General features: G+C 46.7%; 1 protein-coding gene across 1 annotated transcript; it reads left to right on the forward strand.

The window, feature by feature from the left end:
• The first annotated feature begins 44,025 nt into the window (after positions 1-44,025).
• LOC123446442 lies at positions 44,026-47,120 on the forward strand. The gene is made up of 2 exons (XM_045123044.1): positions 44,026-46,455; positions 46,519-47,120. The coding sequence occupies exon 1, from the start codon at positions 45,411-45,413 to the stop codon at positions 46,335-46,337; it is 927 nt and encodes a 308-aa protein (XP_044978979.1). The 5' UTR covers positions 44,026-45,410; the 3' UTR covers positions 46,338-46,455; positions 46,519-47,120.
• Positions 47,121-72,089: the final 24,969 nt, after the last annotated feature.

Here is a 72,089-nt window from a genome sequence, read left to right on the forward strand (position 1 = left end):
CACGGCCCAGCGAGCCTACGAATAGATTACTCACGAACAACGAAGAGCTTCATGGAATTGGAGAGGGAAGAAGGTTGATGATGACGATGACGACGATTTCCCCTCTCCGGAGCCCAAGACGGACTCCAGATCTGCCCTCCAGATGAAGAACAGGTGGTGGCGGCGCCTCCGTATCGAAAACGCGACGAAAACTTCTCTTTTTATTTTTTCTGGGACGAAAGGCAACTTATAGAGCTGGAGTTGGGGGCGGCAGGTTCCTGTGGGCCCCACAAGCCTGCCCACCGCCACCAGGGGGTGGTGGCGGAGCAGGGGCTTGTGTCCCACTGGCCCACCCCCTGAGGTGGAACTTGGGGCAGATATTTTTGATATTTTCCAAAACTGCTCCCCGTAAATTTTTAGGACGTTTGGAGAACTTTGATTTCTGCACAAAAATAACACCAAGGCAATTCTTCTGAAAACAGCGTCAGTCCAGGTTAGTTCCATTCAAATCATGCAAATTATAGTCCAAAACAAGGGCAAAAGAGTTTGGAAAAGTAGATACGTTGGAGACGTATCAGTGGTGGCGGCACATCCTCACGCCCTGGATTCTGACGAGTTGGTGGACCCATCCTGAAGATAGACAACACATTAGCCCACAGAATAAATTGAAGATAAAGCTGAATCAAAATGACATGAATATCTGAACAGGAATATAGCAATTGCATTCGAACAAAATAGTAAGAATGCTTCCTCAAATTGATGGTCGACAAAATTCTGACTAAGACCAGTTGCAAACAAGTATGAGCTAGAACTGCTCGGAACAAACATATGATCGGAATTTCATCTGATATCTTCGTGGATAAGATCGCACGGGCTCGAATTTACAGTAGCCATCCTGTGCAAGGTAGTGCACACGACTTACGAAGTATCCCCGAGTCGTAGCGAGCTACAAGGAGTCTTTAAGACACAACGAGAACCGTTGTAAGACGACCGTGAACAAACATACCCACTGAACATCGAATCCCAACATCACATCATGCATCTGTAGGAAGATTGTCCTATAAGTTACTACTTGATATCCCAACTATGAATTCCCGAAATATCTGGTCATGCAATCTGGTACACGGATACAAGGAGTAATATCACACAACTCCTATGCTAACCCGTCACTTGTATCACATCCGTCAACACACAACCAGAATCTCGGATCTTCATCTACAACAGACCCTCGTGATCACAACGATGCAAAGTATGGCAGTACTCCCGAACAATCTGCACCAGTACTGGGGACATCGGGGTTATCTCGCCACTACTAGTATTTAAGCAATTACGAACATCCTTCGTTCTTAGATACTCAGAAATCTGAATGATGGCGATGTGCGCAAGAATCCCCTGGAGCTCAACTCCCTGGAAGAAATCAAGGCAGATAGGAAGCACCAAGACAAAACTCTATCACATCGAAATCATATAGATTTCACAAATACCCGCGTGATCCTAAAAAATATATTTCAGCGAGAAGAGGAGTAGAATTCAGATTTCGTAAGTCGGGAACCTCACCAGAGCATGGAAGAGGAGAAAAAAGAATCCTGCTCTCCGATATAACTAAGACTCAAAACATTTTACTAGACTCGACTCGGCCAAGTACAATCACACAAAGGCTCCTATGGTCGTAAGGCTCTGATTACCAACTTGTAACGACTAAGATGTGGTCCTTTCCGATTTGGGGAACGAGGCCCCGAATTGGAAAGAAGCGCATCTAAGTGTTTTGCAAGCACGGTAACATAGCACATACATAAATAATAACAGAATGACAATAAGGGATTCAACTATCATCTCATAAATATATCATAGTACATACGCATCCAAACAAGGTAGTTCCGCTATGGACTACAAAACATGAGAAATGACTATGCTACCCTGCATGCTTGCCCATGATCACGACCACGCCTCAGTCTTCTGGATAGTTCACTTACAGGCGGTCGTTCTCCTCATCGTACAACCACGCCAGCTGCGTGCTGTCGGGATGACCCGTCTCGGGGGTACCTGAACCTGTTGGTGTTGTGAAGGAATCTGTGAGCCACGGGGACTCAGCAATCTATGACCTTGGTGCCAGAACTAGTCAAGTTATTAGGTTGGAAAGGTGGAGTATTTAGGTTGCAGCATCCTAAGCTTTATATGGTGGCTAACTTATGTAGAACATGTATTGAAGGTGGTCTACTCTAGCAGTCAATGATAGATGGTCACTAAGTGATCCTGAACACCTACTTACGTCAATCATAACCCCACCATGTTCCCGATCGAAGAGAGATCCTCGAAGGGGACAGTGACGGATACGCACACAGTTGGCAATTTTATTAGAGTTATGTTTAAGTTGTCTATTACCGGATGTTAACAAATATTCCAAGTTGCCACATAACAGCGGGCACGGCTTTCCGAAAGATTACACCCTGCAGGGGTGCTCCAACTAGTCCATCACAACCGCAAAGTAATCCTCTATCACGAAGCTCGTGATCTCGTCGTATTTCTTAGAGGAAAACCTCAACTCTGGAGAGAACCAAAGCTTCACTGGGATTCCTATACGCAAGATATATCGCTAAGGTAAGACAAGACTAGCAGGACCTCCCTCATGTCGACGACCCTGATAAGAGCCGCGTATCTCAGTCTCAGGACACGACGGATGGAACTAGCTACGAGAACCAAACCTCAAGTTTCCTTGTGGTGGCCCCGCGGGCAGACCATGTTGGACCAACACTCATGAGGAGCACTGGCCCAGGTTGTTAATTAAAGATCCTCGGGGCGATCATTCCCTATGCAGATTATTATTAAGTGATTAGCAAATTAACACCAATGTTGGGTCCTGCCGGACAAGTCTTAACACTACGAGATTTATCGAGGGGGTCCCCATAACAACCCCGAACGTGTTAGGAGCGATCATTATGGAATCAAACACCGGTAGCCGGTAACTATGGCGGCAATAACGGAACAAAACACCCGGCAAAAGGCTAGGCCTTCCATTATTTACAAAAATATATAGGTCCATTAATTAAATAATAGAATTATGATAATGATATCAAGCTCATGTTATCAGATGAGACAAAGCACCTGCAACTAGCAACGCTAACATTAGTAGCTGAGCAAAGCCTACTTAGCCATTCAAGATTTGCTAGGAGGGGATAAGTGTTTGGGTTCCATGGCAATTCAGGAGGCATTTATTTCAGTGGTAGGCAGAGAGCATATGACAAGGAAACGTAATCTAGCATAACAAGTCTAGAGATGGAATCAAGGTCATATCATCTTGCCTGTGATATCCTCAGCTTGGAACTGCTCTTGTTTGTCCTGCCCGTACTCTACCGAATCCACGTACTCGTTCTCCGATCCCGGTGCTACCCAACATAAAAATAGCATCCAATGAACAACAACACCTCAAGATGCAGCAAGAACATGATGCATGAGATTAATATGAACATGCATCTCTATTCTACTCACTAGCACAAACATGAGAAGTTAATACATGTTCCTGGACAGATCTGCACCCTAAGCTATCTTGACATGCATGAGAATGACATGATCAGATGCGTCACGCGAAAACAATGAAAAAGCATATAAAGAACATTACAAACGGAGCTACGGATCAACGGGAAACAACGAAACAAGATATGAAGTGCTACGTGTCAAATACATCACAACACACTCCAATGGCATAACTCTGGAGTTTCCAGGTTGCCAAGACATAAAACCACACCATCATCTATGCACTCACAAGCATCAAAACATCAAAACTACACAATCTCCCATAAACAGCATCAAAGCACTTTGAGAGCTACATACAAAGCGCCTACACCCACCCAAACATGCCAAAAAAGATATGTGGCAGTAGCTATCCAAGAGTACTACAAGCACAAGCAAAAAGATCACACAGAGGAGTTTCACAGAGAAAGTTACACAGGTGCTAACTTGGCCAAAAATATCAGTTTTCGAGGACTTAGTGAAAATTCCAGATTCTCACTAGCTGTTTATGCTCTGAAGCATTTTGACAACACCCAAAACAATATCTACATGACTCCAAATGGAATGCAAATTTACAGAGAGCTAGACAAACATAAAAGCTACAACTTCCCAATTGAAAGATAAGGCTGAATCAAAACACATGGACCTGCACAAGCTCATCAACAGGAGAAGAAAATATAAGTAGATTCTCAGACTTAGTGAAAATCACAGATTTTCACTAATCTGGAATTTCAGCCACATGCCTACTTTGACTAAGCGTCACTTGCACATGTGAATTCCTAAGCATGAAACAAAACCAATATGGGGTAGAGGGGGTCACCCTCTACTGCCACATCCAAGAATCAAACTCTTGTGCACACCACATCTCATGGAACCAAGCTCCAAACATAGAACAAATCTGAAATATGTCATCTCCAGAAAATGTTCCAATGGCAAAACTAACTTCACCAATGGATTCCTGGGATGATTCTACCCCAAAAACATATATAATAACTATGCACTTGCATGGAACAAAACGACACAAACTAGAAAAGAAAACCTACATAGAATCATATGTTGTGAATAGTGCATGATACATGTACTATTCACTAGAGCTACACCTACACAAGCTATTGCACACTCTCGCAAGGCCAATGGTGACATGAGGGTTTAGACCTCATGCATGTGTGCCATAGCACTTCACCATTCCCACACCAAGACCACAAGCACAAGCACCACAACACCTACACATACAACTCATGTGCTTATCATGGCACTTCATGCCATGGCATGTGTGAGACACACACACATAAGCACACACACTCACATACACTACATATAACATGCACAAGGAAACATCCACACATGATATCACTTGCACAACATGGATACACCACCTACACATGATAATTCTACACATGCACTCCTAGTGCAAACACACACACACACACATGATACACAAGGTATGTGGGGAGGGGGAACCCATCCACACACATACACACAACACCCTCCACAAACTAGAGCAAATATACATACTACACACTCCAAATATGGTGTAGCTCATACCTACACTCATGCACATGAGCATCTACACCTCAACTCTCTCATACCACAAAACCATGACTAAGCCACATAAGAAATAAATCTGGTAAGCATTACTGCTCACAGACAGCTGCAGCACAACCTAGAAAAGAAGAACACGGCAAAAAAATAAAGCAAGAAAGGGAAAAAAAAGGGCTTGGGAGGGGGTTCGAACCCAAGCCTCTTTGGCTAGCTAAATCACAATCACCACTCTGCTACTGCGCAAGTGTTGACAGAACAAGGGGTGCCAACCATTAAGCTGTCTCTGCACTGAATGACTACTACCAAAAACAAATCCAAAAAGGGGGTGTGCAACCCGTGGGACTTGAACCCACGATCACAGGCCAACACGCACACACCAAGTACCACTGTGCTACGCTTCGAAGTCTAACAGAAAAGAGGGGTTATTCTAGGTATACCATCAGGCCTCTCTGCTCTACTCACAAAGAGACGTCGACGGCAGGTACTCTCACCGGAGCTAGCTCTTGCTACTGCTGCTACGTCGTGTATCTCATCTACCATACCTGCAACTCGCTGCTACTACGAGGGTGAGGAAGCCCCTGCTCTGCATCTATCGAACAAGCCACAACACATGCACAAAACACACACGGTCCTGATGGCCTCCTCTGCGAATAGAAGCCTGCAAAGATCGCCGGCGTCATCTCCTATGCGCCTGTACCGACGGGAAGGAGGGAGGAGAAGCTTTCTCTCACCTAGGCAAGGAAGGAGAGGCGCCGATCGGGAAGAAGGGGCGCCCTGGAGTTGATCTGTAGGGGAAGAAGAGAAGCTGACGAAGATCTTGCTGCAGACCATAGTAGAGGACGAAGAACTCCGGGTCCGAGCCGTTAACGAGGTGCTAGCCATCGGTGAGGACGCTCCCCGGCCTCACCGAGGACGGGAATGGGGCGCGGGCACCTCTCCCGTGCCCCTGGACATGTTGGCCGGCGCCGGATACGACGGGAGCGCGGCGGTCGGCGGCGGGGCTATTCTCTCCTCTGTGCAACCTAGCTACAGGGCATACCTAAGGGGAAGGAAGATGAGGAGGGAGATGGTGGCGGTGCAGATGGGGAAGGGGGAAACCCTAGGGAAAGAGAGGCCCGGACGCCAACGTTATAAGAGGGGGGTCTCGACGTCCGAGCCCTCACGGCGAATCGCGCGCTCTCTCTGATGCCTGGCAGAAAGTGCGCGGGGAGGCAACGCCGTGTGAAGGTGGAAAGTGGGATGCGCGTCTGGGCCACTACGCGACGAGAGAGGGAATGGGCCACGCTGGAGGGAGAAAGCCCACCTGTGGCGCAAGATAGAAGCAAAAAATATTCCTGGGACTTCTCCAATTACAGAAAAAGACCAGAGAAGAAAGAAAGCACAAACAAACCTTTAAAAGCTAAAAATTAAACTAGTACACCCCTGGTCATGATAAAATATGACATATTTGAATAAATTCTAAAATGAATATTTGGCGCAGCTAAATATTTACAAAACATGAATTGTTTGAACTGTTTTGTGAATATTTGCACCATTTGCACACCTATTCAAACAGCAATATCACAACTCAAATTCACCACAAAAATATCCTAAAGCATGGGCATTTTAAAAACAGGGTACGCTCAAGTGAAACCTAGCCTTGGTATAAAAGGGAGAGGGAAGGTTTTAAAACCTAGTTGAAAACACATAGCTACCTACTACAAGCACACCACTTCATACATAGCATCAAGACATGACACCACATGATATCACACCATCACATGAGATCACAACGTATCACAAGGCATCACACACAACACATGGAATGATATGGAATGCATGCCTGCAAGGAAGAATTAAACAAGGTGACACATGAAATCACATGCATTGATAGCTCTCATGTCAATGACAAGTTGGACCCACATAGGAAGGTTCCAAATATGGTAAGCTACACACTTGGGGCATTACAAAGTGTGAGGTTTAGTAGATTGAGTTCTAAGTCAAAAAAATATTTTATCTCTGAACCCATCTCCCACTTCTTGCACGCAAACACCATTTGGAGACATTCGAGTCACGGACAGTGAGAGCTCTTGCACCTTTATGTTCTTACTTTGCTAAACTCAATACTAGATACAGACTCTTGCTTGTTATTGTCTTGACTTGAATTGCATATCGCATTTGCTTTACTTTGAAGTTCTTATATGTGTGTTAGCATGTCACCACATAAATTATTGTGTTATCATTTATCTACTCGAGGACGAGCACAAATTAAGCTTGGGGATGTTGATACGTCTGAAATGCATCTATAATTTCTGCTTGTTCCATGATCTTTTGGGTGACATTTTTATATGTTTTGCTACACTTTTACATAATTTTACACATATTTGGACTAACCTACTAACTCGGTGCACCCAGTGCCAGTTTTTGTATACTGATGTCTTATTTGCAGGGGCTTTTACCCAATTTTCCGAAGCCCAAAAAAATCCAGAAAAATATATAAAAAAATCAGCGAAACAGAAGCTTCGGGATCACCAAAGGAGGGCCAAAGGGGGGTCAGGGGCCTCCCAGGCGACCTGTCGGCACGGCCAGGCCCCAGGCCGCGCCATGAGGTCGCCTGGGTGGGCCCCACCTCCTACCGTGCCCTCCTTTGGCCTATATTTAGTGTTCCGTGAGGAAACCCTCACAGACTTTCTAGAATCGTGAATTTCTCATCGTTCCTCCGCCGCGGCGCCTCCGAGATCGGGAGCGTTAGGAGACCTCTTCCCGGCGCCCTGCCGGAGGGAGGATTGACCTCCGGGAACTTCTCCACCACCATGGCCGCCTCCCGGATGTGTCGTGAGTAGTTTCCCTTGGACCATGAGTCCATGACCAGTAGCTATGTGATGTTTTCTCTCCAATCTTGTGCTTCACTGGTTAGTCCTTGTGAGATGCCCTACATGATCAAGGCATCTATGTAATTCTCTTGCTATTGCTATGCTCGATTTGTTGGGATCCGATGGATTATGAGATTACGTTCAGATTGTTATGAGTTATATAATTGATTATCCTTTTATATTATGTTCCTTAGTGGTTCTTGCATGTTCTCCAATGCTTTTTATTGCTTTGGCCAAGTAGTAGATCGTAACTCCAAGAGGGAGCGTTACGCATGATTGTGGGTTCGGGCCCCTCGATGTCTAGCTTGAGTGACAGAAACATGAGACTAGGGGATGTGCTTGTTGCCACCAGGGAGGAAACAATGGTGCTTGTGACCATAGTTGCAAGGATTGTTTACCTTAAGCATAGTTCGTTAATGTAGTTGTCAGTTGCTTTGAGTTTACACTTTCAGTGGGACTCGCAACTTAATACCGGAGAGATGTTCTGGATACATATCTCAAGGTGGATGATTAGTAAGTAGATGCTGATGAATAAACAGTGTACTTGTATCAGCGTATTGCCCATTACTACTGAACCTCTAACTATCAAGGAGCATAATTAGCATTGCGGTGCGATCATAATTCTGTCAATTTCCCAATTGTGATTTGTTTACCCTAACATAGTTGTTTATCGTCTTTTGGGAGAGAGACATCACTAGTGAACGTCATGTGACTCCGATCCATATCACCATCATTGTTTACACCTCCATCATTTACCGCTTTCATTTACTTTTCCATTGCAATCATTATTACCTTTCCGCTTGTGTTTAGATCCTTTGCAAACTACAAGGACAGAGAGATTGACAACCTCTCTGTACTCGTTGGGAGCAAAGTTATTTGTTGTGTGTGCAAGTCCACGTCTTCTGCTAGCGCGAGGGTGGAAGACACCTACTTGTTGAGCCTAGGAGTCCTCCTGGTTCGATAAACCTTACAGTCGTCGTGTAAGGAAAATTTGCTACTGACTACATCTCCACCTTCCACTTGGGGTAACCAACGAGGGGCGAGAAGTATATACATTATCTCATCATCATGCCCGAGGACGAGCCCCCGGCAACCAATGCTAGCGGAGAGGGGACAACTGCTCCTCACTAGCTTGACGAGGGTGAGTGTACTAGCAAAGCACGCCCGAAAGTTTCTCTACATGTCTTCTTGGATGTTTGCCTTGTTCTAATAATCTCTTTCTCTATCTTATACCACAGGCTTCTCCTCGGTGGAAGAGATGAATGCTGACTCCGTCATCGAGGAGACCGTGCGGGACGCGGCCTCTGGGCCAATGAGGTTGCCGCGAGCGAGTCTGCTGCGGAGGCGCGGGATCGGGCCACCCGGGAACCAGTAGAGGAGTTCACCGAGGGTCCCGGGGCGCGCACTGGCGATCCTCGTGCTATTGAAGGTTTGGGGGCGGTGCTGGATGAAGATCCCCCCTCGCCGGCAAAGATGTCGGTGGCGATCAGCCTCCCGCACCAGGGCCTCCGCCAGCCAATGAGGATGCTGGTGGCGACCAACCTCGTGCGCCTGGGTCTCTGACAGCCAGCGAGTATGTTCGCGTCGGCGAGGGTTAGTACATCAATCCGCCGGGGGTGTGCCGTACCAGGATAGCCGTGGAGGGGGATAGCTTCGATGCAGAAGTCTCTACCAGTGCAGGGCTTGAGATCGTGGACGGATCGGGGGCCCGCGGCAGGAAGCTCAGTGAAGAACAACTCTTCCAGTCCATGAGGGACAGCATTAGTCAGCTCCAGGCCCTTTACCTGGCCCGAAAGGAGAAACTGGATTCCCGGATGGCGTTCATCGGGGCAGCGGAGGAGGCTTTCGAGAAGTGGTTCGAGGAGACGCGGGCCCACTTCACCGAGGCTCGCGAGGAGCTAAAGGTGGATCGCGGAAAGCTGAGCGCCGAGCGGGACGAGCTCCTCCTAAAGTCGTCTAACATCCGAAAGGAGGAGGAAGAGGCTCGTCGCCATATCTCCATTGAAGACACTCGCCTCAATGCGCTTCGGATCAGCCTCGAGTCCCATGAGGAGGAACTTGTCAATCGCGAGAAGGCGCTTGATGGCAGGCTCCGCCCCAAGGACGAAGAATTGGAGAGGCTCGTGGCGTAGCGCACCCAAGAGCTCTTGGACCAGCATAAGGACGCCCTTGCCGCTCAGGCCTTGAAGAATGCCGACGAGTTGCAGGAGGTTGCCGGCAAGGCTGCCAGGGCCAAGGCCGCCAGGGAGGAGCTTGCCGCCAAACTATAGAAACTAGAAGAGGATCTTGAAGGCCATGGCAAGAAGATCTCTTCCCTCACAGTAGAGAGGGAAAAGACCATCTCTGACTTGGCGGACACCCAAGCTGTCGTTTCTCACAAGAGTGCTCAGCTCAGCTCCGCCAACACCTCCCTTGTCGCCTTGCAGGATCAGTTGTCTCCTATGGACCGGTCTCTTGAAGAAAACAAGGCCCGCGAGGAGGTATTGGCTCAAAAGCTCCTTGACGTGATGAAGCAGCTCGAGGCCGCCTCCGCCGCCCGCGAGGGTTATACACGGGGCGTGGAGCTGTGTACCGAGCGTCTTGTTAACGTCGCGGAAGGGATCGCCGCGCAGCTCTCTTCTATGGATCTTCAGGGTTTCGGTTATTCCCCGGACCCAGAGGTGTCTTCAAGCGCCAAGCTGACCTTGTTCTTTGAAAGCGTGATCGACGCTTTGTGACATATTTGGGATAGTGAGGCGGCGTGCCTCGCGAATGAGTCCCGGAGGTTGTGCCGGGGCGCCCTCCTCAAGGTCCTCACCAAGTTGTCATACAAGAACCCTGGCATCGACCTCTCCCTGGGGCATCTGCCAAAAGATGCAAACCTCAAGGAACTCGAGAATCTGGTCATTCCTATCGTCGACAAGGTGGACCAGGTCAAGAGGGTGCAGGGCCCGCGCCGGGATTAGTTCTTCTGCTGGTGCTATCTTCAATCGAGAGTTGTTGTACCTTGTTTCATATTGTTAGTATTGTAATATACATTTTTAATGAGTGCTACTTTCCTCCCTTATTACTATTTTTGCATGGTTTGTTCTTGCGTTCCGCTGAGGGCTCGTTAGCTTAATTGGCTTTGCCGCAAGCGCCCCGAGGGGTGGCTTTTGCGGGAGTCGTCACCGCTCGCAAGGTGCCTTGCTTCCCTCTAGATTTAACCATAGGTTGTCGAGCACGCTCCCTAAGCGAAAGGGGCACGCCAGGTGGGCCGCTTAAGCTATCGGGCGCGCTTCGAGACAATGTTTAGGAGTCTTGCGGCGGAGTTCCCTCGCGCACAAGTGTTCCATACAAAAATGTGTTGATGACATGTAAAGGGGGTCGTGTCTGCCCGAAGACTTACTTGAAGTTTTCGCAACTTATCTTTAGGCCGCGGTTCTTCTATTGTCTTGGGAGGACCGTCCTTGTTCTTTTTGTTGTCGTGGATGTCCGAACTATCCCCCTCCCCCCAGAAAATTTGTGTGCGGGGCTACATCTGTCTTTTAAGAAAAAGAAAGAGGAGAAAATATGTGTTGGGACCTTGGCAGTCCATTAGTTCAGGCGTTTCACAAAATCTCAGATTATGCATGGAGATGATCTAACATGAAAATATAAATGATGTTGTGGGACGCTAAGTTTTATTCAACTGCGCAGAGGGTCTTCGCCTAGCTTTGTACAAAGGATCACATGCAGCTTTGGCAAGACTTGTACAAAAGGTGGTCGCCGGGAGGCCCGGCAACCTCTCCCTATGGGTAGAACTTTTGAAGATGTTCAATGTTCTAGGAGTTGCTCACCGGTGTGCCATCTTCGGTCTCCAGGCAGACAGCTCCGGGCTTGGTGACTCGTACTACCCGATATGGGCCTTCCCACTTTGGCGTCAACTTGTTTGAATTCCTGGCCGACTGAACATGCCGAAGAACAAGGTCGCCTTCCTCAAGACTTTTGGCTCGGACCTTGTGGCTATGATAGCACCGCAAGACTTGGTGATAGCGAGTAGCTCGCACAGCCAGCTGAATTCGGGTTTCTTCGAGGAGCACTGCATCGTCTTGGCGCAATTTCTGTTGCTCAAGATCATCATAAGCGAGCACTCGGGGTGACCCAAAGATGAGATCTATGGGAAGAACCGCCTCCGCCCCGTAGACCAGGGAGAAGGGTGTGTGGTCGGTGGCTCGATTTGGTGTCGTTCTGATCGACCAAAGAACCGCCAGCAGTTCATCAATCTAGTGTTTTCCGTGCCTCTTCATCTTGTCGAAAGTTCTTGTCTTGAGCCCTCGGAGTACCTCGGCATTTGCTCTTTCAGCTTGGCCGTTGCTCCTTGGATGGGCAACAGAAGCGAAGCATATCTTGCTGTCGTGCTCTTGGGCGTAGTTCACGAAGGCATGGCTCGTGAACTGGGTGCCATTGTCCGTGATGATCCTGTTTGGGACTCCGAAACGGCAGACAGTTCCTTTGAAGAACTTGACGGCTGACTGAGCAGTCACCTTTCTCACTTGCTCTACCTCTGGCCACTTTGTGAACTTGTCGATTGCGACATACAAGTACTCAAAGCCCCCGGCAGCGCGGGGAAAGGGGCCGAGAATATCGAGCCCCCAGACCAAGAATGGCGAGGAGAGAGGGATCGTCCGGAGAGCTTGGGCTGGTTGATGAAACTTCCTTGAATGGAACTGGCACGCTTCACACGTGGTTACTAGTGCAGTTGCATCCTGGAGGGCCGTGGGCCAGAAGAAGCCTTGTCGGAATGCCTTGCTGACAAGGGCCCTCGACCCTATGTGGGAGCCACATATCCCCCCATGTATCTTAGTCAACAACTCCGTCCCTTCCTCTTGGGGAATGCACTTCAGTTTCACACCGTTCAGTCATCTTTTTTATAGGGCATCATCCACGAATTGGTACATGCTGGACTGACGGGCTACTCTTTCCGCTTCTTCCTGTCCTTCGGGCAGGTCCCCAGTCTGGAGGTACTAGACTATGTGTTGAGCCCATGCCGGAGCCTGAGGTTGGACGGCAAGGACTAAAGGCATCTCTTCTACCGGGATGGTGTCCTCCCCGGCAGGCTCTGTATCTCCCTCGACTGCTTCCTTTTCGGCAAGGTCCTTGCCGGAGTCCCTTGGCAGGTCTGCAGGAAAGTACTTGCCAGAGTTTAGCCTTCTCCTCTTTTCCGGCTTGGTGGATGGTGATACGGAAGGATGAGTTAGTCGTAGCACGAAAGTTCCTGGTTCCATAGGTAACTTAAGAGCCACGGGCTTCGACAGGCCATCGGTGATGGTGTTTTCGGCACGGGGAACGTGCTCTTCCTGTAGACCATTGAAGCGCTCTTCCAACTTCCTCACTTCCTCGACGTAGGCTTCCATCAACGGGCCCTGGTAATCCTTGTTGACCTGCCGGACTACCAGCTGAGAGTCGCCCTTGACGATGAGCTTCCTGATCCCCAGATCTTCCGCGATCCTGAGGCTGGCAAGAAGACCTTCGTACTCAGCGGTGTTGGTGGTGGACTTATCCCGGAGAAAGTACATCTGGGTTACGTACTTGAGGTGTTCTCAAGTAGGTGCAACTAGTAGCACGTCGCCTCCAGCACCTTGCCGTGAGAATGCTCCATCAAAGTACATGATCCGTTCTTGGTTGGATTCCTTGCCTGAGATGGTTGATTCTGATATTTCCTCCTCTGGCGTCGGGGTCCATTCGGCAATGAACTCTTCCAAAGCCGTGCTTTCGATGGTTGATGTGCTTTCGAATTTGAGGCCGAAACTGGACAGCTCCAAAGCCCACTCCACAATCCTGCCTGTTGCATCGGGGTTCCACAAAACCCTTTGCACTAGAAAGTGAGTGATGATGGTGATCTCGTGTGCTTGGAAGTAGTGGCGCAGCTTCCATGAGGCCCTGAGAAGGCCAAAAAGCAGTTTATGCACCCTGAAGTATCTCGATCAGTTGGGAACCGACGAAATAGACCAGACACTGCACCATCTTCTTCCTCTGCACTAGCTCGCCCGTTGGCGGGGGTTCCTCCTGATTACTCCTGGATTCTGCCGGGGCTCCTTGATTGCTGATGTGCGCTTCCTCATTTGGTGGCATCGCCTTGGCTGGAGTACCTTCGTTGTCTTCCCTCTACGCCACCAGGGCGGCGCTAACCACCTGGTTCGCCTCTAAATACAGGAGCAGCGGTTCTTGTGGTTTGGGCGCTACCAGGACTAGCGCAGAGGAGAGGTATCGCTTCAGGTCTTGTAGTGTTGTTTCCGCCTCAGCGGTCCACTCCATCCATCCTCGGTGCTCGGCGGACTTTGAGATGAACCTCATCAGGGCGGCCACGCAGCCGGCAAGACGTCGCACATCCTTGACGCACTTTGGTGCCTCGATCTGTTCAATGGCCTTGATCTTGTCGGGGTTAGCTTCGATCCCGCGGTGGGACACGAAGAACCTGAGAAGCTTGCCGGACGGGAGACCGAAGACGCGCTTTTAGGGGTTGAGCTTGAGGTTGACCTTGCACAGGTTGGCAAATGTCTCTTCCAGATCTTGCACTAGTATTGACCTCTCTTTTGTTTTGACCACTATATGATCCTTGTAGGCTTCTGAGTTCTTGTAGAGTTGGGGCTCAAAACTAATCTGGATCACTCTTGCAAAGGTGGACCCAACATTCTTGACCCCGAAGGGCATGCGTCTGAAGCAGTACGTGCCACAGGGGATGATGAAAGCGTATTTCTCTTCATCTTCCTCAGTCATGTAAATCTCGTGATATCCTGAATAGGCATCGAGGAAGGACAGCAGGTCGCAGCGAGCTGTGGAGTCGACAATCTGGTCGATGCACGGCAAGGGAAAAGGGTCTTTTGGGCAAGCTTTATTGACATCGATGAAATCGATACAGAGCCTCCACTTCCTGTTTGCCTTGCGCACTACAACTGGATTGGCCAGCCAGGTGGGATGGATGACTCCCATGACGAGTCCCGCTGCTTCTAACTTCTTGATTTCTTTGGCGCTGAACTCTTGCCGCTCCAAGTCTTGCTTCCTCACTTTCTACTTTACCGGCCACGCGTGGGGGCAGACAGCGAGGTGGTGCTCAATCACCTTCCTGGGAACACCGGGGATATCTGATGGTTGCCATGCAAAAACATCGAGATTCGCCCATGGGAAGGCGATGAGCGCGCTTTCCTATTTGCTGTCAAGGGCGGAACTTATGGTGAAAGTTCTACCCGTGCCGTCCTCCCGGGCGGGCACCTTTTTGGTCTCCCGTGGGGTGGCCTTGGACTTCTTGTTCTGGGCAGTAGAGCTTTCCGGCGCGTCTTCAATGGCAGGGTGATACTCCGGAGAAACGTGCTTGCCGGGATCAGCGCGGGAAGCCCTCTTGCCTGGATTCTTCTCTCCGGGAGATGGCGCCTTGGCGGCAGGCGCCGCCACTGCCTCCTGGTACAGTCGGTTGGTGCACACGAGCGCGTCCTTCTTGTCTGCGTTGATGACGATGACGTTGACCGACCCGGGCATCTTCAGGGTGTTATAGGCGTAGTGGGAGGCCGCCATGAATATATCCAGTGCAGGGTGCCCGAGGATCCCGTTGTAGGTGAACGGGTTGTTAGCAACATCGAAGGCGACCTTCTCCGTCCGGTAATTCTGGTCGCTGCCGAAAGTTACCTACAGCGTGATCTTTCTCTTCGGTTGAATCTTCCCGGGGTTGATCCCTTGGAACGCTCCCGTTTCCTCGAGATCTTCACTGGGGATTTGTAACCTCTGTATCACGTCGAGAGAGATGAGGTTTAGACCTGACCCGCCATCTACCAACATCTTCGTCACCTTGAGGTTGCGGATCATTGGGGAGAGCAACAACGGCAGACATCTGATTGCCGTAACACGGTCTGGGTGATCCTTTGAATCGAAGATGATTGGTGTGTGTGACCACTTCAAGGGCCTATGAGTGCCGATGGAGGGCTCCATCACGCTCACCTCACGCGCCCACTTCTTCAGTTGGCAGTGCGAAGAGTGAAGCGATGCCCCTCCATCAAGTCACATCATGTTTGTGGCCTTGTGGAACTCGTTGTCAGTGGAGTCGTCATCTGGGCAGTCTTCATCCACCTCTCCTTCTTTTCTTTCTTTTCCGTCTTGTTCTTGAAATTGCCGGGGGGGCCTTGGCCGCCCTTCTTCCTGTCTGATCCTTCGCCACCATCTCGGGCTTTTTCTTTCTCGCGTCTCTGGTACTCCGCCCTCTGCTTTTCGTCAAGTTGTTCGACTTGCCGACAGTGTTGGAGGTCGTGACCCTTGGTGCGGTGGATCTTGCAGTACTGGGTGTTGGAGCCCTCCGGCTTGTCGGTGGCCGCTAAGGCTTGGCAAGAGTTGCATCCATCAGCACCTTTGCTGGAATCCTCGGCCTTCCCCTTTTTGGAGGCGTTGCCGCTGCTGAATGTCTCGACGGCGAATACAGCTTTCCCCTTCTGCTTCATGTTGCGCCGCTTCCCCCTCTTCATGGGGGCATAGGCGTCTTCATCTTTGGAGTCGGCATCTACACCGGCGTCTTCGCCTGGAAGCCTTCTCCCCTCCTCCGCTCGAGCACACTTGTCCGCCAGAGCGTAAAGCTCGGTGACATCGCGGACCTTGTTCATCGCCAGCTCCTCGCGCATCTTCCGGTTCAGCACGTTCTCGTGGGACGCGCTGATGACTGCAGCTGGGTGAACATCCGGGATGTTGTGTTGTATGCAGCTGAATCTGTGGATGTACTTGCGCAGAGTCTCACCCTCCTTCCGGGGGATGATGTGCAAGTCGCTCTCCTGGCCAGGGGCTCGATGGTCGCCCGTGATGGCGCCAACAAAGTCCTGGCATAGCTTCTTCCAAGAGGAAATGGAGTTCTTGGGTAAGTGCATCAACCACGACCTCACGTTGGGCTTGAGCACCAACGGGAAGTAGTTGGCCAGTATCTTGTCGTCCCGACCACCACCAGCATGCACCGCGATGGTGTAGATGCTTAGGAACTCAGACGGGTGGGTCTTGCCATCGTACATCTCCAGGATCTCTGGCTTGAAGGTACGGGAGCTGGGCCACTGGACCTACCGCAACTCGAGGTTGAATGCCGGGCAGCCCACCTCGTAAGGTAGGTCGCCAGGATACCCCGATGTGGGAGCATCCGCAACGGCTCCTGCTCGTCAGTCTGACTTACGACGCGTCTCTCGCCGTCGCTCGATGAGAGTGCGCGCATCCTCCTTGCACCGCTCGTGAAGGACATCACGTTGATCGCGGCGGGTCCGTGGGTCGGAAGACCCACTTGAATCTTCACAGACGACAATCCTTTGCCGCCGCCATGGAGGAGAGTGCACCGTGGCGGTGGCAGCTCCAGTCTTCTCGGTGCGGTCGTGGGCGCATTTGCTGGAGGGTTGTTTCGACGTCCCCGCCGGTTGGTGCCCGTCCCCATTGGCGATGGCGACGAGACTATGGATGGTAGCCCTCCATTCCTCGAGCATGTCTGCCATCGGTGAGAAGTCCAAGAGCAGTTCGGCCCGCTTCAGGGCTTCCGTTGGCGTGGGTGGCGGCGAGATGTGCGAAGACCGCGAGGGGCTGTTACTTCTAACCGTGTTAAAAGGAGCACCCCCTTGGTCTCGCGGTGGCGCGCCGCCCTGGCCGGTCGCAGAGTGAGCGTGTCGGCCATGTGAATCTTGGGAGCGAGGCCCCGAAGTCCTTCGTGGGGGTGGCGAGCCGCCGCCGCTCTGGCATGGCCCGCCGTGTGCACCCTGAGAAGGCCGTGGTGGGTTTGTCTGCGTCTTCGTCCTCGAGGATGCCCTCACATCCTTTGGGATGGCGGTGCCACCCGTGGGCTGCGCAACTGCATCTTTCGATGTCACGACGTGCGGACGGTCGCTGTGGTCGCGGACGATACCACTCGCCCGAGTCTGCTCTCCAGAGTGTTGTGGAGGTTCGGGACCTCCGCCTCCTTGTCCTGCGCTCGCACCCTCACCTGCCCGCGTCGGAGCAGGAGCGTTGCGCCCGGGTGTGTGTGTCGTCGGAGCGCCCCTCTTCTTGGGGGGCATGGCGGTGAAGAGGAACTAGTGTGCTGACGGCTAGGTCGGATCAACGCGACCTCTCTGCCCCTACCTGGCACGCCAAATATGTCGGGAAAACCAACACCTATGGGAAACTCGAGGAGTCCCTTGATCGTTTAGCGGGGAGAGAGAGGTATGCGCCGAGAACGGAACTAGCGATCAACACCGGCAAGGTTCTTTTTACCTAGGTTCGTGCCGCTTGGCGCGTAAAACCCTACTCCTGCTTAGTTTGTATTGTGTGCTTACTGTAGGGTGGTTTTGCTACGGTAACTTACTAGATGATTAGGGTGTCTTTGATCCCCAAAAAGTCCAACCCCTAAGAATGAGCTTTGGGCCTCCTTTTATAGGCAAAGGGGTCACCAACAATTTTCTCATGGGATGTACAGTGAACAGTGTTCACCGCTCTACTTCTTTGGTGGTGTCAGGGGAAGTAAATGCCTTGTCTGTCCCCTGACCTACCGCAAGATGGTTGTGACACGTACCCAGGTGAATCGACACCTGGGCCTTGCGTGGCCACACGAGGGGCGTGCTCGAGCCGTCGGATTGTGGTAGAAACTGGTGGGGACACCTGGCGAGCGAACAAGGGCTTGCTGGCCTGGAGCCTCCTTCGGATGACTTGGTCACCTCCTCGGCAAGGAAGGCTTGTCGGGGGCCTTGAACACTTTCCCGGCAAAGAGAGCTTGCCGGGGGCCTCGCCAGTCTGTGCGAGTCTTCCTGGCAAGGGAATCTTGCCAGGGTCTTGCTAATCTTCAAGTAGTCTTCCCGGCGAAGCGGTCTTGCCGGGGCCTTGGGAATCTTCCCGGCAAGTAGGGCTTGCCGGGGCCTTGCGTCTGGAGCTCTTGTATCCCATGCCCCACTTGGTGAGGGAAGCGTGTGGCCTTGGTGGGTCTTGGATTGCCTCCCTGCTGTTCTTCCTGGTACACTGTTGTTAGGGGCATTGCCGATGCCCGTGCACAAGTCTGGGGCACAAGGGACCGAGTCTCTAGTGCACTGACAATGTGGATGACAATTGGATCAAGTGTAAGTTTCTCAAGGCTATTATGCCCTTCAACAAATTCATGTCCTCCGTCATTCGTAAGAGGCCAGACTTCCACTCCATGTCCTCAAGTGATTTGTTGGATGAGTTTATTGCCATGAACATATTGAACAAGACCGCTGTCAATTCTCTAGTTCGTGTTCAACGGTCAAGAAAAGACTCTCCCAACCATGCTTTGAAGGCCAAGGCTATATTGGGGAAGATCAAGAAGAAGAAGAGGAATTGTGCCCCGAAGACACCAAGTATGCTTATCACGAGCATATGGCCTTTGTGTAAGACAGTTTTTGGGCAACAAGAGAAACTCAAAGCCCAACTTCTTCAAGAACAACTCGAATGGGCCCAAAGGCAAGCAACGTGTGAGAACTTTCTACAAGTGTGGCAAAGTGAGTCACTTTGTGGATGATTTTCCTTATGAGAAGAGGAAAGACAATGGTGGCAAAGTTATTCACAAAGGCAAGGCCAAGTCCTTCCCCAACAAGAACAACTTCTTCCAGAACATGTCCCAAAAGGTGTTGGTGGCTTAATAAGAGTACCTCTCTGATGAGGATGGGAACGATGATGCAAGTGGTGAAGTGATGGGGATGGCCACCGTGGCCATTCATCCTCTTCTCCAAGCAAGGTGTCCCTCTTCAACGCCCCCAACGGGAACCACATTGCCAAGTGCCTCATGGACAGGGCATCCAACAAGGTAACATCCAAAATTAAAACTTCCAACCTCAATGCTACCATTTCCACTACCCCCATTAGTGGTGATGAAAAGGAAGAGGTAGAGGAAGAGGAAAACTTCTTTGAGAAATTCATGAGAAATATCAAGGGTAAATCCAAGAAGCATTTTGTTGCTCTCTTGGAACAACTAGGAGAGGCCAATGAGCTCATTGAATCTCATGAAGAAACTATCTCTATGGTACAAGGACATAGTCGTGACTATGCAGATCAGATAGCGGATCTTTTCATTGCTCTTGAATAACAGCAAGGACTTCGATTGGCTCTTGAGGAGTCACACAATGATGACCTTGCTAAATTAAAGAAAGATCTTGATCATGCTCTTGTTCCTACTCGTGTGCTCCAATCCGAAAAGGCTGCACTAGAGTTGACCGGGTTAACTCAAGGAAGAGGTTGCCATACTTGACAAGGCTGGCAAGGCCTTGAAAAGTGTTCATGCCTCCTTGAAAGATTCTCATTCTCAACTCCAAGTAAAACTCACTAAAGAAATAGCCACTTGTTCTTCATTTGTTTTAATTGATAATGTACATGCTACTAACCCTTGTTGTGAGCATGCACATCTTGTGGAATAGAATGCCAAATTAAAAGAGCAGCTTGAGAAAGGCCTTGTGACATGCATCCAGTGTGAAAATAATCTTAATGACCTCTTGAGCATGTCAAGAAGGGCAAGCCCCTCCTTCCCAACACAGTCGGCGACTTTAACCCCTCTTATGTTTTATGGCATGCCAATGATGGGAATGTGTTTTGCGAAGTCTGATGGTTCTCCTAATGAGTAATTTGAATGGTCTATTTCGGTTCCTACAACCCTTGTTACTAACCTGATAAGACCCACTAAAGAATGGGTACCTAAATCCAAGCATTGATCTTATGCAGGAGTTTGCTTCCGGTGGGGCGTCATGGTTGCTCGATAGTTGAGCAACAAATCATATGACTGGAAGCAAGGACTTGGTGGTGGACGTTCATCCCGACCCATCTATTTCCACCCAAGTCTCCTTTGGTGATGATGTGATCTCAAAGTTACTGAGTCTCGGCAAGGTGGTAATTTCTCCATAACTTACCATTGAAAAGGTTATGCTTGTTGAGACCCTCGCATACAATTTACTTCTCATTCATCAACTTGCACTTATAGGTTTTAGTACATTCTTTGTCATTGACTCTCGGGCTCTTTTGTGGAGCAAGACTCTGAAAGTAGATTTTGTTGGACATGTCAAGAACGGTCTCTATGTAGTTAACTTTTTGGAGCGACCCACTAAGACCGCAACTTGACTAATGGCTAAAGTTGATGTGGGATGGCTCTGGCATCGCCAACTAGCCCATGTCAATATGAGATCTTTGCAAAGTCACCTCAAAGGGGTTCATGTTCTTGGACTAACAAATGCGAGTTTCACCAGAGATCGTGCTTGCAGTGCCTGTATTGAAGGAAAGATTCATGAGACAGCTCACCGCCCCACGACTACCATCTACTCAAAAAGGACCTTGGAGATCCTCCACATAGATCTCTTTGGTCCTCCATCTTATGATAGACTTGGTGGATGAAAGTATTACTTGGTGATTGTGGATGATTATTCAAGATATATTTGGGTATGCTTCTTCAAGAGAAAGAGTGAGACTCAACAAACTGTCATCAACTTTGCCAATGAAGCTCAATGACAACATGATGCAAAGATATTGATCATTAGAAGTGACAATGGCACCGAGTTCAAGAATTACACCTTAAATGAGTTTCTGAGTGATGAAGGAATCAAGAATCGATACTCTACACCTTATACTCCTCAACAAAATAGTGTGGCGGAAAGGAAGAACCGGACGTTGATGGACGCGTCAAGAACCATGATGGTGGAGTTTAAATATTCGTATAACTATTGGGACGAAGCCATCAACACCGCATGTCATGCATCCAATCGGCTCTACCTTCGCAAAGGCTTGAACAAGACACCATATGAAATTCTTACCGGCAACAAGCCCAACCTCAAGTACTTCTGGGTGTTTTGTTGGAAGTGTTTCATTCTTAAGAAAGGTACTCGCTTGTCTAAATTTGAACCTAGAGCTCAAGAGGGAATATTTGTTGGTTATGCCACAAACTCTCGCTCTTATTGTGTCCTCAACAAGTCCTCGGGACTCATTGAGGAGACGTGTAACATGGAGTTTGATGAAAATAATGGCTCCCAAGTGGAGCAAAGTGGTCTTTTTGATGTAGGTAAAGAAATTTCTCCCCAAGCCATAAGAATAATGGGTGTGGGACACTTCCTGTCCGTTAAGGAACCCCTTGTGGCTGAAGGAGAAGGACAATGTTCCACTCATGTGGAACCATCACCAACGCAAGACCACACGCTTCCGAATAACAAACTAAAGGCCCTCAACCCTATCATCTTGATCAAGGAGAAGATCGACCTCATGATGGTGTTGTACCAAGTGATGTCCTTGATCACACTCACCCCTCTAAGGATGCTCAAGCTCAAGAGAAGCTCAAGATCAATACCAAGTTCAAGATCAAGAGCAAGCTCAAGAATAAGACCAAGCTCAAGATCAAGGGCAAGCTCGCAAAGGCGGTAAAAGTCTCTAACAGGATCCTCAGCTTACCCCTGAGGAGATTCAAGGAACATGTGCTGCCAAGAATGCCAAAAAACTCATAAAGTATTCTCATATACTGAATGTCTACGGCGGCTTAAAGAGAGGGGTAACCACTCATAGTCAATTAACAAACTTTAGTGCCCATCATGCATTTGTTTCTTGCCCCCAAAGGTACAAGAGGCTCTCGAAGACATGGATTGGGTTGCAGCCATGCATGAAGAACTGAAAAAATTTGAGCACAACAAAGTGTGGCGATCAATGCCAAGACTGAAGGAGATCCACAATTTCATTGGGGCAAACTGAATCTTTAAGAACAAGCAAGATGAAAACGGTGTCGTCACTCGTAACAAGGCAAGATTGGTAGCACAAGGTTACTTCCAAGTCGAGGGCATCGACTATGGTGAAACCTTTGCTCATGTTGCTTGCCTTGAATCTATTCGCATGTTACTTGCATTTGCTTCTCATCATAACTTCAAATTATACCAAATGGATGTGAAGAGTGCATTTCTTAATGGTCCCCTTAAGGAGTTGGTTCATGTCAAGCAACCCCCGAGGTTCGAGGATCCCAAGTTCCCTAATCTTCTTTATGTTCTCGATAAGGCACTCTATAGCCTTAAACAAGCCCCATGTGTGTGGTATGAGCACCTTACCGAGATGTTAAATGACCGTGGGTTTGAAGTTCGGAAAATTGACCCCCACTCTTGTTACTAAGAAGGCCAAGGGGAGTTTGTTCATGTGCCAACTATATGTTGATGATATTATCTTTGGCTCTCCTAACAAAGCTTTTAATGAAGAATTTGCCGCACTAATGGCTAAAGAGTTTGAGATGTCTATGATGGGAGAGTTGAAGTTTTTCCTTGGATTCGAAGTCCAGCAACAAAGTCAAGGAACCTTCATCAATCAAGCCAAATACACACAAGACATGCTCAAGAGGTTCAAGGTGGATGATCTAAAACCAGCCAAGGCAAACACTCCCATGCCTCTCAACTGCCATCTTGATCTTGATCCCAATGGAAAAGTTGTGGATCAAAAGGTATATTGCTCTATGATTGGCTCCTTTCTTTACCTTTGTGCATCTATACGTGATATTATGTTGAGTGAGGGCATTTGCGCACGATTTCAATTTGCACCTAAGGAAAGCCACTATGTGGCGGTCAAGCCAATATTTTGATATTTGGCTCATACCCCAAACTTTAGCTTATGGTATCCCAAAGGTGCTTCATTTGATCTCATGGGATATTCGGACTCGAATTGGGCGGGAGACCATGTGGAGAGGAAGTCAACTTCAGAGGTTGTCAATTCCTTGGTCTCTCTCTCGTAAGTTGGTCTTCAAAGAAACAAAATTGTGTTTCTCTCACATCCATCGATGCTGAATATGTAGCTGCTGCAAGTTGTTGTGCTCATTTGCTTTGGATGAGGCAAACTTTAAAGCATTACGGTGTCACATGTGACCAAGTGCCTCTTTATTGTGATAATGTAAGTGCTATCTCAATCTCTAGTAACCCGGTTCAACATTGCAAGACGAAGCACATCAGTATTCGTCACCACTTCATCTGGTATCATATCAAGCAGGGGGAGATTGATCTCATTTACCTCAACAGTAATGATCAGCTTGCAGATATTTTCATGAAACCTTTGAATGAAGCTGGATTTCGCAAGTTAAGGCATGAGCTAAATATCATTGATTTGAGCAATGTGAATTGAAACCAAGCACACCCCACCACTCTCATCATATTATCTCGTTTAGATATAGGCATGAATTTAGGGGGAGTGTTGTTCCCTCAATGAACTCGCCCTTCCCCTAGTCTTTCACATTAGTCATTGATGGTGATACGAGTGCTTCAAAGACGAGTTTTGGTCATGGTCCCAAGGTTAAAATCTTTGTGGTGTCGTACCAACTTCCTCAAACATAGGTGGCCTCGGCCACCACCCCCTCACGCACAAATTATTATCATTGATTTAATGCACGATCACTCCACAATTCATTCTACTTCTTGTTTTGCACTCTTTTAAGGTGGAGTACCTTCTTGATTTTGTGACATTCTTCTCTCCATTGCGTAGTCAAAATAGGTCCCATTTTTTGCTGCATGTGTGGTTGTTTCTTGGGTCGCACGCGGTACTAACGCTCCTAGGACGGAACTACCGCTCCAACAGTACTACCGTGCTGGTGGGTGGTACTACTGCCTTGAGGAGTTTGTGGTCAGTTAAGTACATGGCAGGGGGATTTCTAACTCCCCCATACCCATTCCCCCCCTCTCCCCATGCCTCTCTCTCTCTGTGTGGTGACCAAGAAAACCATCGGAGGCCAGCTCCGGATCCCTCTATCTGTGTCGCCCTCCACTTTTTTGTCCGGTGGGATCTCTCCCCCCATCTCCCTCGTGCCATGAAACCCGGTACTGCCCTCGATCCCCTTCCTTATCATGGTATTTTGTTGAATCATGATCTAAGGCAATTCGTGTGGATTTCATGTTTAGTTTATTTTTCCATGGCATGCGTAGGATGTGTGATGATTTCTAGTTGCAATAGTTTCAGTGGATGGGTTGGAGAATTGAGGGATAGAGCTCTGGCACTGTCGTCTCCATTGCCACACCAGTTTTCCACTCTCGGGCGGTACTACCGCCCGTGCACGACCGGTACTACTGTTGTGGTGGAAGTACCGCTCCTGCACAGCGGTACTACCGCCCTGGCACCTGCACTTAGATTCTTCTATGCATCTGCCCATCCTTCTTCTGGTTGCCTATTTAACACTTGTAGTCTTTTTACACATGTTTTTCATGCCGTTCTTCTTGTGAGTTCCACGTGATGGCTCTCATCCTATGACTCGTCGCATGAACCCTAAGCGTGGCTCCAAGCACCCACGTGCATCTGAGGAGGCAGCAGCTGGTTCTAGTGCTCAGCCACAAAAGCAGCATGTGAGGAAGACAGACAGAAGGAAGAAGGGCCCCAAAGAGCCCCAAGATTTTTCCAAGAAGAGTTTGTTGTTCTTCGCAAACAGGATCCCTATTGTCTGCCTTAGGATGAAGCTCTTGCGGGCATCTGTTCTGGAACAAGACTCAATCTCTCATTTACTCCAAGATCATCAAGACAAGGACAAATCTCTTTGTGGACGTCAAGAGCATTGATATGGGGCACATGACCTCCAATCCCCATACTGCTTATTTAGCTGAAGCGTATGCTCTCTGCGAGAAGTGGGGTCTTGGTCCTATCATCAACTTCAATTAGGACTTTGACAATGAGATCGTGGCTCAATTATATGCCACTGTTCACTTCCATCAAGATGATGACGAAAGGCGCATGACCTGGATGACTGGTGCACATGTGCTACACTCTAATTGGAAGTCTTTTATGAACACTGTGGGCTATGCTGACAGGGGTCTGGATGAGCCTATTCGCCTGAAGCCTCACACTTAGGGTGTTGCTGCTATTCACAAGTCCAATCTCATTCTTCACTCGAGGATTGTGAAGACTGTCAGGGGTGACCGTACTAAGCTCATTCCTTTTCTGGACATCATGCACATGATTTTTTGCAACACTCTCTTTCCTCGTGTTGGAAACATGGACTGGATGCATTCCTATCTTGTGAACTTACTCCTTTTATGCATAAGGAGCGAGACCGCTAGTCCACCTTGGATGTTTCCCACCTTATGTGGATGGAGTTGAGGTATTCTATGTTTGACAAGAAGAAAGTGCACATCTATGCTCGTATCTGTTCAAGCGGATTGAGGACACCTGGAATACTACCTTTCCTACTCAGCTTTTGGTGACTCGTGACATGGTCCCTCATGATGTACTCAAGCTTCATGTGAAGGAAAATTGGGGCATTCCTGGTACTGCAACAAAAGACCTTCCAACGGCGCCAGAAACAAGCGTGCTGACGGGAGACTATTCTTGTCTTGATACTCCTCAGCAATGGCACCAGGAATCCTTCTGCTACGGCTACGCCTTTAGGGACTTCCTAGGCAAATATTCAAAGGACTTCCCCCATGGCCTTGGAGCCTTCCGTTGGTGTTCCCTCGAAGCGGAAAGGGTGATGTAGCACAGCGGCGGTAAGTATTGCCCTTAGTTATGAGAACCAAGGTATCGATCCAGTGAAGGAATATCACAAGTACCTGCACAAACACAAAGAGCTTGCTCCCAACAATATGAAGGGGTTGTCAATCCCTTATAGATTGTTTGCCAAGTGCGAACTGAAAGCAACAAAGAAACAAAGAAAAGTAAAAGCGAAAGTGGAAACGATAGGTTTGAATAGACCCGGGGGTCGTAGTGTTCACTAGTGGCTTCTCTCATGAAAGCAAGTAGACGGTGGGTGAACGAATTACTGTCGAGCAATTGATAGAACCGCGCAAAGTCGTGACTTTATCTATGGCAATGATTATATCGATAGGCATCACGTCCAAAACAAGTAGACCGATACTTTCTGCATCTACTACTATTACTCCACACGTCGACCGCTATCCAGCATGCATCTAGTGTATTAAGTTCATGAGAACAGAGTAACGCCTTAAGCAAGATGACATGATGTAGATGGACAATCTCATATCTACGATAAAAGCCCATCTTGTTACCCTTGATGGCAACAACACGATGCGTGCATTGCTGCCCTTTCTGTCACTCGGAAAGGTCACCACACAGTATAAACCCAAAACCAAGCACTTCTCCCATTGCAAGAATCATAGATCTAGTTGGCCAAACAAAATCCAAGACTCGGAGAGACTTACAAGGATATCAAATCATGCATATAACAAATCAACAAAGACTCAAATATATATCATAGATAATCAGATCACAAATCCACAATTCATCGGATCTCGACAAACACACCGCCAAAGAGGATTACATCGGATAGATCTCCATGAAGATCATGGAGAACTTTGTATTGAAAATCCAAGAGAGAGAAGAAGCCATCTAGCTACTAACTACGGACCCGTAGGTCTGAAGTGAAGTACTCACGAGTCATTGGAGGGGCGATGATGTTGATGAAGAAGCCCTCCAACTCCAAAGTCCCCTTCGGCGGGGCACCGGGAAGGGTCTGCAGATGAGATCTCACGGAAACGGAAGCTTGCGACGGCGGAAAAGTGTTTTCGTGGACGCCCTAATTTTTTGTGGATTTTTAGGGAATTTATAGGCCAAAGACCTAGGGCAGGGGAGCGCCAGGGGGGCCACAAGCTTGGTTGCTGCGGCCTCCCCCCTGGCCGCGGCAACAGGACTTGTGGGCTCCCTGTGGGCCCACTTGCTTGGCCCTCAAGCCTCCCGATCTTCTTCCGTTCTGGAAAAAATCATTTTGGGGATTTTATTCCGTTTGGACTCCGTTCCAAAGTCAGATCTGAAAACAGTCAAAAACACATAAAAAACAGGAAATGGCACTTGGCACTGAGTTAATAAGTTAGTCCCAAAAAAGATATAAAATGTAAAGAAAACATTCAAAGTTGACAAGATAACAGCGTGAAACCATCAAAAAATATACTCCCTCCGTCCAAAAAAAGCTGTCCTCGACGAAATTTTACGAAAACCTCCTCCCCCTTCCTCCGACAAACGTCGCAACCCTCCACTCCTGCTCGGTCGCCTCGCCGCGCGCAAGGCGCTTGCTCCATCGCCTCGCCACGCACGCCGACGAGGGCACCGGCCGCTTGCTCCGTCGCCCCGTCTCGCCGCCGTCTCCATCGCCTTACCGACCGTCGACCGTCTTCCCCCGCTCGTCACACCTCTTCTCTTATTCCTCACCAGGAGCTCAAGAAGGAAGGAGTCCCATTTTCTTCAAGCTCGCGATTTTCCGGCTCGTGCGGCGGCGCTGTCCTGTGCATCCTCCGGCTCCGGCGAGGCTCCGGTAAGTCCCTGCACTCTTTCAAATTTAGTCAGCTCTTCCTCACCCCATCCTCTCTTCCTCACCCATCCTCTCTCCCTCTCAGATCCACTATGCGGCTCTGCGGCTCGCTCGTGTATGGAGGGGCTAGTCATAAGGTGTTTGGCTGAATGATCAGCACAAGGATGCAAAGGTGGCGCCCCTGACGAAGGAGGAGGTTGGTCGGGCGACCTGGATGCTGCTCCACACGATCGCCGTGCAGGTGCTCTGTCTTTACTCGCTCTGTTAGTAGCACACCAATGTGCAACAATTGATTTGTTCCCTAAAATTCTAAAATACCCACCTTTCCTCATCCCTACCCGTCGATCTGGTGCCTTGCAGCGGCACAAATCCTCGCCTGCCCGTCGATTTGGTGCTAGCAGCGGCGCAAATCCTCACCTGGCCGTCGATTCGCCGCCGTTGTGAGGGTAGTGCACAAGGAGCAAAATTCCATGTTGGCAGGAGGAGAGCAAGGAAGAGCAAAATCTCACCTTTCTTTTTCCGGCGGAGATGAGGCGGTGCCTTCATAGTCCAGGTACTCCTCGTCAAGGGGGATGGTGATCTCTGCTGTGCAGGGGAGGTTGGCCAGAAACAAGCCGCTGACCAAATCTCTCTCTCTCTCTCTCTCTCATGTGACGGAACTGCTCTACAACGCCAACTCTGTGGTCGATGAGCTTGATCACTACAGGCTCCAGCAGAAGCTCCAACCAGGTAGTCCTGGTGTCACGTTATTTCAGATCAAGTTATCTGTTGAACTGCTTGCTAATTGGTAATTCCGAATTCAGTTTTCTTGGTCCAGTCTTTTATCTTAGAGAAATTGCTGGGCACGAATGGACATGGAACAAAACAAACTGTTGAGAGAAAATGTTGAATCACCACTGAATCTTGCAGCAACACTGAATCTTATCTAGCTAAATTTAGTGTAAATTCAGTGTCAAAACATGTATAAATTCAGTGTCAAAACATTTCACTCCGGAGTAAGAGAAGGATTTTAGTTCTATTTATGAAAATATAAGAGGAACATTTTTTTACTCCGGAGTGGCTGCATCTTTCAAATGTCTGGATGCAAAAGGGGTGATATGGTGCATCCACGCAGATCTTGTTGTATCCATGGATAGTGTACTATGGTGTAATTGTGGATTCGAAATCCTTGAGTCTCTGCCTGCAACCTGCTGGTCTCATATGAGTCATGGGCATGCTTGATGCAGAATTGGCCTGTGTAAATTTCAGTATGCATTCTTGTGTGGTACATAAACGGAGTATTCTCAAATTATTCAGTCAAAACATTACATGATGTTTTGGTGATCTTGTTTTGTAACTGTACCGAAGTGCTCTAGACACAATTTCTTTAGTAGATTACCTGTAATAACATCAGCATGTTATATTGGAGAACATCACAATCTTTCCATCACAAATTCAAATGATTCTGGATGCACTTTCTTCTTTCTTCTTTCTAATCGCTATTCCTGTAGCAAACTGAATTTTTTCCAATTATTCAGAAATAAATTTAGAGAATATGATCATTTCATTTTACTGTACATTGGTTGCAACCGTCCAGCAGTTTTAGCAATTTCATTGTGTGCCTTCTTGCGAAGAAGGCATCGAGCCGTGCCTGCGGCCAGACCGGGAACTGCAGTGTTGATAACTGTATTCTTGATCTGCAGTTCCTCCTACTCAATTACCACTTTTTACCATTGTTTTTGTGTTCAATTACCATTGTTGATATTCTTGAGGAAGCCTATCATTGGAATATACAAGCCAAGTTATATAATGAAAATTTCCCACTAGCTATATGGTGGTGACAAAACAAGAGACTCTCAATCATGAAGATCATGGTGCTTAATATGCACAAGTGTGGAAAGGTGGTAGCATTGTCCCTTCTCTCTTTTTCTCTCATTTTTTTTGGATGGGCACTTTGGCCTCTTTTTTTTGGTGGGCATCTTTGGCCTCTTTTATTTCTTCACATGGGACAATGCTCCATCAATGATGATCATCACATTTACAACTCAAAACTTAGAGCAACGATGACTCTATATGGAATGCCTTCGGTAGTGTATCGTGACAATGATCTAGCATGGCATGGACATTAATGGAAACATCATGCTAGCTATATTACGATCATGCAATGGCAATGTAGACGTGGTGGCACATGTCATGGGGGTAGTTGCATGGCAATATATCTCGGAATGACTTTGAAAAAGCCATAGTAGGTAGGTATGGTGGCTGTTTTGAGGGAGGCTAATGGTGGGTTTTGTGCACCGGCGAAAGTTGCACGGCACTAAAGAAGATAGTGATGGTGGATGGTGAAAGTGCATCTAAACCATGGACTCAACATTAGTCATGAAGAACTCATATACTATTGCAAGAGTTTTATTAGTAATTGAAACAAAGCATTCAACGCATACTCCTAGGGGAAGGGTTGGTAGGTATAAACCATCGCGCGATCCCGACCGCCACACAAAGGATGACGACCAATAGACTAATCATGCTCAGACTTCATCACATAGCGGTTCACCCTACGTGCATGCTACAGGAATCACTAACTTCAACACAAGTATTTCTAGATCCACAACACCTTACTAATACAACTTCAATATTACCATAACCACAACTCAAAACTAGTTGAGATGAATCAAACTTCTCTAACAATTCAATGCACATGAAGGTGGAAATTTTCGTATCCCTTTGGATAACTACCCCTTTTGAGACTACTTTCAAAGCATAGGTCAACTACCAAGCCACGCACTGTCGTGCTCTAAAAGGTATAAGTGAAGCACATAGAGCAAAAGCATCTAGCTCAAAAGATATAAGTGAAGCACATGTGAGCTGAATTGTCTAACCAAAGGATATAAGTGAAGCTCGACAAAATCATGGTGAGTGCATGTCTCTCTCTATAGGTGTGAAGAAAGGATGATTGTGACACAACAAAAATAAAGGACTCCTACGATACAATACGCTCCAAGCAAAACACATAACATGTGGTGAATAAAAATACAGCCCCAAGTAACGTTACCGATGGATTGAAGACGACAGAGGGATACCTTCCCGGGGCATCCCCAAGCTTAGGATTTTACGGCATCCTTGAATCATCTTGGGGTGCCTTGGGAATCCCCAAGCTTGAGCTATTTCCACTCTTTATCTTTTTGTCCATAAGAACTTCACCCAAAACTTGAAAACTTCACAAGACGAAACTTAAACAGAAACTCGTGATAACATTAGTATAAGAAAGCAAACCACCACTTCCTTAGGTATTGTAGAAAACTTAAATTCTACTTATGTTGATGTTGGGTTACTGTATTTTCAATCTTCCATGGCTAATACCCCCTGATACTATCCATAGTTTCATCAAAATAAGCAACCAACACAACAAAAACAGAATCTGTTAACACCAGACCAGTCTGTAGCAATCTGTATATTTCGTATACTTCTGGTACTTCAAAATTTCTGAAACATTGCGACAGTCTGAAGAATTTGCATAGAAATCAGCAGAAAAAATAATCAACTCAAAATCTCTTATAGAAGAAAAAGGAAAATTCTTTTCGTGAGCAGAAAGTTTCTATCTTTTCCAGCATGACCAAACGATCATCCCCAAGACTAATCATAACGGTTTTGCTTGGCTCAAACTCAAAAAGAAACACAAAAAACACAATCATAACAGAATTATGAAAGTGTGGAAAACAAAAAACAGAAAGAAAAAGGATAGATTTGTTGGGTTGCCTCCGAACAAGCGCTATTGTTTAACGCCCTTAGCTAGGCATAAGGTGATGGAATCACGTATAGTCATCCTTGGTGCTCAAACCATAAGTAGCCCTCATCATATATTCATAAGGCAATCTTATTTTCTTTCTAGGAAAGTGCTCCATGCCCTTCTTTAGAGGAAATTGAAATCTAATATTCCCTTGCTTCATATCGATGATAGCACCAATAATCCTTAGGAAAGGTCTACCAAGAACAACGGGACATGAAGGATTGCAATCTATGTCAAGTACAATGAAATCCACGGGTACATAGTACTTATTTGCAACAATAAGAACATCATCGATCCTTCCCATGGGTTTCTTGACAGTAGAATCTGCAAGATGCAAATTAAGAGAACACTCTTCCATCTCATGAAAACCAAGAATATCACATAAAGACTTTGGAATCACGGAAACACTAGCACCCAAATCACACAAAGCATTTCACTCATAGTTTTTGATCTTGATTTTGATAGTAGGTTCCCACCCATCATGAAGTTTTCTAGGTATAGAGACTTCTAGTTCGAGCTTCTCTTCAAGAGATTTCATCATAGCATCTACGATATGCGCGGTAAAGGCTTTGCTTTGGCCATAAGCATGTGGAGAGTTTGAAATGGATTGCATCAAAGAAATGCATTCAAACAAGGAGCAATTATCATAATTGAACTCCTTGAAATCCAAAGTGGGAGTTTCATTACTACCCAAAATTTTGATTTCTTCTACTACACTCTCCACACCTTTATCATCAAGATAGGTGGACTCCGAATCATTGGGGCATTTTTCAACCAAAGTGTATTCATATCCATCCCCTTCATCAATAGGTTTGACACACGAAAACAAAGATTCAAGAGGAGTCACACCAAGCACTTTAAGATCTTCGTGATTTGCATCACTGGAACGCACCCTTTCAAACCATTCATGCCTAGCGCGAATTTGGGCGGTTCTTTCTTTGCTCTCATTCATGGAGACACGCATAGCTTTCGAAGTTTCATCCAAGTTGACCTTGGGAGGAGCACATCTAACTTTAAAAGCATCAATATCACAAGAAATCCTATCAACGCTCTTAGCCAAATCGTCAATTTTGAGTAGTTTTTCCTCTATGGACGCATTGAAAATCTTTTGAGAGTTGACGAACTCTTTGATATTACTCTCTAAATCATAGGGTAATTTGTTATGATTTCCATAAGCGTTGTTGTAGGAATTGCCATAATTGTTAGAGGAGTTACTAGGAAAAGGCCTAGGAACATAGTTTCCTTTAAAAGCATTGTTGTTGCCAAAATTGTTCCTACCAACAAAGTTAACATCCAAACTGGCGTTGCTACTCTCAATCAAGGAAGATAGTGGCATCCCATTAGGATCTAAAGGAGCGTTTCTACTAGCAACCAAATTCATCAACTCGTCCATCTTAGCACTAAGCGAGTTAATTTCTTCTATAGCGTGTACCTTTTTGCTAGCAGGTGACCTTTCACTGTGCCACTGAGAGTAGTTGGTCATGATATTGTCTAGGAGTTTTGTAGCGTCTCCTAACGTGATTTCCATGAACGTTCCACCTGAGGCGGAGTCCAAGATATTGCGAGAAGAGAAATTCAAACTAGCGTAAAAGATTTGTATAATCATCCACAAACTCAAGCCATGAGCAGGACAATTTCTAATCATAAGCTTCATCCTCTCCCAAGACATGATCAAGTTGCTTGAAATTCATGATATCGTTACGTAAGGAGATAATCTTAGCCGGCGGAAAATACTTGGATATGTAAGCATCTTTGCACTTATCCCAAGAATCGATACTATTTTTAGGCAAAGAAGAAAACCAAGTTTTTGCACGATCTCGCAACGAGAAACGAAAAAAGCTTCAACTTAATCACGTCATTATCCACATCTCTTTTCTTTTGCATATCATAAAGCTCAATGAAGGTATTGAGATGGGATGCGGCATCTTCATTAGGAAGGCCAGAGAATTGTTCTTTCATAACAAGATTCAGCAAAGCTGCGTTGATTTCATACGATACCGCACTAGTGGCGGGAGCAATGGGAGTCCTAACAAAATCATTATTATTGGTACTCGAGAAGTCGCAAAGTTTGGTGTTTTCAGCCATGATGACATCAACAAACAAACAATCACACAACCAAGCAAGAAAACCGGCAAAGGAAAACGGCAAAGGGCAAAAGAAAGCGGCAAATGAAAACGGCAAAAAGGCAAAAGAAAAAGGCAAAGGAGAAAGGCAAACGAAAAAAGGCAAACGAAAACGGCAAATGTGAAGTGGGGGAGAGGAAAAGGAGAGGCAACTGGCAAAAAAGTAAATGCAAGAGATGAGTTTGTGAGACCTACTTGGATAGATCTCCCTCCCCGGCAATGGCGCCAGAAATACTTCTGCTACTGCAACAAAAGACCTTCCAACGGCGCCAGAAACAAGCGTGCTGACGGGAGACTATTCTTGTCTTGATACTCCTCAGCAACGGCACCAGGAATCCTTCTACTATGGCTACACCTTTAGGGACTTCCTAGGAAAATATGCAAAGGATTTCCCCTGTGGCCTTGGAGCCTTGCGTTGGTGTTCCCTCGAAGCGGAAAGGGTGATGTAGCACAGCGGCGGTAAGTATTTCCCTCAGTTTTGAGAACCAAGGTATCGATCCTGTGAAGGAATATCACAAGTACCTGCACAAACACAAAGAGCTTGCTCCCAACTCTATGAAGGGGTTGTCAATCCCTTATAGATTGTTTTCCAAGTGAGAACTGAAAGCAACAAAGAAACAAAGCAAAGTAAAAAAAGCGAAAGTGGAAACGATAGGTGTGAATAGACCCGGGGGCGTAGTGTTCACTAGTGGCTTCTCTCATGAAAGCAAGTAGACGGTGGGTGAACGAATTACTGTCGAGCAATTGATAGAACCGCGCAAAGTCGTGACGTTATCTATGGCAATGATTATATCTATAGGCATCACGTCCAAAACAAGTAGACCGATACTTTCTGCATCTACTACTATTACTCCACACGTCGACCGCTATCCAGCATGCATCTAGTGTATTAAGTTCATGAGAACAGAGTAACACATTAAGCAAGATGACATGATGTAGATGGACAATCTCATATCCACGATAAAAGCCCATCTTGTTACCCTTGATGGCAACAACATGATGCGTGCCTTGCTGTCCTTTCTGTCACTGGGAAAGGTCACCACACGGTATGAACCCAAAATCAAGCACTTCTCCCATTGCAAGAATCATAGATCTAGTTGGCCCAACAAAACCCAAGACTCGGAGAGACTTACAAGAATATCAAATCATGCATATAAGAAAACAGCAAAGACTCAAATATATATCATAGATAATCTGATCACAAATCCACAATTCATCGGATCTCGACAAACACACCACCAAAGAGGATTACATCAGATAGATCTCCATGAAGATCATGGAGAACTTTGTATTGGAGATCCAAGAGAGAGAAGAAGCCATCTAGCTACTAACTACGGACCCGTAGGTCTGAAGTGAACTACTCATGAGTCATTGGAGGGGCGATGATGTTGATGAAGAAGCCCTCCAACTCCAAAGTCCCCTCCGGAAGGGCACCAGGAAGGGTCTCCAGATGAGATCTCACGGAAACGGAAGCTTGCGGCGGCGGAAAAGTGTTTTCGTGGATGCCCTAATTTTTTCTGGATTTTTAGGGAATTTATAGGCCAAAGACCTAGGGCAGGGGAGCGCTAGGGGGGGCATAAGCTTGGTTGCCGCGACCTCCCCCCTGGCCGCAGCAACAGGGCTTGTGGGCTCCCTGTGGGCCCACTTGCTTGACCCTCAAGCCTCCCGATCTTCTTCCGTTCTGGAAAATATCATTTTATGGATTTTATTCCGTTCGGACTCCGTTCCAAAATAAGATCTGAAAAGAGTCAAAAACACAGAAAAAATAGGAACTGGCACTTGGCACTGAGTTAATAAGTTAGTCCCAAAAAAGATATAAGAGGTAAAAAACATCCAAACTTGACAAGATAACAGCGTGAAACCATCAAAAATTATAGATACGTTTGAGACGTATCAATTCCACCTGTTGTTCCGGAGATTGCTTCTACTGACTCGGATGACGAGCCTGAACTCGATTATGAGTTTGTTCCCAGATACGAGATTGAACCTTCTTGGGACTCCAATTTCAGGAAGAAGATGAATGCTCTTTTCTGCTTCAGATGAAGGGTCAGTACAAGGCACATGTTGACACCAAGAAGGCGCGCAGTCGTGACAAGATGATCATGTGGAAGATTGGCCTTGATGTTCAGAGTGGTTCAGAGGACAAGATCACGAATGAGGAGGACTCAGTGAAGGCCAACTGCGAGTGGACAGAGACTGAGGAAGAGGTGTGTGCGGAGGAGGTGTTCGCTGCTTGAGATGAGTCTGAGGGAGATGATGACGAGGACTACTGAGCTTCTCCGGTCTCCTCTTTTTGGTGTCGCGATGCCAAAGGTGGATAAAGTATCTTAGTTTAAGATGGATTTGCCTTGCTGAGTCACGAGTGTGTTTATTTGCATTTGTTTTCTCTATCTTGTGAACTCGTTTATTGCTTGCTTTGGTTTGTGTTTGTCCAAGACTTGTGTGAACTTAAGTATGGTGTAATACATATGCTACCACACCTATCTTGTTATGTCTTTACATTTATGGTGTGAGATCCCGTGTCTCATATGCTTGCTTAACTATTTTACTCTTCTTTTGTTCATGCAAGTATATAGCATTGTCTATAAAATATGGAGGGAGTATTGATCCTAGTGTGTGCTCTTTGCATTCCAAAATCATATTCAAATAGAGCACACATCTAGGGGAAGCCCATCTATATTTTGTAGATATTGGTAATGCCTAAGACTTCTTAGTTTATTATTGTTTTGCAAATCCCGTATTGTCATCAAGCCACCAAAAAGGGGGAGATTGTAAGGCACAATTTCTCCTAAGTAATTTTGGTGGTTGATAACGACACCCTTTGCGGACTAATTGTGTGCAATATGCTTACAGAGAATTAAGTGGCAAGAGACGGTTATATTCCCCTCGGTGAGTGAAAGTGAAGACGGTGCTTAGCTACCGATTTAGGGTTGGTGGACTCGAGTCATAGATAATCATGTACCATCAAGAGGGGATCCGCATTAGGAAAGGTTGGCTGGAACAATATATCTCACTCTTGCACCCCATCCATTTCCCGGAGCAAAGGAGTTCCCCTGAGAAAGTGCCCAAAAGTTTGTCTAAGCGGTAGTACCGCTCCAGGGGTACTGCTTCCCACCAAAGCTAGGCACACTATCGTTTATTTTATACTTCTAGTGTGTTGGGGCGTTTTTCTATTTTTGGGCGAAAGTACCTCCCAAGGCAAGCGGTAGTACCGCTCGAGTGGTACTGCTGCCCACTTCTACTTGTAAATTGCCTTGGATTTTTATCCCTAAAGAGGAGAGGATGATGCAGCATAGTAGAGTAAGTATTCCCTCATTTAAGAAACCAAGCTTATCAATCCAGTAGGAGAACCAAGCAAAACTGGCACCTACACACACAACGCAAACCTTCACACCCAACGCAGACGAGAGGTTGTCAATCTCCCGGCGGTCAAGAAGCGAGATTAAATGATATATGATAGATTGATAGATTGATAAATAAATAAAAGATAAAAAATGCAGGAAGTATTTTTGGTATTTTTGTATAAGTAAACGAGATTGATCTTATAATAAAGTAGACCCGGGAGCCGTAGGATTCACTAGTGGCATCTCTCTCAAGAAAATAGCATACGGTGGGTAAACAAATTACTCTTGGGCAATTGATAGAAAAGCAAATATATATGACGCTATCCAAGGCAATGATCATGATATAGGCATCACATCCAAATCAAGTAGACCGACTCCTGCCTCCCTCTACTACTATTACTTCACACATCAACCGCTATCCAGCATGCATCTAGTGTATTAAGTTTATAAGAATGAAGCAATGCATTAAGAACTATGACATGATGTAGTCAAGACAAAAGCATATAAGAATTCATCCCAACTTGTTGTCCTTAATCGCAATGACACATGCGTATCAACTCCCCTTCTGTCACTAGGACTGAACACCGCAAGATCGAACCCATTAACGAGCACCTCTTCCCATTGCAAGAAGATCTTATCTATTTGGCCAAACGAAGCCAAAACTTTGGAGAAGAAATACAAGGCTATACTTAATCATGCATAAAATAGATTAGCAAAGAACTCATATAAAACAAGGATAGATCTGATCATAAACTCACCATTCATCGGATCCCAACAAACACACTACACAAAGTCAATACATCGAATGGATCTCCATGAAGATCATGGATACCATTGTATTGAGATACAAAGAGAGAGAGAGAGAGAGAAAGAGAGAGAGAGAGATAGATAGAGAGAGAGACATCTAGCTACTACCTACGGACAGGTAGGTCTGTGGTGAACAACTTACGCATCATCGGAGAGGCGGCAAGGTTGATGTAGAGCCCCTCCGTGATGAGTTCCCCCTCTGGCGAAGTACCGGAGAAGGACTCTAGAAGGCATCTGGCGAGAACAGAGGCTTGCGGCGGCAAAAAAAAGTATTTCGTGGACTCAATTGAGGGTTTTGGAATATTGCTGAATTTATAGTGGACGAGGTAGGGAAAATGGAGCATGGAGGGGGCCACACAACATCAGGGCATGCCCTCATGTTATGTGGGGCCCTCCAGCAAGATCTTCCTTGGCCTCCAAGTTCGAGGTGGTCCTTATCTTCAATTAAAAATCCTCAAAAACTTTCGGGACGGTTAGATCTTATCTGATATTGATTTCCTATGAAACAAAAACAGGGGAGAAAACAGGAACTGTCACTTGGCACTAAGTTAATAGGTTAGTCCCCAAAATGATATAAAAGGTATAAAATGATAATAAAAACATCCAAAAATAATAATATCATAGCATGTAACAAGCAAAAAATAATAGATACGTTGGAGACATATCAATCATCCCCAAGCTTAACTCTTGCTCGTCCTTGACTAGGAAAGTGATCAAACATATTCTTGATTGTGGAATGCTACCCAACATACTTCAAGTTATTTTCATAGCATAGACATGAGGACTTAGATGATTCAAAGCAATAGTCTATATTTCACATGAAGACACACATACTCAACTGCTGCTAACAAACAACCATGCCTTTCAAAATAACAATGGTAAAGTAAATTATCCTAGACCATTATGCTCAATCATTGATCCATTCATAATGCACACTCGAATATCAATCATACTCCATGCACACACATGACCACATGACCCCCTACTTGGTGCTTTTAAAGGGAAGGATGAGACTCAACATAAAAAATAAATAGAAAGGCCCTTCGCAGAGGGAAGCATTGATTTACAAAGGTTCGAGAGCTCAAGTTTTAAAACAGATGAAAAGTTTATTTTGGGTGGGATGCTTCTCTCGTTAACGAGAACGACTTAAGGTTCCCAACACTTCTCACATTGTATACATCATAGGCGGTTCCCAAACAGAAAGTAAATATATTTTTTTGTATCTCTATTCCCCCATTACTTTTCAGTATCATCAAGACTTTGGTCTTTCTAATGTCACATCCAAGAGAATAATTTTTTGTTTCCACCATTACTTTTCACAATCATGGCTAACCGGTTCACATGTGCCTTGCATACCATCACATTCCATTTATTTTTGGGGCTAGGCATTGATGTCTACTATACAACCTTCTTCTTGTAGACTCGTGTTGGGCCTCCAAGCGCAGAGTTTTGTAAGACAATAGCAAGTTTCCCTCAAGTGGATGACCTAAGGTTTATCAATCCGTGGGAGGCGTAGGATGAAGATGGTCTCTCTCAAGCAACCCTGCAATCAAATAACAAAGAGTCTCTTGTGTCCCCAACACACCCAATACAATGGTAAATTGTATAGGTGCACTAGTTCGGCGAAGAGATGGTGATACAAGTGTAATATGGATGGTAGATATAGGTTTTTGTAATCTGAAAATATAAAAACAGCAAGGTAACTAATGATAAAAGTGAGGACAAACGGTATTGCAATGCTTAGAAACAAGTCCTAGGGTTCATACTTTCACTAGTTCAAGTTCTCTCAACAATACTAACATAGTTGAATCATATGTAAATACCTCTCGTGCGACAAAGAGTTCACTCCAAAGTGACAAAAAGCACAGAACTAACAAAAAAATATTGTAGGGTATGAAACCACCTCAAAGTTATCTTTTCTAATCAATCTTATGAGCTATCCCTATAAGTGTCACGAACAGCCCTAGAGTTTGTACTAAAATAACATCTTAAGATACACATCAACCAAAACCCAAATGTCACCTAGATACTCCAATGTCACCACAAGTACCCACGGGCATGATTATACGATATGCATCGCATAATTCATCATGTTCAATCCAACACAAAGAACTTCAAAGAGTGCCCCAACGTTTCTACCGGAAAGTCCAGACGAAAACATGTGCCAACCCCTATGTATAGATTCCCAAGGTCACGGAACCCGCAAGTTGATCACCAAAACATACATCAAGTGGATCAATAGAACATCCCATTGTTACCACAGATATCCCATCGCAAGACATACATCAACTATTCTCAAATCCTTAAAGACTCAATCCGATAAGAAAACTTCAATGGGAAAACCCAATTCATCACAAGAAGATAGAGAAGGGAAAACTCCATATGATTCATCTATATTAATAAGCTCATGATACATCAAAATCGTGCCATCTCAAGAACACGAGAGAGAGAGAGATTGAACACATAGCTACTAGTACATACCCTCAGCCCCAAGGAGGATCACTCACACATTATCATGGTGAGAAAGAGAGATTTCGTTGATGGAGAGGTGCAACCCCAAAGAGATGGAGGCGATGGTGGGCACGGCACCGGTGACGGGCGGAGGCGGTGGCGACGGGCGGCGTCCCCTTGGCCCTCCTTCTTCCTTGGTCTTGGTGCTGCAATGGAGGAGCCTCTCCCCTTCTAGACGGCTGCCAAGGGAGAGGCAAATTCGTGGCTCTTGGTGGCTCTACCAGAATTAGGGTTTTTCTCTCCTTATATGTGCCCCTGTGGTGCCCTATGACCCTTCGATAGATGGCCCTTGATCCAATGTCTCTCGGGAACCTCTAGAACCTTCCTAGGGGCTTCTCACAGCCCTCATGAGTCTCCAAAGTCGTATCTTGGCCGAATATATCAGATATGTTAAGAGTTGGACTCAATCACGTCAACAATTCTCGTGATCCCGTAATCAGATATTTTCCTTCGGTAAAACGGGTCTCCATATCACATACGAACTGCATTTTGGAAGAATTTGTAGTCCAGAATTATTGCCATAAAATTCCTCACATTTTCCTAGTTTTAGCTTTTTTGAGTTGATGCCATCTTCGGGGGTCAAACTGACAATCTCTAGAAAATGTTAGGATTGACTAGGGAGCGGTGCCGCATATATGCTCTCCCATGCGGCGGCTGCTTAAACGGCTGGCTGGGCCCGATTCCCTTTGACGTTTGAATTCAAAAAGTTTTATATACAAAACCGTTAATTTAATTGATGATCTCTTTTCACCATTGACTTTCTCGCGACGAGTTCTTCGAAACTAGATCCCATGTCAACATGTTCTGTCAACTATTTTTTCGGTTCATACTTGCCACATTTTTTTGACCCACTTACCATATTATTAACCACTTACTTGCCTGAGAAAAATAACTTTATTGACATTTTTAATGTTGTTTCGTATAAAGCCTTGTAGTAGTTTTTATTATACATGAAATAAAAAAAGCATGTAATAGGTTGTGTTTGCCGATTTAAATATGCTAACTTGTCGTATTTACATACAACTTTGCGAGAAAACTATTTTGTGTGCTTGTAAGTTTAACTATGCCAAGTTGTCATATTTATAAACGATGACCAAAAAAGATTTCTTATGGTCATCAGTTTTAAATATGTTGAGTTGTCATATTTTCGAGCGTAATCGCCTATAAAAAGTTGTTTTGTGTTTGCTAGTTTGATTATGTCGAGATGTCATATTTATATGCAATTTTCAAAAAATATGGCGATTAAGTTATTTTTATCAGACAAGTAAGTACTTACTAATATGATAAGTAAGTGCAACAAATATGGTAAGTACGAGTAAAAAAAGGTTGTCGAAACATGTCGACATGGGATCTAGTTTTGAAGATTTCGTCGAAACAATGTCAACGGTGAAAACGGATCATCAATCGAATTAATGGTTTAAGAGATAAAAGTTTTTGATTTCTAATCATTTAGAGATGAATCATTGCATGCATGCATGACGAAGAGAACACAACAAATCACTTGCGCACCCGCCGCATGGTAATGACGAGATGCGGCGTTGTTAGTTACATTTTCCCAAAACTGTGTGTGGGCAGATTTCAGGAGAGTGAGAGTCCTCCTCCAACAAGGCTTCTTTTGCGGGTTTTTCTACAATTTCTAATTAATTCCTACAAATCAAAGTGTGAAATATGAATTTGTGCAATTTTTCTACCATTAGTAGGTTAGTCCCAAAAAAATAATATCAAGTTGTAGTAAAATGATTGTAAAACATCCAAGAATGATAATATAACAACATGGAACAACCAAAAATTATAGATACGTTGGAGATGTATCAGGCATCCCTTTTACCGCCACACTCCGTGCAATGACAAGCGAATAAACACTCATCGTGAGAATGACATATCCAACACAAAAAATATTAGCCACCACTCACCACTTCATGAGCGATACGGGCATACAAAAGAGAAAATATTTTTGAGATTTTTTTAGAGATGGCACATGCAAATTTACTTGGAACGGCAGAAATACTGCATATAGGTAGGTATGGTGGACACAAGTGGCAAAACGGGGTTTAAGGATAATGGATGCACAAGCACTATTCCCGCTTAGTACAAATGAAGGCTAGAAAAAAGATTGAGAAGCGTCCAACTAGAAAATCAAAATGATGCACATGCATACATAAAACATAACCAACATCGAACAATACACCACAAGTAGGATAGAACTTCATTGCATAACTATTGACTTTTCGTGCTTGCATAGGGAATCATAAACCTTAACATCAATATTTGTACTAGAGCATAGTTGCCTCACTAATATAACTCACATATCATCATCTACATATCTCAAAACTATACAAAGAATCAAGTTTTTCATGTCCCATAATTTTTTATGCTAGTTTTCATTATTCTACTTGAATATTTATCACAAAGGGACCAAACATCATTTCTTACACCAATTACTAAGACTACTTTCTCACTCTCAAAAAGATATAAGTGAAGCAAGAGAGTGGATTTCTTCAAAAATTTCTAACATTCTCAAAAAGATATAAGTGAAGCAAGAGAACAAGTTTCTTCAAAACATATAGCATTCTCAAAAAGATATAAGTGAAGCATGAGAACAAGTTTCTTCAAAACATTCGCACCACCGTGCTCAAAAAATATAAGTGAAGCACTAGAGCAAAGGCATAGCTTAACAAATTTAAGTGAAGTACAAGAAGCAATTCTAACAAATTATGATGATGTGAGGCCATTTCAAGAAAATGTGTTCAGAGGTGATGATTATGAAAAAACTAATAAGCAAAGACTCATATCATACAAGACGCTCCAAGGAAAACACGTATAAAAATATAGCCTCAAGTGTGTCACCGATAGTCGTTAGAAGAAAGAGGAGATGCCTTCTCGGGCATCCCCAAGCTTAGACGCCTGAGTATCCTTAGATGTTACCTTGGGGTACCATGGGCATCCCCAAGCTTTGTCTTTTGCATCTCTTCATTCCTTCATCCATCGACGTCACACCCAAAACTTGAAAACTTTAATCACACAAAACTGAACGAAACCTTCATGAGATCCGTTAGTATAACCAAGCAAATTACTACTATAAGTACTGTTGCAAACCCATTCAAATTTTATAATTGCATTATAGGTACTTTATTCTAACTTTCCCATGGCTTGCACCCCCCCTATACAATCCATAGATTCATCAAAATAAGCAAACAATGCAACGAAAACAGAATCGGTCAAAAACAAAACAATGTGTAGCAATCTGCCATAAGCCATACTTCTGAAACTCCAAAATTTCTAAACAATTAGAAAAACATGGACAATTTGTATATGAGTCACATGTAAAAAATTCAAACACATTCGACACGCTAATGAATTTATAAAATTCCTGGATTGGGCGAACAAGTTTCTGTTTTTCACAAAATTGCATTAACAAACATCCATATCATCCCAAAGGTCTTACTTGGCACAAACACTAACTAGAATATACTAGCACAAATGCCTGTGCGTTGCAACGGGAGACATTGCTACATCTCTTATGTCTACACCTATTTCCCTCCTTGCTCGTCTCAGTTTGTCACACGCACATGCGTTACAACTGAATAAAAGTTCTTTACACTCCTATGGTCTTCCTGTATGCTCTTTGGAGAGAAAAAATGGCCAGCTTAATTAATGAAGCACGTTAAATTTATGCTTCATATATTTTCATTTTAATTACTCCCTCAGTTTTTGAATGTGTGCTCCATATATTTAAATTTGTGTGTGGGACAACAGCACTTAAAAACACCCCCACATTTCTACACCGAAAAAGCAATTGATTATGTGCAAGCACAACTCCCTAAAGCAAATTTGATACAAAAAATGCCATTTGTTCCGTCCACCAAAGCAACCAACAATGCATTATTCATCAAAACTATACCATCTACTGAGATATGTGTAGTCATGTTTGAAAAGAAACAAAGACATTTGCAGTCCGGACTTGTTAAGGAAACATCGAATTAGGCCGAGAAAACCTGGTACAACATTTGCTCTCCGCACTTGTTACCAACACATAAAATTTGGCCGAGATACCCTGAAACAACATCGAATTAAGCACACAAGCTTTTCGGGACAGAGGAAGTAGTATTTACATAAATGATAAATTTAGCATGAGAACTTTCTAAACAAACAGCTCATTACATAGTTAAAATATGATATTACTAAACAAAACAAGAGATATGGTGATTTAGGAAAAAGATATAGTGAATTAACCATCATACATTTCTCTTCCGTTTCTCCATTGTATATTTGTATTGCCCACCTAATGGAAGAAATAAATTATTTTTCTAAACTACAAAGCTTACGCGGTAATTTCGCCAGCACATAATTAACTCACATAGTTTTTTAGTTGTGTACATAGGAGATTGATTGGTGAGTTGAAATAGTACATGGACAGAGTTGATTAAAGAAAAACGAAAATAATATGAATAGGGAGCATGAAGGCGTGGCTATGTACCGTCGATTTTGTCCCGACCGCACAAGCACAGGGCAGAAAAATAATATGCTGCTGAGAAAATGCAGTGAAGAAAATTAATGGTGGCGTGTAACACGAGAGCGACAGGGCTCTTGCCCTTTGCTGCTCCGGCTGGGTAGAAAATTCATTGTCTAGCTGGCTGGCTAGTCATTCACCTTGGCGTTCAGTTTTGTACACCGGTGTCGCGGTCAAGAAAAGGGAAAGAACCCATTTTTAACTGCGCATGTGGGCGGTTATTCAAAGCGGACTGCTACTGAGTTGCTCGGTGGAGTCTTCTTCTTCTACCTATCGTCTCCGTAGTAGAAATAAGTTGAGATAGTAAAATGATTGGAACCCGCCGCAGCTTTGGGGGTTCAGACGTCAACTTCAATGGCGCACAGTGTGGCAGCCTGCGAATCGATGTGCCGATCACACGACTGGCGGTCATTTACTCTCACCCAACCACCCGAGTAGTACCCAACCCATTGCGCCTTCGGCGGCCATGGCCTTCTCCAAAAACATTTCAACGGGAAGAAGCCAGGAGAAAGAGGACAAGGAATTGTCCGGACAGTCTGCGGAGGAAAAAAATTCGGGGGAGAAGATGTAGTGGTACCTCGTACAGGCGGACGACGTTGGGGTGCTTGAGCAGCTTTAGCGTCATGATCTTTGTCTTTATGTGCGCCACCGCAGCTACCAATGAGCAAGCAAGACGAAAGAATCCAAGGATCGATCCATGGATTGGGCAGAAGGGGGCGCGCACCTGCTCATCGGTCTTCATGGCGAGGATGCGCTGGCGGTCGAGGATCTTGATGGCGAAGGGTCGGCCCGTGTTGGCGTGCCGCGCCAGCCTCACCTTGCCGAAGTGCCCCTCCCCCAGTGTCCGGCCGCCCCATCTCGTACTTGCCCATCCGCATTGCTCCCTCCGTAGCCGCCATGCCGGCGCGGGTTCGCCGGCCTGCCGGCACCTCTCGGCGGGGGTAAAGGTCAGGACGCGAGAGCGGCCATCCAGCCCACGAGGTACCCCGCCCCCAGCTCCTTCCTACCTACGACAGGTCGTGCTCCACCTCAGGCCACGAAGTCTGTCCGCGTTTCAGCCATATTCACGGCTCCGTTCCTCTTCCACGACCGTGGCAAGGGCGATTGCTGTCGCACGCCCCTGTGATTTCGTGCTTAAGACAAGAAATTATATAGGAGGAAGAGGATGGATTAAACAGGAGGAAGAAGATGGATTAAACAGGAGGAAGAGGACGGATGAGGAGGAGCCGCGGTAGGGATCTGTTCTTTGGTCGGCTAGATTAGGGAGGAAGGAGAAGATTTATTTGTGCTAGAATAAGAATCCACACACAAACCTACATCCCACGACTGGAGTTGCCGTCGGACCAGCAGCAGGTAGCCGCGTTGTCCCTATTCTCCCTTCTATTCTCTCAATCTCACCTCATCTCTTCTTCACAGGAGACCGAGCCGTCATGGCCATGGAGCATCGCCGCCACGGCCTCCACTACGCGCCGCCGAGCTTGATCCCTACCTCATCCGCCTCGCGTTGATGTTCGCCGCTTCCCTGTCGTTGCCCTTCTTGGAGAGCCATGTCGCCCTCGTCGTGCGTATGTCCCGATCGGATCAAAAGCGCGGCTTCTCGATCTGCAGCCGAACATGCAGGCCACACAAAGATCGAACCGTTTTTTCTCCCTCACCAAGGACTGCGGGTTGATTACCATAAAATAGAAGGGTTTTTCTGCAAAAACGCCACGACGGAGGACCAGAAACCCAATTTGCTTTATTATTAGGGAGAGATAAAACCAACTCAAAATAGAAGCAAATACAGGAAAATAGAAAGAACATAAACAAAAAGTAAAAAAATATTTTATTCGTTGGGCTGCCTCCCAACAAGCGCTATCGTTTTACGTCCTTAGCTAGGCATAAAGCAATACATCAAGTATTGTCATCCTTGGATTTTACTCCATAGGTAGCCCTCATAGGGCAGTTCAATCTTGGTCCTTGGGATGTGTTCCATGCCTTTTTCAAAGGAAACTGAAACTTTATATTCCCCTCTTTCATATCAATCACTACACTAATGGTGCATAAAAACGGTCTACCAAGAATCAAAGGGCAAGACAGATTGCAATCGATGTCAAGAACAATAAAGTCCACGGGTACATAGTTCCTATTTGAAACAATAAGAACACCATTGATCCTCCCCAGTGTCTTTTTAATAGTGGAATCCGCCAATTGAAAATTAAGAGAACACTCATCCAATTTGGAAAAACCAAGAACATCACAAAGAGACTTCGGAATAGTAGAAACACTTGCACCCAAATCACACAAAGCATTGCACTCAAAAAAAATTAATCTTAACTTTCATAGTAGGTTCCAACTCATCATATAATTTTCTAGGAATAGAAATCTCTAACTCAAGTTTTTCTTCCAAAGTTTTCATTAAAGCACCCACTATATGTTTAGTAAAAGCCTTATTTTGTTCATAAGCATTAGGTGAGTTCAACATAGATTGCAACATAGAAATACATTCAACCAAAGAGAAACTATCATAATTAAAGTCCTTGTAATCCAAAATAGTGGGTGCATCACTAGCTAAAGTTTTAACCTCTTCAAACCCACTTTTAACAATTTTTTGCATCAACATTTTCACCCTCCGAATCATGAAGACGTCCTCTATCTAAAGTTGACTCTTCTTCAGTCTCCTTTTCAACAAGATTAATATTGCTAAACAAAGAATTAGTAGAGGACACACCGATCATCTTTAGATCCTTGTCCTTACCAATTGGTTACATGGATTCTCGCTTAGCGACCATTTGATTTACTAAAGTAGATTGTGCATCAGAAAGTTTTTCGAGCAAACCCTCAGTAAGAGCAAATTGTGTCTGGAGGTGACAAACCTCCTCACTAACATCATCAAGTTGTTTATAAATAGCATCAAGCAAAATTGAATGAGCCTTGATTTCTTTGGTGAAGAACTTAGTATGCTCAAATTGTGCTGTCATGTAATCTTTGGTGTTTTTCTCGATCTCATTCAAGATCCTATGATAGTAGGTATCTTGAATATTTTCACGAGTCATCATGATTGGAGAAAATGAGCGAATAAGAAAATGGTGAATAAAAAGAAGCAAATAAAAGTGGCAAAGGAAAAGGGAAATATTTTTAGAAGTGGGGGAGAGGAAATGAGAGGCAAATGGGAAATAAAGTAAATGCAAAGATAAGAGTTGATAGTGTAGTTACTTTGTAGTGGCGCTAGAGATTGGCAAGTTGATGATGTTGGCTTGATCCTCCCCGGTAATGGCGCCAGAAATTCTTCCTGAGCAATGGCGCCATAAATTCTTCCTGCTACTTGTAAACTGCGTTGGATTTTTATCCCCAAAGAGGAGAAGATGATGCATCATGGTAGAGTAAGTATTTCCCTCAGTTAAGAAACCAAGTTTATCAATCGAGTAGGAGAACCAAGCAACACCGGCACCAGCACACACAACGCAAACCTTCGCACCCAATGCAGACGAGAGGTTGTCAATCTCTCAGCGGTCAAGAAGCGAGACTAAATGATATATGATAGATTGATATATTAATAAATAAATAAAAGATAAAAATGCAGCAAGTATTTTTGGTATTTTTGTATAAGTAAACGAGATTGATCTTGTAATAAAAGTAGACCCGGGGGCCGTAGGATTCACTAGTGGCATCTCTCTCAAGAAAATAACATACGATGAGTAAACAAATTACTGTTGCGCAATTGATAGAAAAGCAAATAATTATGGCGCTATCTAAGGCAATGATCATGATATAGGCATCACATCAAAATCAAGTAGACTGACTCCTCCCTGCATCTACTACTATTATTGGGGAACGTCGCATGGGAAACAAAAAATTTCCTACGCGCACGAAGACCTATCATGGTGATGTCCATCTACGAGAGGGGATTTCCGATCTACGTACCCATGTAGATTGCACAGCAGAAGCGTTAGTGAAGGCGGTTGATGTAGTGGAACGTCGTCACGTCCCTCGATCCGCCCCGCGAACCGTCCCACGAACCGTCCCGCGATCCGTCCCACGATCCGCTCCGATCTAGTGCCGAACGGACGGCACCTCCGCGTTCAGCACACGTACAGCTCGACGATGATCTCGGCCTTCTTGATCCAGCAAGAGAGACGGAGAGGTAGATGATTTCTCCGGTAGCGTGATGGCGCTCCAGAGGTTTGTGGTGATCTAATCTCAGCAGGGCTCCGCCCGAGCTCCGCAGAAACGCGATCTAGAGGTAAAACCGTGGAGGTATGTGGTCGGGCTGCCGTGGCAAAAGTTGTCTCAAATCAGCCCTAAAACCCCACTATATATAGGAGGGAGGGAGGGGAGGAGGCAGCCTCAAAACCTAAAGTTTTGGCCGAAATTGGAGGTGGAGGAGTCCTACTCCAATCCTACTTGGAGTAGGATTCCACCTTCCCACTTGGAAACTCTTTCCACCTTGTGTTTTTCCTTCTCAAACCTTATGGGCCTTAGTGGGAACTTATTCCAGCCCACTAGGGGCTGGTTTATCACTTCCCATAGCCCATGAGACCCCTTGGGGCGTGACACCCCTCCTGATGGTCCACGGCACCCCTCCCGGCACTCCCAGTACACTACCGATGAGCCCGAAACTTTTCCGGTAATGCACGAAAACCTTCCGGTAACCAAATGAGGTCATCCTATATATCAATCTTCCTTTCCGGACCATTCCGGAAACCCTCATGACGTCCGTGATCTCATCCGGGACTGCGAACAACATTCGGTAACCAACCATATAACTCAAATACGCATAAAACAAAGTCGAACCTTAAGTGTGCAGACCCTGTGGGTTCGAGAACTATGTAGACATGACCCGAGAGACTCCTCGGTCAATATCCAATAGCGGGGCCTGGATGCCCATATTAGATCCTACATATTCTACAAAGATCTTATCGTTTGAACCTCAGTGCCAAAGATTCATATAATCCCGTATGTCATTCCCTTTGTCCTTCGGTATGTTACTTGCGTGAGATTCGATCGTCAGTATCCGCATACCTATTTCAATCTCGTTTACCGGCAAGTCTCTTTACTCGTTCCGTAATACAAGATCCCACAACTTACACTAAGTCACATTGCTTGCAAGGCTTGTGTGTGATGTTGTATTACCGAGTGGGCCCCGAGATACCTCTCCGTCATACGGAGTGACAAATCCCAGTCTTGATCCATACTAACTCAACGAACACCTTCGGAGATACCTGTAGAGCATCTTTATAGTCACTCAGTTACGTTGCGACGTTTGATACACACAAAGCATTCCTGTGGTGTCAGTGAGTTATATGATCTCATGGTCATAGGAACAAATACTTGACACGCATAAAACAGTAGCAAAAAAATGACATGATCAACATGCTACGTCTATTAGTTTGGGTCTAGTCCATCACATGATTCTCCTAATGATCTGATCCCATTATCAAGTGACAACACTTGCCTATGGTCAGGAAACCTTGACCATCTTTGATCAACGAGCTAGTCAACTAGAGGCTTACTAGGGACAGTGTTTTGTCTATGTATCTACACATGCACTATGTTTCCAATCAATACAATTATAGCATGGATAATAAACGATTATCATGAACAAAGAAATATAATAATAACTAATTTATTATTGCCTCGAGGGCATATTTCCAACAGTCTCCCACTTGCACTAGAGTCAACAATCTAGTTCACATCACCATGTGATTCCAACGAATCCAACACCCATATAGTTATGGGGTCTGATCACGTCTTGCTCGTGAGAGAGGTTTTAGTCAACGGTTCTGAAATTTCAGATCTGTGTGTTCTTTACAAATCTTTATGTCATCTTATAGATGCTGCTACTATGTGCTATTTGAAAATGCTCCAAATATCTACTCTACTATACGAATCCGTTTCACTACTCATAGTTATTCGGATTAGTGTCAAAGTTTGCATCGACGTAACCCTTTACGACGAACTCTTTAATCACCTCCATAATCGAGAAAAAATCCTTAGTCCATCAGTTACTAAGGATAAATTTTGACCGCTGCTAGTGATTCAATCATGGATCACTCTCTGTACCTCTCAACAGACTTTGAGTCAAGGCACACATCAGGTGCGGTACCCAGCATGGCATACTTCAGATTCTACGGCCAAGGCATAGAAGACGACCTTCGTCTAGTCTCTTTATTCTGCCGGGGTCGGGTGTTGAGTCTTACTCAAATTCACACCTTATAACGCAACCAAGAACTCCTTCTTTGCTGATCTATTTTGAACTCCTTCAAAAACTTGTCAAGGCATGCATCTTGTTGAAACTTCTATCAAGCGCTTTCGATCTATCTCCATAGATCTTTGATGCTAAACGTTCAAGTAGCGCAATCCAGGTATTCCTTTGAAGACTCCTTTCAAACAACCTTGTATGCTTTACAGAAATTCTACATTACTTCTGATCCACAATATGTCAACCACATATACTTATCAGAAATTATATAGTGCTCCCACTCACTTCTTTGGAAATACAAATGATGGGGTCATAGTCCTAGGGTAGGGTCATAGGCCTGCCGTACAGGTCCTACCCAAGGACTACCCCACACAAAGGACAAGACCATAAGTCTACCCCGACTGAATTAAGGAATCCCCATTATCCAGTCGGCAACAGGTCCTATATCATCCAGTCGGATACTAGCATTCGGAGAATACCAAGCTAACCGACTAGATACACTCGGTACATCGTAACCTCCCTGGAGGGAAACGATCGTACGTTTCCGGGTGCATTTATTAGCATTTAGAGCATACGTTACCTGTAACGTATGCATTCAATCCCCACTACTCCACCCTTATACCGGAACCGTTGTGGAGGGCAGCGCACTCTATATAAGCCGCCCTCCCCCACTGGTACAAGGGTTAGAAAATCATTGTATTCCATATTGCACTCGGTAACAAGCTTTGAGAGCACTGAGACGTAGGGCTGTTACCTCCACCGTAGAGGGGCCTGAACTCATACAACCTCGCCGTAGCTAGGACTCTGCCCATCTCATTGGTACCCTAAACATCTACTGTCAGGCTTATACCCACGACAGTTGGCGCCCACCGTGGGGCCGGCGTCTAAGCGACTTCCGGCGAGTTTGTGATTTCTTCCTTTCGTCATGTCGTCCGGTGGAGATTCGAGCATGGGTCACCAGATCTTCTTCGGCGCTCTCTCCTTCACCGTCGACGATTTGGCATGGCTTCGGGAGGCACCTCTCGACATCGAGGCGCTTCCTCGTCGCGGGGCCACACACTTCCGTGCCGGCGCCCGCGGCGTTCTTCTTCTCCAACAATCGGCTCCGTTGTCGACCTGCACCTCCATCATGCGCCACAACAAGCGGTCCCACCGTCCGCGTCTCCAATGTTGGGTGCAGCATGCCCGAGCGCGTCAGATCTTGAGTCCGTCTTCTCAACTGGCAGTTCTTGAGTCCGTTGTGGTTGCCCCGTCGGCCCAGCACTCGGACTCGGTTCCGACTGAGTTTCATTCCGAGTATGCGGGTCACGGGCCCTCAGCAGAAGTACACATGGCCAACTCCCACGAAGATCCCCGTCAGGCTGGCCGGAACGAGCGCGAGATCGGCGAAACGTCCGGCGCACGTCGTCCACCTCGCCGTTCTGCTAGTCGGCACGCTCGGCGGAGCAACGTGGAGCTGTTTCGCACACCTCTCCTCAACTTGGCTGCAGCTGCCAAAATAGCCGATTCCCTCCAGCCAACTGATTCAAAAGCTGGTAGAGGGATCGAGCAGATCCGAGCCCTGTTGCACACGGCGCAGCAGCAGAATTCGGTAGTCTCCCAGTCGCACAACCGGATCTATAACAGCTCCGTCCATGCGAACACGCATCGATCGGTTCACAGCCCTGGATCCCATCAGCGCCACACGGGAGGCAGCCGTTCCGTGATCCATGAAGATCGCCGCCGCTCACGCACCCCTCCGCGGGGTGGGTCCTATGGGTCCCGACATCATGATGATCGGCGTTCAGTCGGCGACACTTACGACCCAAGACCCGACGCAAGAGGACGTATCGCCCAGCGAAGAGTCGACAGAGGTGGAGCCCACCGCGATGGTCGCGATATGGACCGTCCGAGTGGAAGCAGGGCCATCGTGTCTGGTCCCGAGTGTTTTAGTTGAGCCATCCGCTCGGCCGACATCCCGCCCAACTTCCGATTGGCGGCGGGAATCAGTAAGTTTACAGGAGACTCCAAGCCGGAAACATGGCTAGATGACTACCGAGTGGCAGTCCAGATCGGAGGAGGGGACGACCATGTCGCCATGAAGCACCTCCCTCTAATGCTCGACGGCTCGGCGCGAGCGTGGCTGAACCAGTTGGCCCCCTCAAGCATCTACAGTTGGGCAGATCTGGCCCGAGTGTTCATCAAGACCTTCGAAGGGACGTGCAAGCGCCCTGATGGCCTTGTGGAGCTCCAGCACTGCGTCCAGAAGCAGAATGAGCCCCTGCGTGACTTCATCCAGCGCTGGACAACTCTCTACCACACGGTGGAGAACGTCACCGAGCATCTAGCAGTCTGCGCCTTCAAGGCAGGCGTACGGTACAGAGAGTTGTACCTAAAATCCGGTCGAACGGGCGACATGTCCATGAGCAAGATGATGGAGATAGCGGCTCGCTATGCAAACGGCAAAGAAGAAGACCGCATCCGGAGCGGCAAGCACAAGACAGCCGGCGATGTTGATGGAGGTAACACTCGGAAGAAGAAACAGAAAGCTCCGCCCACACCGCAAGCAGAAGCTGTAGACGTGACCAATGCCAAGTTCAAGGGCAAAGGGAAGGCGCAGTTTACCCCCAAGAAGAAGCCGTTCAACAATCCCATCCTGGACCAGCCTTGTCCGGTTCACACGAAGATGGACAAAGTAGGCTGCCCCATATACGCAAAGCATACCACTCGACAGTGTCGCCTCCTGATCCAGGGGTTCAGCGAGGGACAACCGAGTGAGAAGGATCCTGAACAAGATGAGGAAGATAAGGAGGATCCGTTCCCCCAAGTCCATGCAACCCTGATGATCTTTGCTGACATTGGGAGCAAGAGCCGACTAAAGCTGGTGAACAGAGAGGTGAACATGGCCACCCCTTCCAACCCCAAGTTCCTCAAATGGTCCCAGACTGCGATCACCTTCGACCAGTCGGATCACCCGGCACATGTACCCACCCCGGGAAGACAGGCCCTGGTCGTCGACCCGGTGGTAGAAGGAGTCCGACTGCGCAAAGTCCTCATGGATGGCGGCAGCGGCTTGAACATCATGTACGCCGACACCCTCAAGGGGATGGGCATCCCGATGTCCAGACTCAGCGAGAGCAGCATGCAGTTCCACGGAGTCGTTCCTGGACGGAAGGCCAAATCACTCGGCCAGATCGCGTTGGACGTCGTTTTCGGATCCGGCAAGAACTTCCACAAGGAGAGGCTGACGTTCGAAGTGGTTGACTTCCAGAGCGCTTATCACGCAATTCTGGTCGCCCCGCGTATGCGCACTTCATGGCCCGTCCGTGTTACGTGTACCTGAAGCTGAAGATGCCAGGCCCGAAAGGCGTGATCACCATCACAGGCAATCGGCAGCGGGCTGAAGAGTGTCTGCAGCAGGGATCAAGAATCGCCGACTAGCAGATGGCCGTCCTCGAGCTGGACGAGTACAAGAAAACAGTCGACCCCGCCGACCTGATGCGCTCGAAAAAGCCAACTTCAGAGTCTGCATTTCAGTTGGCGGGAGAGACGAAGAAAGTCAGCATCCACCCAACGGACGGCACTGCTGCCCCGACGAACATCTCCACCACCCTCGATCCTAAATAGGAAGCCAAGCTCACCCAATTCCTCCGTGAGAACTGGGACATCTTCGCATGGAAACCCTCCGACATGCCAGGTGTACCCAGGGAGTTGGCTGAGCACCGACTGCACGTGGATTCCACGGCTCGGCCTGTCCGAGAACGTGTGCGCCGGTCCCCCGCGCACAAGAGGAAGGCAATCGGGGAAGAGGTGGCCAAGCTGCTGGCAGCCAACTTCATTCGCAAGGTTCACCACTTCGAATGGCTCGCCAATGTCGTCATGGTGCCCAAGAAGGACAAGTCGCTCCGAATGTGCATTGACTTCAAGCATCTCAATAAGGTCTGCCCAAAAGACCATTTTCCGCTCCCCCGCATAGATCAAATTGTCGATTCGACTGCGGGTTGCGAGCGTCTGTCGTTTCTCGATGCCTACTCGGGCTATCATCAGATCCGTCTGTATGGTCCCGATGAGTTAAAGACAACCTTCATCACCCCATTCGGGTGCTTCTGCTACATCACTATGCCTTTCGGTCTGAAGAATGCAGGAGCTACCTTTATGCGCATGATCCAAAAATGTCTCCTCGACCAGATCGGTCGCAATGTGGAGGCATATATGGATGATATCGTAGTCAAGTCACGCAAAGGTTCCGACCTGCTGACTGACTTGGCAGAAACATTCGCCAACCTTCGTAGGTACGATATCAAGCTCAACCCAGCCAAATGTTCATTCGGTGTTCCCAACGGAAAGTTACTCGGTTTCTTCGTTTCTGAGCGAGGGATCGACGTCAACCCCGAAAAGATCGGGACCATCGTCCGAATGGAGAGGCCGGTCAGAATACACCATGTTCAACGGCTAACAGGTTGCCTAACGGCTTTAAGCAGGTTCATCAGTCGACTCGGCGAAAAAGCACTTCCTCTGTACCAACTCATGAAGAAATCAGATACCTTCGAGTGGACAGACGAAGCCCAAGTCGCATTCGACGACCTCAAAGTCCTACTTTCCACCCAGCCGGTTCTTACTGCTCCGCTCAGTAAAGAGCCCCTTCTTCTATATATCGCGGCTACAAATCAAGTTGTCAGTACTGTTCTTACAGTCGAACGAGAAGAAGAAGGCAAAGCATACAAAGTTCAGCGGCCAGTGTACTACGTCTCCGAAGTCCTGACCCCTTCCAAGCAGAAGTATCCTCATTATCAAAAACTTATCTATGGGATCTATATGACTGCGAAGAAGGTGGCTCATTATTTCCAAGACCACTCGGTATCTGTCATTTCTGATGCTCCGTTGTCGGAAATCCTCCACAATCGAGACGCATCAGGCCGAGTGGCGAAGTGGGAAATGGAGATGCTGTACTGTGACATCAAGTTCGAGGCCAAGAAAGCTATTAAGTCTCAAGCCCTGGCTGACTTTATAGCAGAATGGGTAGAACAACAGCAACCGACCCACATCTACTCGGCTCATTGGACAATGTTCTTCGATGGTTCTAAGATGTTGAATGGCTCCGGCGCTGGTGTTGTGATCATATCACCAAAGGGCGACAAGCTCAAGTACGTGCTGCAGATACACTTTGATTCCTCCAACAACGAGGCAGAATATGAAGCTCTCCTCTACGGATTGCGCATGGCCATCTCACTCGGCGTCCGTCGCTTGATGGTCTACGGCAATTCGGATTTGGTGGTCAATCAAGTGATGAGTTAGCAAAACTCGGATCCACTCGGAGACCAGTCCCGAGTGACGTCTGCCTCGAGCACCTCCACCTCCCCTCAGTCAAAGAAGATCCTTTCACAGAGGAACCGATACAACCCAAGAGCACAACAGATCCGACTGAAGTCGATGTACCTGCCGTGGTTGATCTGGTCATGGAGATTCTGGCTGTCATTCCCGATTGGACTGTGCCGATCATGGCATATATCTTGAGGCAAGAACTTCCAGAAGACGAAGTCCAAGCCAGGCAGATAGTCCGCAGATCGAAGTCATTCACTGTCATTGAAGGCCAATTGTACAAGGAGAGTATCTCAGGCGTTCTTCAACGATGCATCTCCCCAGAGGAGGGGCGGCTGATTCTGGAGGATATTCACTCGGGGACCTGCGGTCATCACGCCTCTTCGAGAGCAATCGTAGCCAAGGCATTCAGGGCTGGCTTCTTTTGGCTGCAGGCTAACGAGATGGCTAAGGATATGGTTGATCGATGTGAGGGCTGCCAGTTCTACTCCAACAAGTCCCACAAGCCAACGTCTGCGTTGAAGACGATCCCTCTTGTGTGGCCGTTTGCAGTGTGGGGATTAGATACAGTCGGCCCGTTCAAGACAGGCCAAGGTGGATACACACATCTGTTGGTGGCAGTCGACAAGTTCACAAAATGGATCGAAGAAAAGCCCATCAAGAAGCTCGACGCTTCGACAGCCATCAAGTTTGTCAGGGACATCATCTTCAGATTCGGTGTACCTCACAGCATAATTACGGACAACGGGACAAACTTTGACTCGGACAGATTCAAAGGGTTCTGTACAAGCCAGGGCATCCGAGTGGATTTTGCTTCCGTAGCACATCCTCAGTCCAATGGATAAGCAGAGCGGGCAAACGGGCTTATTTTGCAAGGATTGAAGCCCCGACTCCTCCGAGAGATAGGACATGCCGCTCGCGCTTGGGTTACCGAGCTACCTTCAGTGCTTCGGGGACTTCGAACAACCCCGAACAGATCTACAGGGCGATCACCGTTCTTCCTCATTTATGGAGCAGAAGCGGTCCTTCCGAGTGACTTGCTACACAATGCGCCATGAGTCAAACTCTTCTCCGAAGCCGAAGCAGAACAAGCAAGGCAAGATGGAGTGGATCTTCTGGAAGAGGAGCGCGAGATGGCGTTAACTCGCTCGACCATTTATCAACAAAATCTGCGGCGTTTTCATGCACGCTACGTCAGAAGTCGGACGTTCCAAGCAGGCGACCTGGTGCTCCGAGTGGATCAACAAAGACCCCATAAGTTGGCTCCGGCCTGGGAAGGACCCTTCATCATCTCCAAGGTGCTGAACAATGGAGCATACAGACTCTACAACATTCAGAGGGAGACAGACGAGCCGCGCGCATGGAACGGAGACCTCGTGAAGCGCTTCTACACGCGACCGTGGACTGAAGCGATGTAAAGAACAAGTATTGGCGAAATAATATAAAGCAGATTGAGTTTTTTGCAGGTTCAAAGTTCTTCCACGGTCGCAGACTCCGGTCTCAAAAAAAAACTTAGCTGCGATCCAGAATTGCCTAAGTATTAACTTTCTCCGAGTGTGTACTTAACGTCGCACTCGGAGGCTTAGCCGCGATCCAGCATCGCCTAAGTATTAACTCTCTCCGAGTGTGCACTTAACGTCACACTCGGGGGCTTAGCTGCGATCCAGCATCGCCTAAGTATTAACTCTCTCCAAGTGTGCACTTAATGTCACACTCGGGGGCTTAGCTGCGATCCAGCATCGCCTAAGTATTAACTCTCTCCGAGTGTGCACTTAACGTCACACTCGGGGGCTTAGCTGCGATCCAGCATCGCCTAAGTATTAACTCTCTCCGAGTGTGCACTTACGTCACACTCGGGGGCTTAGCTGCGATCCAGCATCGCCTAAGTATTAACTCTCTCCGAGTGTGTACTTACCGTCACACTCGGGGGCTTGGCTGCGATCCAGCATCGCCTAAGTATTAACTCTCTCCGAGTGTGCACTTAACGTCACACTCGGGGGTTTAGCTGCGATCTAGCATCACCTAAGTATTAACTCTCTCCGGGTGTGCACTTACGTCACACTCGGGGGCTTAGCTGCGATCCAGCATCGCCTAAGTATTAACTCTCTCCGAGTGTGTACTTACTGTCACACTCGGGGGCTTAGCTGCGATCCAGCATCGCCTAAGTATTAACCTTCTCCGAGTGTGCACTACACGTCAAACTCAGGGGCTTAGCTGCGATCCAGCATCGCCTAAGTATTAACTTTCCCCGAGTGTGCACTTAACGTCACAATCGGGAGCTTAGCTGCGATCCAGCATCGCCTAAGTATTAACTCTCTCCGAATGTGCACTTAACGTCACACTCGGGGGCTTAGCTGCGATCCAGCATCGCCTAAGTATTAACCTTCTCCGAATGTGCACTTAATGTCACACTCGGGGGCTTAGCTGCGATCCAGCATCGCCTAAGTATTAACCTTCTCCGAGTGTGCACTACACGTCACACTCGGGGGCTTAGCTGCGATCCAGCATCGCCTAAGTAATAACCTTCTCCGAGTGTGCACTTCACGTCACACTCGGAGGGAGCTTAACAGCGATCCAGCATCGGCTGTTTGCCTTTGGCTTCACCAAGAAACGCCAACCAAAAACTCGAATCAACATTGCAACAGAAGAGCAAAAATCGTATTCCAAAATTCTCACAAAGATAGATAACTCAATGCAGATCAAGTTTACCCGCACCGATTTAAAAGTGTGACGGCCAACAGAAGTGGCCAAAGTACCTTACAGATAAACACTCGGCATACCGAGGATAAAGTTTCTTACGCGTCAGCTGGGCCGGCACCAGGACTGGAGGGCTCCACGAAACTGTCCAAGTCGATTCCGCCGGCGATGCGGGTAGCACTCTCAAGGAACGTCTCCATGAAGTCTTCGAATCGAAGCTTCTTCGTGTTGGCGACCTTCAGCGTCTTCAGTTTTTCCTCACGCACCTCCTTGCAATGGACTCGGACCAGAGACAGAGCAACATCTGCACCGCAATGAGCTGCAGATTTCTTCCACGACTGCACTCTGTTGGGAATCTCCGCCAGTCGACTCATCAGGTTCTCCATCTCCTGCCGCGACACATCTTCTGGCCAAAGCTCCTTGTCGATTCGGCCGACGACTTCTCTCAGTCGACCGATGAAAGGACCAACTTTGCCCACGCGGATGTGCGCACGGAGCAGATCCCGATTGGCGTCGTCGCCGAGTGGAACATTCTCAAGAATCGAACGCTCCACGTCAGCCGCTTCAGCTTCGGCGTCAAAGTAAAAATCTGCGACAATAGGACAAACAGACAATAAGCACCGAGTGCTACACGCATAGCACAACCACTCAGAAAAATAAGGACTTACCAGCCAGACGCGTCATCATCTGCCGAGCGTAGTCACTCACATATTTCTCTTGTGCTCTGCATCGTTTGTTCAGCACGTCCATCTGACTCGTCAGCGCAGTCCTCTGCTTCCCCATCCTTTCCACTTCCTCAGTCAACACCTTGTTCACTTCACGCGCCTGCTCCAATGACTTCTCCCGTTCCGCCAGAGCTTCCTTCATGCCGACCATTGCAAGCATGGCCGCATCAAGTTCACCAGCGAACTGATTCCTCTCCGCCTTGAGAGCCTCATAGGCCGTCCCCATTTCACAAGTTTTCTGCCAACAACAAACAAGGGACAATCAGAAAGTTCAACAGTTAACAGTCTAAGTTCTTCAGACCCCTGCCGACGCAAGCAGTCGACAGCGGTCTCGGGGACTACACCCAGTGGGTTCACTAAGAGTGACCCCACTGGCATGCACCTCAAGTAGGCCTGCCCTATTGAAATGCATGTTATCACCTACGCCTCCGAGGCCAATACTACCCGACCTGAGTACAACTTACTCTCGGGGACTCTTACCGTAAGTGCACTCCGACTGCAACAATTACTCGCACTCGGTAATCATATTTACAGACACAAACAAACTCAAGGCAAAGTGTATAAAGACAACTGTCGGTGCAAGCACTCGACAGAAGTCTCGGGAAATACACCCACTGGGTTCACTCAAAGTGAACCCATTGCAAACAACAGCTGATATTCAATAACACTCAGTGGGCTACAGGGGAAAAGTAAATACTTACTAGACCACTTACTCGGATATCATCGCGCAGCTCCAAGCTCCGCTGGTACAAGGCTGCAACGGAGTCATAAGCCCTCTTGGCTTCTCCAGCCATCAGCTCTGCCTGCACCATGGCCCCCTTGGCCGCTCCCACCTGCTCCTCCGGAAGATGCCGGATGCTGAATTCAGCATTCGACGAACCTGGAATCGTCGGAGGTTCCCGAGGCATCCCAAGGTCCGCCCCAGTCGGCTCCTCCCCCACCAGCACTGGTTCAGTCGGTGGCGGCACTTCAGTCGGCGGGACGTCGGCGGCGGGAGCGGCGGCAGGAGGAGCAGCCTCAAGAACAGGCTCCACGGCGGGGTCGGCCCTCCCCTGGTCGTCCTCGTTCAGACAAATCGCCCCTGACAAGTCGAATGACATGACGTCTCAAGAAAAGAAAGAAACAAGCCCTATGATAGAATTGGAGACGCGATGGGATAAAACACCCGACTCTCCTACAACACACCTGGCTGGGACGAAACGACGTTGTCCGCGTCCATGGGGTCGTCCCCTTGGCGGGCCGGAGAGGTGGCAGAGGTAGCGACCCTGTCGAGTGAAACCCATTCGACCTGTAATCAGGAGTTCACTCAGATAACAGAAAGAGCCGAAAGCTAGATACACTTACGTGGAGGTGACACGGATAGCAACCCTCATTCGCGCCAGAGCCTTCCGAGGCTTAGGCCCACTCGGCTTGGGCGCCCTGGAAGACTGGCCCGCGGGCTCAACGGCGGCGTCCCTGGCCCTCTTGGTGCCTCGAACACTCGGGACCACCGGAGTAGTAGGCGGAGCACTCAACGACGCAGTGGGAGCTGAGGGGACGGCGGGCTCGTGTCGGCGCTTGGTCTGATGCTATGGTCGTGGAGGTGGCGAGTCTTGCTCCTCATCTTCTTCCTCCTCCTCGTTGTCCTCCTCCTTTGATTCCTTGCTGTCGGAGACGTATTCGGCGCTCTCCACGCTGCCCTCCTGGCTGCCTTCCTCCTCTTCCTCCTCCGGATTCCCATTCGAGACGGGGGAGAACCAGTTGGTCCACGCCTGCATAAAGTTCAGTCGGAAACATTAGGCATCACACGGAGATATAAGCAAACGACTGGAATTAAGACAGTTCAATGCACTCGACTAGTGCCACTCACCTGATTCGGTGGGGGATGATCCGCGCTCTAAGGCTTCACTGGGTGAGCTCCTTTGGGATTCTCACAGGGACCCGTGATTTGGAGCACCCACGAGGTTACACTCTCCTCGGTCACGCCCACCACGTTGGTCCGAGTGGAATCTTCGGGCCCTGTGTAATGCCACATAGCATGGTCACGAGCCTGCAGAGGCTGGATCCGCCGACCAAGGAAGACTTCCAGCAGGTCCATACCGGTGACCCCCCTCCTGACGACATCCACGAGTGCCTCAACCAAAGGCTGGATGCCGTTCTTCTCGGCCTTCGAGAGCGCGAGCTGCTTAGGCGGGGCGGGCCGGTCTAGGCTAAAAGAAGGCAGCCCAGTTGACGCATTCGGACAGGCGATGTCCTGGCAGTAGAACCACGTCGACTGCCAGTTCCTAACCGACTCACTCAACTGGAGGGAAGGGTAGCTACTCCGACTCTTCTTCTGGAATCCTAAACCTCCGCAGAGCTGGAGGAGGTGAGTCTTATCATCCGACTGGCTAAGTCGTTTGATAGTCTGGGATCGGGTGGAGAAGATGTGTTTGAACAAACCTCAATGGGGGGGACAACCGATGAAACACTCGCACAAAACAATAAAGGCAGAAAGATGGGCGATGGCATTCGGAGGAAAGTGGTGAAATTGAGCCACGAAGTGATTCATGATGCCTTTAAAGAAGGGATGCGGGGGCAACAAAAAACCTCTGTGAACATGGCTGAGGAGCAGGACGCGCTCCCCCTCCCGAGGCGCTGGCTCGACCTCGTCGTCCGCCGGCAGTCTCCAGGACTTATGCACGAGCATTCCGTGCTCCACCAGCTCCAGCAGATCTCCCTCCGTCACCGTAGAGGGAAGGAAGTCTCCTTGGATCCACCCCGCCGGCAGCGGCCGCTGCCGCCGCTGAGCAGGCGCCACCGCCTTGTTCTTCTTCTTCCTCGCCTCCATCTTGCTGGTCTGACCCTTGGTCATGGAGGCGACGGCGAACCCTCGAGAGGGAGGAGAAGGAAGGAGCGTAGGAGCGCAGGGGGTGGCGAGGAATACGGAGCACGCGAGAGCGAAAGATTCGGCGAGCGTAACGAAGAAGCCTCGCCGCCCAGATTTAAATAGGGTTCCGACTGGGTCACTGGCGGGTGGTCCCGAAACCTTATCCGCCCGACCGGCCGCGGCGATATCAGTGGAGGACTTGAAGGCGCGAGAATCGAGGCGTCAGGGGCTACTCGAGTGCGCTGACGTCGTCCCCGCTGAGCGCGCGGAACCCGAAATTTGAGATCCCCGAAAATCCACCATTGTCAGTTGACCGGTCACGTCAAAAGATGTCGCGGAAACACTCGGCTCCCGACAGTCGGTTTCGCAAGCACTTCCACTCGGATCGTTGGCCAGAAAAGGTAAAATGGATAGAGGCAAGCAACGCCCAAGCCGAATCTAATCCAGTCGGATCCGAACTTCAAGCACCGCTTCGTCGTTTCAACCCCAATCCATTCGGGGACTAATGATGGGGTCATAGTCCTAGGGTAGGGTCATAGGCCTGCCGTACAGGTCCTACCCAAGGACTACCCCACACAAAGGACAAGACCCTAAGTCTACCCCGACTGAATTAAGGAATCCCCATTATCCAGTCGGCAACAGATCCTATATCATCCAGTCGGATACTAGCATTCGGAGAATACCAAGCTAACCGACTGGATACACTCGGTACATCGTAACCTCCCTCGAGGGAAACGGTCGTACGTTTCCGGGTGCATTTATTAGCAGTTAGAGCATACGTTACCTGTAACGTATGCATTCAATCCCCACTACTCCGCCCTTATACCGGAACCGTTGTGGAGGGCAGCGCACTCTATATAAGCCTCCCTCCCCCACTGGTAGAAGGGTTAGAAAATCATTGTATTCCATATTGCACTCGGTAACAAGCTCCGAGAGCACTGAGACATAGGGCTGTTACCTCCACCGTAGAGGGGCCTGAACTCATACAACCTCGTTGTAGCTAGGACTCTGCCCATCTCATTCGTACCCTACACATCTACTGTCAGGCTTATACCCACGACAACAAGTTTCTCATAAACCTTGTACAAACCCAAAATCTTTGATCATCTCATCAAAGTGTATATTCCAACTCCGAGATGCTTGCACCAGTCCATTGAAGGATCGTTGGAGCTTGCATACTTGCTAGTATCTTTAGGATCGACAAAACCTCCTGGTTGTATCACATACAATGTTTGCTCAAGGAAACCGTTGAGGAAACAATGTTTTGACATCCTATGTGCAATATTTCATAAATAATGCATCAACTACTAACATAATTCTAACAGACTTTTAGCATCGCTACGAGTGAGAAAGTCTTATCATAGTCAACTGTTTGATCTTGTCGGAAACATCTTTGCGACAAGTCGAGCTTTTCTTAATAGTGACTTATCACCATCATCGTTTGTCTTCCTTTTAAAGATCCATCTTTACTCAGTAGTCCTATGACCATCAAGTAGTTCTTCCAAAGTCTACACTTTGTTTTCACACATGGATCCTCTCTCGGATTTCATGGCTTCCAACCATTTGTTGGAATCCGGGCCCACCATTGCTTTCTCCATAACTCGTAGGTTCACTGTTGCTCAACAACATGAGCTCCAAGACAGGGTTACCGTACCACTCTGCAGTAGTACGCGACCTTGTCAACCTACGAGGCTTGTAGTAACTTGATCCGATGCTCGATGATCACCATCATCAGCTTTCACTTCAATTGGTGTAGGCGCCACAGGAACAACTTCCTGTGCCCTGCTACACACTGGTTGAAGTGATGGTTCAATAACCTCATCAAGTTCTACCACCCTCCCACTCAATTCTTTCGAGAGAAACCTTTCCTCGAGAAAGGATCCGTTTCTAGAAACAAACACTTTGCTTTCGGATCTGAGATAGGAGATGTACCCAACTGTTTTGGATATCCTATGAAGATGCATTTATCCGATTTGGGTTCGAGCTTATCAGACTGAAACTTTTTCACATAAGTGTCGAAGCCCCAAACTTTCAAGAAACGATAGTTTAGATTTCTCTAAACCTCAGTCTATACTGTGTCATCTCAATGGAAATACGCGGTGCCCTACTTAAAGTGAAAGCGGTTGTCTCTAATGCATAACCCATAAACGATAGTGGTAATTCGATAAGAGACATCATAGCATGCACCATACCAAATAGTGTGTGGCTATGACGTTCGAACACTTCATCACACTATGATGTTCGAGGTGGCATGAACTGCGAAACAATTTCCACATTGTCTTAACTGCGTACCAAAGCTCGTAACTTAGATATTCATTTCTATGATCATCTCGTAGGCAGTTTATCCTTCTGTTACAACGAACTTCACTCCGAAACAGAATTGAACTTTTCAATATTTCAGACTTGTGATTCATTAAGTAAATACTCTTGTATCTACTCAAATCGTCATTGAAGTAAGAACATAATGATACCCACTACGTGCCTCAGTACCCATTGGACTGCACACATCAAAATGTATCACTTCCAACAAGTTACTATCTTGTTTCATCTCAATGAAAACAAGGCCTTGCTCATGTGGTATGATTTGCATGTCACTAGTTATTCAAAATCAAGTGAGTATAAAGATCCATCAGCATGGAGCCTCTTCATGCAATTTATACCAACATGACTCAAGCGGCAGTACCACAAGCAAGTGGTACTATCATCATTACCTCGTATCTTTTGGCACCAATATCATGAACATGTGTAACACTACGATCGAGATTCAATAAACCATTGAGGGTAATTTTTCAAGCAAATAGAATAACTATTATTCTTTTAAATGAATAATCGTATTGCAACAAACACGATCCAATCATGTTCATGCTCAACGCAAACACCAAATAACAATTATTTGGGTTTCACCACCAATCCCGATGATAGAGGGAGCGTGCGACGTTTGATCATATCAACCTTGGAAACACTTCCAACACGTATCATCACCTCGCCTTTAGCTAGTCTCTGTTTTATCTGTAGCTTTCATTTCGTGTTACCAATCACTTAGCAACTGAACCGGTATCCAATACCCTCGCGCTACTAGGAGTACTAGTAAAGCACACATCAACATCATGTATATCAAATATACTACTTTCGACTTTGCCAGCCTACTTATCTACCAAGCATCTAGGGTAGCTCCGCCTTAGTGACCGTTCCCCTCATAACAGAAGCACTTAGTCTCGGGTTTGGGTTTAGACTTGGGTCTCCTCATTAGTGCAACAACTGTTTTGTTGTTTCACGAACTATCCCTTCTAGCCCTTGCCTTTCATGAAACTGAGTGGTTTTACTAACCATCAACCATTGATGCTCCTTCTTGATTTCTACTTTCGCAGTGTCATACATCACGAATCTTTCAAGGATCATTGTATCTATCCTTGATATGTTACAGTTCATCACGAAGCTCTCACAGCTTGGTGGCAGTGACTTTGGAGAACCATCACTATCTCATCTGGAAGATTAACTCCCGCTTGATTCAAGTGATTGTCGTACTCAGACAATCTGAGCACGTGCTCAACGATTGAGTTTTTATCCTTTACTTCATGGACAAAGAATCTTGTCGGAGGTCTCATACCTCTTAACAAGGGCACAAGCATGAAATCACAATTTCATCTCTTTAGAACATCACTCATGTTCCGTGACGTTTCAAAACGTCTTCGGTGCCACGCTTCTAAGCCATTAAGTATTTTGCACCGAGCTATCGCGTAGTCATTAGAAACGTGTATGTCGGATGTTCCCAACATCCACAGACGACGCTTGAGGTGCAGCACACTGAGTGGTGCATTAAGGACATAAGCCTTCTGCGCAGCAACGAGAACAATCCTTATTTTACAGACTCAGTCCGCAAAGTTTGCTACTATCAACTTTCAACTAAATTTTCTCTAGGAACATATAAAAAACAGTAGAGCTATAGCGCAAGCTACATCGTAATTCGCAAAGACCATTAGACTATGTTCATGACAATTAGTTCAATTAATCATATTACTTAAGAACTCCCACTCAAAAAGTACATCTCTCTAGTCATTTGAGTGGTACATGATCCAAATCCACTATCTCAAGTCCGATCATCACGTGAGTCGAGAATAGTTTTAGTGGTAAGCATCTCTATGCTAATCATATCAACTATACGATTCATGCTCGACCTTTCGGTCTCATGTGTTCTGAGGCCATGTTTGCACATGCTAGGCTCGTCAAGCTTAACCCGAGTGTTCCGCGTGTGCAACTGTTTTGCACCCGTTGTATGTGAACGTTGAGTCTATCACACCCGATCATCACATGGTGTCTCGAAACGAAGAACTGTCGCAACGGTGCACAGTCGGGGAGAACACAATTTCGTCTTGAAATTTTAGTGAGAGATCACCTCATAATGCTACCGTCGTTCTAAGCAAGATAAGGTGCATAAAGGATTAACATCACATGCAATTCATAAGTGACATGATATGGCCATCATCATGTGCTTCTTGATCTCTATCATCAAAGCACCAGCACGATCTTCTTGTCACCAGCGTCACACCATGATCTCCATCATCATGATCTCCATCAACGTGTCGCCATCGGGGTTATCGTGCAACTCATGCTATTACTACTAAAGCTACGTCCTAGTAATATAGTAAACACATCTGCAAGCACAAACGTTAGTTTAAAGACAACCCTATGGCTCCTGCCGGTTGCCGTACCATCGACGTGCAAGTCGATATTAACTATTACAACACGATCATCTCATACATCCAATATATCACATCACATTGTTGTCCATATCACATCACAAGCATACCCTGCAAAAACAAGTTAGACGTCCTCTAATTGTTGTTGCATGTTTTACGTGGTGACCATGGGTATCTAGTAGGATCGCATCTTACTTAAGCAAACACCACAACGGAGATATATGAATTGCTATTTAACCTCATCCAAGGACCTCCTCGGTCAAATCCGATTCAACTAAAGTTGGGGAAACCGACACTCGCCGGTCATCTTTGAGCAACGGAGTTACTCGTAGCGATGAAACCAGTCTCTCGTAAGCGTACGAGTAATGTCGGTCCGAGCCGCTTCGATCAAACAATACCACGGAATCAAGAAAAGACTAAGGAGGGCAGCAAAACGCACATCACCGCCCACAAAAACTTTTGTGTTCTACTCGAGATTACATCTACGCATGAACCTAGCTCATGATGCCACTGTTGGGGAACGTCGCATGGGAAACAAAAAAAATACTACGCGCACGAAGACCTATCATGGTGATGTCCATCTACGAGAGGGGATTTCCGATCTATGTACCCTTGTAGATCGCACAGCAGAAGCGTTAGTGAACGCGGTTGATGTAGTGGAACGTCCTCACGTCCCTTGATCCGCCCCGCGAACCGTCCCGCGATCCGTCCCACGATCCGCTCCGGTCTAGTGCCGAACGGACGGCACCTCCGCGTTCAGCACACGTACAGCTCGACGATGATCTCGGCCTTCTTGATCCAACAAGAGAGACGGAGAGGTAGATGAGTTCTCCGGCAGCGTGACGGACCTCCGGAGGTTTGTAGTGATCTAATCTCAGCAGGGCTCTGCCCGAGCTCTGCAGAAACGCGATCTAGAGGTAAAACCGTGGAGGTATGTGGTCGGGCTGCCGTGGCAAAAGTTGTCTCAAATTAGCCCTAAAACCCCACTATATATAGGAGGGAGGGAGGGGAGGAGGCAGCCTCAAAACCTAAAGGTTTGGCCGAAATTGGAGGTGGAGGAGTCCTACTCCAATCCTACTTGGAGTAGGATTCCACCTTCCCACTTGGAAACTCTTTCCACCTTGTGTTTTTTCCTTCTCAAACCTTATGGGCCTTAGTGGGAACTTATTCCAGCCCACTAGGGGCTGGTTTATCTCTTCCCATAGCCCATGAGACCCCTTGGGGCGTGACACCCCTCCTGATGGTCCCCGGCACCCCTCCCGGCACTCCCAGTACACTACCGATGAGCCCGAAACTTTTCCGGTAATGCACTAACTACGGACCCGTAGGTCTAAAGTGAACTACTCACGAGTCATTGGAGGGGCAATGATGATGATGAAGAAGCCCTCCAACTCCAAAGTCCCCTCCGGCAGGGTGCCGGGAAGGGTCTCCAGATGAGATCTTGTGGAAACGGAAGCTTGCGGCGACACAAAAGTATTTTTGAGGCTCCCCTGATTTTTTGCGGAATATTTGGGAATTTATAGGCCAAAGATCTAGGTTAGGGGTCGGCCAGGGAGGCCACTAGCCTTCCCACCGCCGCCTCCCCCCTGGTGGCAGAGTGGGGGCTTGTGGGCTCCCTGGAGCCCACCTGGCTGGGCCCAAAAGCCCCCTGGACTTCTTCCGTTCGGGAAAAAAACATTTCGGGGTTTTTCTTCCGTTTGGACTGTGTTCCAAAATCAGATCTGAAAACAGTCAAAAACACGGAAAAAAACAGGAACTGTCACTTGGCACTAAATTAATAAGTTAGTCCCAAAAAGATATAAAAATGTACATAGAACATACAAAGAAGGCAAGATAACAGCGTGAAACCATCAAAAATTATAGATACGTTTGAGACGTATCAAGCATCCCCAAGCTTAAGTCCTGCTCGTCCTCGAGTAGGGAAGTGATAAGAATGAATTTTTTATGCTTTCATGCTACCTAGCATAGGTGTCCTTTGTAATTCCTCTTATGTGACATGAATGTTCAGATCCATTAGATTCAAAACAATAGTTTTCTATGGACGTGGAAACAATAATAATTCAAGCAAACTAGCAAAGTAATCATGAACTTTCAAAATAACAAGGCCAAAAGGAAGTTATCCCTACAAAAGCATATAGTCTGGCTATGCTCTATCATCATTGCACAACGAGTTTAAATCATGCACAACCCCGGTATTGGCAAAGTAATTGTTTCACACCTTTACTTTCTCAAACATTTTCAACTCTCACGCAATACATGAGCGTGAGCCATGGTTATAGCACTATAGATGGTGTGGAATGTGGTGGAGGTTGCAAGACAAAAAGGAGAAGATAGTCACATTAACTAGGCATATCAATAAGCTGTGGAGATGCTCATCAATAGATATCAATGTGAATGAGTAGGGATTGCCATACAAATGATGCACTAGAGCTACAAGTATGTGAAAGCTCTTAAAGAAAACTAGTGGGTGTGCATCCAACTTGCTTGCTCACGAAGACCTAAGGCAATTTTGAGGAAGCCTATCATTAGAATATACAAGCCAAGTTATATAATGAGAATTTCCCACTAGCTATATGGTGGTTACAAGAGACTCTCAATCATGAAGATCATGGTGCTCAATATGCACAAGTGTGGAAAAAGTGGTAGCATTGTCCCCTCTCTCTTTTTCTCTCATTTTTTTATTTTGGTGTGCTCTTTGGCCTCTTTTTTATGGGCTTCTTTGGCCTCTTTTATTTCCTCACATGGGACAATGCTCCAATAATTATGATCATCACACTTTCAACTCAAAACTTAGAGCAATTATGACTCTATATGGAATGCCTTCGGTAGTGTATCGTGGCAATGATCTACCATGGCATAGACATCAATGGAAACATCATGCTAGCTATCTTACGATCGTGCAAAGGCAATGTAGACGTGGTGGCACATATCATGGTGGTAGTTGCATGGCAATATATCTCGGAATGACTTTGAAAAAGGCATAGTAGGTAGGTATGGTGGCTGTTTTGAGGGAGGCTAATGGTGGGTTTTGTGCACCGGCGAAAGTTGCGCGGCACTGAGAAGATAGTGATGGTGGAAGGTGAAAGTGCATATAAACCATGGACTCAACATTAGTTATGAAGAACTCATATACTTGTTGCAAAAGTTTTATTAGTAATCGAAAAAAATCATTCAACGCATACTCCTAGGGGAAGGGTTGGTAGGTATAAACCATCGCGCGATCCTGACCGCCACGCAAAGGATGACAATCAATATACTAATCATGCTCAGATTTCATCACATAGTGGTTCACCATACGTGCATGCTACGGGAATCACTAACTTCAACACAAGTATTTCTAGATCCACAACACCTTACTAGCATGACTTCAATATTACCATAACCACAACTCAATACTAATTGAGATGAATCAAACTTCTCTAACTATTCAATGCACATGAAGGTGGAAGTTTTCGTATCCCTTTGGATAACTACCCCTTTTGAGACTACTTTCAAAGCATAGATCAACTACCAAGCCACGCACCACTGTGCTCTAAAATATATAAGTGAAGCACATAGAGCGAAAGTATCTAGCTCAAAAGATATAAGTGATGCACATGTGAGCTGAATTGTCTACCAAAAGATATAAGTGAAGCTCGACAAAATCATGGTGAGTGCATTTATCTCTCTCTAGGTGTGCAGCAAGGATGATTGTGACACAACAAAAATAAAAGACTCCTACGATACAAGACGCTCCAAGCAAAAACACATAACATGTGGTGAATAAAAATATAGCCCCAAGTAACATTACCGATGGATTGAAGACGAGAGAGGGCATGCCTTCCAGGGGCATCCCCAAGCTTAGGCTTTTAAGGCATCCTTAAATCTCTTGGGGTGCCTTGGGCATCCCCAAGCTTGAGCTCTTGCCACTCTTTATCTTTTTGTCCATAAGAACTTCACCCAAAACTTGAAAACTTCACAACACGAAACTTAAACAGAAACTCGTGATAACATTAGTACAAGAAAGCAAACCACCACTTCCTTAGGTACTGTAGCAAACTTAAATTCTACTTGTGCTGATGTTGGGTTACTGTACTTTCAATCTTCCATGGCTAATACCCCCGATACTATCCATAGTTTCATCAAAATAAGCAACCAACACAACAAAAACAGAATATGTTAACAGCAGACCAGTCTATAGAAATCTGTATGTTTCATATACCTCTGGTACTTCAAAAATTCTGAACAATTACGACACTCTGAAGAATTTGCATAGCTATCATCAGCCAAAAGAATCAACTCAAAACCTCTTACAGAACAAAACTGAAAATTGTTTTCGTGAGCAGAAAGTTTCTGTCTTTTCCAGCATGACCAAACGATCATCCTCAAGACTAATCATAACGGTTTTGCTTGGCACAAACGCAAAAAGAAACACAAAAAACACAATCATAACAGAATTATGAAAGTGTGGAAAACACAAAACAGAAACAAAAAGGATAGATTCATTGGGTTGCCTCCCAACAAGCGCTTTTGTTTAACGCCCTTAGCTAGGCACTGAATGA

Source organism: Hordeum vulgare, chromosome 4H, assembly GCF_904849725.1.
Source record: "Hordeum vulgare subsp. vulgare chromosome 4H, MorexV3_pseudomolecules_assembly, whole genome shotgun sequence".
Taxonomy (NCBI): Eukaryota; Viridiplantae; Streptophyta; class Magnoliopsida; order Poales; family Poaceae; genus Hordeum; species Hordeum vulgare.

Bases quoted from the DNA above. Each gene is read 5' to 3' on its own strand.
- LOC123446442 (XM_045123044.1), top strand. From the start codon at position 45,411: ATGATTGGAACCCGCCGCAGCTTTGGGGGTTCAGACGTCAACTTCAAT.